Genomic DNA, 71,131 nt, shown 5'->3' on the forward strand with positions numbered 1-71,131 from the left:
CCTCGCAAAGCTGTTTTACAGCCGATCCAGCTGGCTGTAAGATGGAAGCTTCCATTTTACTTTGCCCAGGGCCTCTAGAAACCCTTGGGGCGCCACGGCCTATTTCCTCTGAGCCCCTGGGCCAAACTCAGATTAACTGGCACCATTGGGCCATTTGTTATGTTTTTCTAGTACAGAGCTGAAGTTCCAGCCAAGAACCACACCATTCCCCGCAGGTAGCTATGAATGCAGTCTTGGCTTGGAGCATTTCACTTGTAAAAGGAAATTCGGGAATATAATCCATTATTAAAATATGCCAGAGTCGGCTTTTCTTTGCCAACAGTTTCTCTCATTATGAAACCGGAGGAAGCTTGGAGGGGTGATTGACAGATAGACTGAAAAGTACATCGATGTTGTGCTGTTTTTTTGTTGTTTGTTGAAAAACAAAAGCCAGCACCGTACAGCGATTAGAGCGTTGAACTAGGATCTAGGAGACACGAGTTCAAGTCCACACTCTGGCATGGAAGCATGCAGGAAGCTTGGGCCACTCATTCTCTCTCAGCCTATCCTACCCTACAGGGTTATTGTTATGAGAATAAAATGGAAAAGAGGAGAACGGTAAGCCACTTTAGCTGTACCTCCTGAAAAATACTGGTCAATTGGTTTTAAATGGTTTGTCTGCCTCCCTGTTAGTTGTCTTTCAGCCCAAGGGCCATCAACACAGTTTGTAACAAGCCCAATGACTGAAACATTTTTCATTCTCCCTGCATTTGTTATTTAGAGGTAGATTGCTTCTGCGTATGGAGTTTCCATTAGCGCCCCACGCTAAATCTCTTTTCATGACCGATCCCCTAAGAATTTGTCTAATCATCTTTTAAAAAGACAGTTAAGATAGATGTTTATCTTGTGAATTATGTGTTGCGTGATGAGCGATCTCTTTTTCTCAGCAAAACGTAACTAGCTCATCAATTTCATTCAAGCTCTTGTGTTCCAAAAAGAGTTCGGCTTCACCCATCACAAACCCACAAAAAGGCCCTGTCATTTTTTGGGCTCCGGGACATCATCCCACCTCAGTCCTGTAATGTCGGTCCAGAATCACCGCCTCTCTTTTGAAGCAATTTCAAATTCTCCCAGCTGCCCTGGTTCCTGCTCCACTTCCAAGTTCCTGTCTGGAGATACACGGGATGTGATACAAAGCACATTGAAAACCAAATTTGTTACACAAGGAAACTTAACTTCTTCTGGGAGCAAAGCCTGCCACAGTGTTTCCTGATAGGTTTCTTTCTTCAGAGTAGTCAAGGAGTCTTTTACTTCGTCATTAAAAAAATAATGGAACAGATTTGTATTTAAGAGAAAGCTATTATAGTGGAATAGTTTTGATACAACCCCAGGGCTCATTTCGAAGGGGAACGCGCAGGAACGCAGTTCCGGCAGTTCCCCAAAGAGGTCACATGTCAGGTGGCCCCGCCCACCTGACAGCCATTTTGGACCCATTTTGGCCTGGATTGGGGCCAAAACAGCCTGGAGCCGGCCTCTGACAGGTGGTGGATCACTCTCTTGTTCAGCAGAGGCCTGATCCTGACCTTTTTGGGCCCCTTTTCGGCCATTTTCAGCCCCTTTTTATCATTTTGGGCCCAATTTTGGCCCTGAATGGCCAGGATTGGGTCCAAAGCAGCCAAGATAGGTGGTCAGGAGGTGTGTCATATGCAAATCAGTTATGCTAATGACCCATTTCTGCTGTTGGCAAGGGGCATGGCATATGCTAATGAGTTATGCTAATGAGTTCCTCCAACTCTTTTTCTACGAAATGACCCCTATACAGCCCTAACACCTTGCTTCAAGGAATAGTAATTGCCACCAGATTGCTTTAAAGAGAGAATTAGACAAATTCATGGTGGGTAAGTCCAACAATGGCTAAATAGAACCTCCATACTCAGAAGTTTACATTAAATATCAGTAGCAAAGGGGGCCAAATTTCAGGGCTGTTGTATTCCTAGCCTGTTTTTAGCTTTCGTAGAAGTATCAGGTAGGCCACTGGGGGGAAATAGGGTGCTGGACAAGAAAGCCAGCATTAGGTAATGGTTAATGTCAGACTATGGGCTGGGAGACCCAGGTTCGAATCCCCACTCGGCCATGGGAGCTTGCTGAATGATTGATTTTGGGCCAGTCACACACATTCTGCCTAATCTACCTCACAGGGTTGTTGTGAGAATGGAGGAAAAGAGAACCATGCAAGCCACTTTGGGTCCCCATTGGGGAGAATAAATGAAGTAAATAAATCAGTAAATAGGTGAACTTGCAGCTGCTGCAACACTCTTGCTGCAAAAAAGCAAAAGGCAGAGCCAGTCTAGATTCAAATGAGGGGTGCATCAGCATTTAAAAAGGGGAAAAATATCCCCATTTTGGGGGGGAAATGATACGCCTTACAGTTGCAAGAATCTTCTGGCAGGAAAAGCGGAGCCAACATGGTTTCAAGGCAACCAGGGAGGCAGCTGAACGGCACGGGGCTGCCTACTGGCAGCGTCCCAGAGGAAAATGAGAAGCCAGCCTGCTGGCCAGATCTTCCCTAACTGCTCAACAGAGGGTGCTGAAGGTGGGACAGACCCGCGGGAAGAGATTTCTAACCATGAGCGGGAGCTTGTTTATTAAACTGCAGATGGGGAATTTAATATATTCAGCATTTAAGAGCATCTCTTTGCACGCTCTGATCCAATGTCTGGCATTTTCAGTTAACAAATTACAAGTTGAAGAGGCTTCGTTATTTGATTTCATTTCATTTATACCCCTCCTTTCTCTCCAGCGGGAGACCCAAAGCAGCTTACATCTTTCTCCTCGCGTCCATTTTATCCTCACAACATCCCTGCGAGGTAGGTTAGGTTGAGAGCATGTGATTGGCCCAAGGACACCCACTGAATTTCCGTGGCAAAGTGGGGAAAGAGCTTTCTCTGCCTAAGTTTTCTAGGGAGCTGCTGCCAGTCACAGTAGCCAATACTGAGCCAGATAGGATGGATCTGGGCAGATATACAGTGGCTTCTTAAGTTACCTTTCACTTCCTACGATCTCTTTACAAGGTTACCTTACTGAAATGCTGATCAAATTCAGTTTCATTCAAATGAACTTAATGAAGCATTAAAAAGGCAAACAATTGATTAAAGCATAAATTTCAATTAATTCATACCCACAGCTCTACCATCCAATCTTCTGTTAAAGATTAAAGTTAAGTTTTTTCCCCGACTGCCGTCAGAATGTTTTACTGAGTGTAATCCGCCCTGAGCTTGCCTGTGTGGGGAGGACGGAATAAAAATCAGAAATAAAAATAAATAAAATGATCTTTTTTTTTACACCAGTGTGGAATAGTGGTTACTGTTAAAATAGGATCTGGAAGATGCAGGTTCGAATCCCCACTCTGCCATGGACACTTGCTGGGTGACCTTGGGCCAGTTGTACACTCTCAACCCAACCTACCTCACAAGGTTGTTGTGAGGGGGGGGGAAAGGGATGAGAGAACGATGTAAGCTGCTTTAGGTCTCCACTGGGGAGAAAGGCAGGGTATGAATGAAGTAAATAAATAATCAAGAAAGGTGGAAAACCAAATTTATTTTTAACATTTCAAGGCAAGCCAGCTCTGAAAAGGTACCCTTGGGCTTCAACCAACCCTTTCAAATCCATGTAGAGAGTGGAAAAAAGCACACACAATTTTTTGCACGTTTAAAGTAACAAGTCACAGTGGAAAATAAATCAAGCTGGCCAAGCAAGCACCGTCGCCTGTGTCACAATTATTTCCAGCCACCCTCCCCTTCTTTCCTGGATGACGCAGATGCCTTGCAGCTCCCCTCCAGATTTCCAGCACCCAAAGCCACTCTGCTCAGCCCTTCGCTGGGCCAGCTGTTTCAAGCTGAGCTTCATTCCTCCTTGGCAGCCACCAGGAAACACTAACCAGGCTTCTTGAGTGCTTGGAGTTTTAATTGACGGGCAGCTCTGGCCCATTTTGCCACTCTTTGGAACTCTGGACTAATGCTGCCCTCTAGAGGGCTCAGCAGACATGAAACAAAGCGCCTGGTGCACGCTGGACGGTGAATGGCACGTAGTTCTGTCTCTAGTAACATCCTAGTAACTTTACTGATATCCAGGCCACACATAGTTGGGTTTGGGGTTTTTTGTTTGCATTAAAATTGGGCACATGCTCAAAACGGATGTCTATGTATAGATGGGAGTGGACCCCTCCCATACACGTGCCACTTGGACTGTTGCTTCTCCCCTCTATCCATATGCCATGCATGAAAGTTGATTTACAACCACGTTACCACTTTTCTGTACTTTAAAACAAGAGATATGATCGCCGTCTTTTAACTGGTTCTTGTTTTCCTTTGTTCTCTCTGCACAGAAAAACAAAACACCTGCCTCTTCAATTGCTGTGCCTTCTGGTCCCCTTTTTTTATATCCGTGAAATTGAAAAGTCTGTTCCTTTTAAAATCAAAAGAAACTTTGGCAACAGGCGTGAAATGGTAGTGACTCTGAATGGAAAGGGTGGCTAATGAATTATAAGGAGATAAAAGACAGCCCTAGATATTGGCAGCTCAACTTTATCGGTCGTGTATTAAAATATAAATTAAAAAAAATTATTTGAAACATGTGAGAGCTCAGCTTCAACCGAACACAAATTTTCTGCCTGGCTTGAACAAATCTTCATACCATTTTTTCTTACTGATGATGTAGCTTTTAGATTTCTCTCTAGGGCTAGCTAAGATTTTCCATCTTCACTCCAAATGTAGCAATTTGCTTTTTCAAAGTCTGAAGAGGGCGGGGGGGGGGGGATAGCCCACCAGCTGTTCAAAATTTGGCATGTTTCACACTCCATGGAGGATTAGGGCCTCTTGCTAAATCCAGACTTTAAAAAAAAGTACAGAATGAAACTCGAAAATCAAGCTTTCTAGGCTGTTCCCCGACAGTCACGGAACGTAGCCAATTCTCATAGTTCTGAGAGTGTTTTGAGCAGCACGCAGATAAGCACAACGGGGTAGTGTGAAAATGCAGCCTAAAGCACTCAGATCTAGACTTAAGGCAACTTTTTTCTCCGGCTGGCTTTTCTCCCTCCCCAAACCCTCTCCAGAGGGTGATGGCAGAGCATGCCTTTAAGAAGAGCCTCTGGTGTGCCTCATTTCTAGTCTACCAATCATCAAGAAGCTGTGCTGTTTTTAGATTGTCCTGCAGAGGGGATGGGTTGTTCAGACTCTTCTGTGGTTTTACACTATCAAGATTTCAGGCATTTCCCTTATTTTTATATCATTACAGTTGTTTTGTAGGTACAAATGCCTCCCCAAACACTTTGGAGCCCCAGGCTGCCCTGAAGACTGCAGTCTAAACAAACTGCATTTACTAACTGAAAATATGAAGTGGCGTTACAGGAAGTCAGACTATTGGACCATCAAGCACAGTGTTGTCTACTCTGGTGAATGGTTGTTCCTCCAGGGCCTGGAGCAGAGAGAGATGCCATTCTCACTGCTGGTATCCAAGATCCTTTCAAACTGGAAATGTTAGGGATCGAACCTGGGAACTTCCGCATGCAAAACAGATGCCCTGCCACTGAGCCACAGCCCATGCCCATTCATCACACTGAGTTCCTCTGCATGTGTGTTGATTGCTATGAAGCAATCCCTAGGCCAAAACAAGAGTTTCAAGACTCTTGGGAACTCAGATGCAGCACTCCGAATGACTTAATTTTCATCCCATCTTTTCTGAAAACATCACATACCGCTAGCCCCTGATATCAACTCCTGGACCAAATACCCCCAATTGGGAGAAAGTGGTTCTCCCAGGACTGGGGTAACAAGTGGCAGGAATTCAGCTGAGAAGGATCTTTAGCTCAGTCCCCTGCAGCTCCAGTTCGAGGACTGCAGGTAGCATGGACAGAAAAAGACCTCTTACTGGAAGGTTTCGGAAGGGCAGAGCAGACCAGACAGAGCAGTGGCCTGACTGCACAGAATGTACTCTTAGTGCTAATCCTCTTACACCGAAGTTTCCAAGAATCACTCCTGAGTCACATTTTAATAGCAAAGGTGCCTTGCCGCATGCATTGCTTGAATGCTCCCATACTGGCGGTGCCCTTGTGTGCACACATAGCTAGCGTGTGAAGATGGGAGTCAACTGCACCTTTTCCTATGACATGGTATGTGCAGGGGTGCTGTTCCCTCCCCCCCCCCATTCAACCACACAAGCCCCTCAGTCCAGGAATAGCATTATCCCTTGAAGATGGTCAGAGCCAAACTCATGGCTATGTCCCACCCCACCCGGCAGCATCCAAATTGCGAGTAAGAAGTAAATGAGCCAGGTTTGGAGCTTGTTCTTTCTTCCTCGCTTCTGCCTGGTCTGCAAAACAGAAAACAAAACCCGTGGCCCAGATAGCAAACTTGGTTCTCTCTCCCAGCGGGGAGGAAAGAAGCCTTTTCTAGAGGAGAAAAGTGGGGGAAGTGCCTCTTGGTCCAATGCAGGCTTGTCTTCCAAAAACTGTGTTAGCGCAGCCAGAACGGAGAGCACCCCCTATCTGGCTCACTGCACTGCCACCATAGGGTGAATCTCTTCTGCAGAAGAAAATACCGTACGGGCATAAAGGGGAGATGCTGGTATAAATCTGGGGGGAGGAGGACGGATGTGTGCCAGGGAGCCTTGCATCGGTCGCACGTCTATCTGGCAACATGTCCACTTGAGTCTTACAAGCACACCTCTCTCCTTCTTCACCTCCTTTGGTAGTAAACAGCTGCAACCGCAGCATACCTTTGGCAAGTGACAAGTCTTGCTGCCTGGTGTTAATCAGCCACACCCTTGACAAATGCAGTCCTTTAAAAACCGATTTAAACACAAATGGAAAGATCAGACTTTGCACCTTCTCCCTTGCTGCTCCTGATGACACCGCCCTTCTGGTCTTCCTTCAAATCTCTCAAGCCCTTGGTGTTCAGTAAAGTTTTCGGCTCAGCCCTTAGATCCACCCAAATCAAGCCTTGTTTTCCTCGCCTCTCTCCTTCCCTGGGAATTTCCACCATCCTATTTTGCACCGACAAGAATTCCATTAAGGAAGGAGAGATTCTCTTGGCTTGAGTTGTTCTATCAAGCGTCACGCCAACTGATGGCACTAAACCATTCGGATACATTGAAGAATATTGGAGGAAGCCAGAGAATGTTTTCTCCAGAGTAAGCCACGCAGTAAGACTTACAGCTTGCACCAGACACATTTATCAAGCTCAAATACATATTTCTCCATAGGGAAAAAAAGCCATAGAAACATCTATACTGCAAATGTTATAGTAATTTTTTTTTAATACAAAGCAGATAAAATTTAAAAAGTGATGTGGCAAAAACCACCCTCCTCTTGCTGACTGGCTTCAGTGGTCCCCAGTGGCACGTTTGCCATTTGTAAGGACGACATCATTCTAGGCTGCTTGCTACAGGGAGTCCACGAATTCCACTCGCGCCCATTACGGCCGCACCCAAGAACCGTGCAATGTAATCTCAAAGTGCATGAGCGTATGGGCAAAGCTGTGTGCACACTTATGCTGGCGGCAACAACAGGTAGCCTTTTGAGAATTTCAGACCTTCATGGATCTGAAAATCTAGTCCTGGAAACTAGATTTAGAAGCACTCGTTTAATAAATAAGTAAAAAAAGTTTAGTTGTGGCACCAGCAAGAGAACTTTAAGGAAACAGCGTAACACCCAAAAGGCTTTGGAGTGCTTGACAAGAGGTAATGTGAGAAGCACCGTTTTATGCACATGTAAGATAACTTTCAGTGAAATCCTAAGCAGAGTTACAGAGTATCTCTGCTTAGGATTTCACTGTCAGCTTGACGCGCAGCTACAGCATTTCCCCAGAGTTCTATTATTTCCCAGCACACCAAAAGCAGCACATACTTCAGCTTTGGTATCTGAAATGCACAAAAGCAGAAGTTGGCCTGGAGAAACAAAAGGAAAAGGAAAATACCATACTTTCCCCCCTTTAACAACATGACTGGCCTCAAGCCGTTTTGGCAAGGCGATATCCTGCTGCGCAGAAGGGGAATCTGCAGGAAGGCTTAAATTGCAGAAAACAAAAAAGAAAAAAAGGCCTGCTGTCTCAACTAAAGTACCCACGCTTTGCCAACAGAAAGAAAGTGAACTGATGGTCGTCTGACATTCTTTCTGTTAACAAACATTACGTCCTTCGTGCACTTTGAGTCATGGTCAACGGCATTAAAATCTTCCGTTTTACACATATCTGAGGCCACTATGGTTCTCCATCAACCCTCCTCCCCGAGTCCCTGTGCCAAGCAACCTGCCGACAGCAAGAGTTGAAGGGCTACATAGTTAATGCCAATCAGTGTCAATGGGAAACACCAGCCAAGTTAGCGTCATCCGCCTGACGAAGGGCCTCTGCGTCCTGGTCGCCACGTACAAGACCCACCACCTTCTCCAGAGAGGGGGTTGAAACCTGGGATGAGAGAACAGCAAGATTTTGTCACATGATCTGTCCTGGGAAATAAGGAAGTAGCAGTCAAACACAGGAGTCAGAGAGAGAGGAGGAAAAACTATGAATTATTGGAACTAGAGGGAACAGTTAAAGCAAGACAATCATATTTATTATATCATCTGGCTGCCTTTCACTAACTGTACCTCCGTGTGCAGTTTTGCATGACCCTCCCACTGAGTGCACTACAACAATGCAAAACACAGCAGTATATTTTTGTACTGTGCAGGATTTAATGTATACTATAAATACTTTGGTTGCAAACTTGTGTTACTCATCGCATGTGTGGGTAGCATGCTCTTTGCCTAGGTATACATTCAGTACACTTTTGCAATTACCTGAATTCGCTGCACACGTCTACCTATTGATAGAGATTTTATTACCTGGGGAGGCTCCACGGACCAAAAACTTAATGACTTTTCATCTCACAGAAGACAGCAACATTTGCTGGATGCAGGAGCCTAATTTTCTCTATACACAGAGATTATTTAGTTTTGTTTATAAAACCGTTACAATTTCACAAAGCTTTTAAAATCAAATAATGAAAGAAGGGCAGGTGGTGGGCGAGAAAAGGATCACTAGAGAAGAAAAAAGTAAAAGAAAGGATGAGGAACAGCAATGGGGAATACAGCAGTGGCAGGTGAGAGTTTGGTGGGGGAGAAGAGGCAAAAGGTCATACTCTCTCAAGTTTTGTGTCAAGGTAGGTCTTAGAAGTGGATGATGAATTTCTTTTCTATGCTGTCCAGATAGATGAGAAGATGCCATATATCAGAGGGACCAACTAACACCCAGTCCATACATCAGAAAGGAGTTTAAACTCTCTCCCCAAAGAGACAAGACAGTGTTTTTTATCTTCCCAGTGCTGCATTATCAGTCTTTTGTTTCTCAGCTGTCCAGCTGCCTTTACTTTTAAAAACTGTTCAGACTACATGAGTGATCTCTGCCCTAGAAACTCCACAGTATATGAACCACAGTAGGAATGTGCAGAAACATTGACTGCGTGAACACATTTAATATTCCGATGCTGATACAAATACAGCCGCTTCTCTGCTTTTTCATGAAGCCCAAGGATAGGTGAACTTGACATTCTATGGCAGAAGTCCCCGACATGGTGCCCAAGGGCAAAATTGTGCCTACCAACTTTTCCTTGAGCATGTCAGGAATATTGAGAAAGTGGGTGGGGCCAGGTAGGGCTTTTGCCCAGCAGGGCTTCCGATTGACCATTGGAGATTTCGAGGCAGCTTGTCATTCCAGGGTTAGGGAATATCACACAGAAGCATGGCATAGAGGTCCAAAGTGCTGGACCAGTATCTGGGAGATGTGGGTACAATTCCCACCCTGCCATGGAAGCTCACTGGGTGACCTTGGGCCAGTCACACACCCTAACCTACCTCACAGGGCTGTTTCAGGGAAAATTGGAGAAGAGCTATGGAAGAAAGGAGGGCTATAAATGAAGTAAATAATAAAGAAGGTGCATTCCCAGTGCATCAAAATCAGAGATTTTTTTTTGTCAGAGATTTGACAACTGCTGTCAACCAGTAGCAGCCAACCCACACTTCCTGCTTACCACCACTTCGTAAAGGCTTTTTCTCAGACTTCGGTTTTGGGGCAGCAGCTGACGTTGAAGGCCCAGCGTCAGGTTCCTCCTGTCCAGAGAAGATGACAGTCAGCTCCTAAGCTGCAAGGCCTCTTCATTTGGGTATCTGACCCACCCCCACTCCCCCAACCCAAAGCCAAGACTTACCGCCGGGCTCTGTCCTAGAGGCGGCTTATAACTTTGGCCCAGTTTCATGCTTTCCCACTTGGCTATTTTCTGCTTTCTCTTCTCCTCTTCACGCTATGATACAAAGGAAGATTTAAGTTATAGAGGTTAGGCCCGGCCTGCTCAATTCCCATAACCCAGAACCGCCCCCCTCCCCACAAGTCTTCTGTCAGAAAGAGGAAACATATTGGTGGGAGGGGAAGAGAAGAAAAAACATGCTGAAAAACATTGCCAGGCTGCACTACACAGTGGATCGTGCAGCAGTTCTCATCTGGGGGAATACTTTCATGTGACATTAAGACTGAGGGGCTGAAAGATTTCCTAAACGCCCCCCGCATTTACATTCTGTTACAGTTATTATGCAGCAGGGAAAGCTCTCCACCCGGAAGGAACCTGGGAAAAGCAAGAGTTTGCTCTTTCCCTTCCATACAGGAAGGAAGTAGACAAATGAATCAATCTCTGCCCACTTGCATATCTCTCCTGTTATTTTCTTCTCCCTGATCCAGATCCTCCGTTCTTCGGGAAGACAGCGTGGTTAACTAAGATCATATCACGTTCATGGGAGAGATCGATCCATTCACAAGAACTGACTTGGTACATACAGCCTTGGTCAATCGAGGTCAGACTTGTCTTGCCTGACTCATGTTGGCTCTACAGGGTCTCAGGCAAAGGTCTTCCTCATCATCTACAACCTGATGCTTCTTAAAAAACCTGGAGATTAAACTGGGGATTTCCTGCATTCAGAGCAGGTTTCTGCCCCCTGAGCCACGGCCTTGTCCTGGTTTTACCATTTTCACCCTACACAGAGAAAACACCATATGGAAACACTGCCTTTCAGTTCCGGCTCGCCTTGAAATTTAACAAGCAACTGAGGCCCATCCCTGACATTTGTTTAAAGAGTTCAAGGCACAATATAAAACCAGCTACAAAAGACAAAACAGGTGTGAGACAAAAAAACGCAGATTACAGAATAGCGTATTAAGAACAAAGAAGAAAAAGAACTCCATTTTCACAAACGTTTGCTTGAGAAGCAGACAAACCCCCCAACTAGCTGGGACGATTACCTCTTTCTGTTTTTCCCTGAACATTTCTGCTTGGGCATTGAATTCTTCCTGCATCTTCCGGCGGGCTGCCATCATAGCTTCCTCTCGTTTAGCGACAGCATCAGGATCTAACTCAAACAAACAAAAGAGTTATCGAAAATGTCCACCTTTGAGATGAGAGAGAGATCTTTGCACTACCATAAGCAGCACAGGACATTCTAGAAGCATTGAACATTGTCTCCATTTTACTGACAATATTCCTTTCCTTGAGTTTGATTAAAGCTTTTTGACTAAAAGTCTTGAGCAGTCAAAATCTGTTAAGAATCATCATCTAGACACAACACTAAACCAGTTAAAGAATCTTGCAATAGAGATGGAGATCTGTCAGTTAAAAGGAGTAAAACTAGATCATGATGTGAGATGAATGGAAAACTATTTTAATACAGCATTAAAAACCTATTTCTAAGGTTAATAAAGAGGACACTCCAGCAAAGTATATATTAAAATACCGATTTTCCACGGATAACAACCACAAAGGCAGTCTGAATAAGAAATCTTTCTTAACCTTGCCTTCGTAACAGGAGTGGGCTGCACATTCAAACGAGTTAATAAGAAAGCTTTGAAATAATTTGGGGAAGTTCGATAAAAAACTGAAGAAGGCAATGATTTTGGTGGGGGAATACCAAAAAATAAAGACGAACAAACCCTGAAGGAAGTTGCAGTTAGTCAGTTCTGCCTTCTGCCTTTAATTAGACTGCTTAAGTGGTCTAACTTAAAGCTACAATTCTAGCATAAGAAGCAGCGATGTGCTAGTTCAAAATTCCGATGAAGACATCCGAGAACAAAGTCTTATAGTGACGGCAGAACTGAGTGCAAACAGAACTACCCAGCTGTGTAGGGAAAACACAGTGAAACTGCAGTTTCTATCTGCAATAAACACCTGAGCCAATAAGAAGCACGACCACTGAAAATATTACGTGCCCTGTTGCAGGAGGAACTGTCAAGTGTTTGCTGCATCTGGCAAAGGCAATCCAGCCCTCCCTTGGTTCCACCTGGGAGCATCTCCTGGCACAATTCAGGTTATGCTTCAGGAGGACAGCAGTGTTGGTTTGCAGTAGAAGAGCAAGATTCGGGTTCAGGAGCACCTTAAGAGACCAACTAGATTTCCAGGGTGTGAGCTTTTGAGAGTCAAAGCTCCCTTTGTTAGACAGTTTATGGACCTGAATCTTGCTCTTAGGTTATGTTTTCTATCTTCTTCCCCCCTTATAAACCAAATACAATCAGGACTGATGATGCTTTCAAACACAGGATGTCCCTGGTACCATCCTGAAGGCTGTTCTGCTCTGTACAGAAGCAGATTATTGTTCCAGGTTTCTTACCCTCCGCCTGGCTTGTTTCTCTAGAAGAAAGTGAATTGCCTGCTTTTCTACAGACATCTGTATTGTTTTCACTGAGTTTACTTGGCTGTACAGAATTGTAATATCATCAGTGTGTATTTGTGTTCCTGTATGTTGCTTAGAGGATTCTTTCACAGATACAAATACCTAGTTTGAGACATAATTGTTCTATTCATTATTCTTGATTTTAGGGCATTGTTAGTTTTGTTTCTGCCAGAAAACAAGAGTGACAGATCCCTGCCCTGAGGAGGTTACAAAACATCTCAAATCCATACAAACCGTAGGCAGGTGGAGGTGAGCGGACTTCGCGGATCTTTCTGGGGAGATTTTGTGCAAGCACGTATAAAGCAATAAGGCCGATGAGGATGAACCAGCCATAGTCTGCAAACAGTGACCACACTGGGAGGAGAAAGGAAATAATTAGGAAAAAGCTTGAGTATTATTTACTTCATTTATACCCCGCCATTCTCTTCAAAGGAGAGTCAAAGTGGCTTACATCATTCTTCTCTCCTCCATTTAATCCTCTAACTCTAACAATGGTAAAAGGTAATGGTAGTCCCCTGTGCAAGCACTGAGTCATTACTGACCCATGGGGGGATGTCACATCACGACGTTTTCTTGGCAGACTTTTTACAGGGTGGTTTGCCATTGCCTTCCCCAGTCATCTAAGCTTTACCCCCAGGAAACTGGCTACTCATTCTACTGACCTCGGAAGGATGGAAGGCTGAGTTAAACTTGAGCCGGCTACTTGAACCTGGCTTCTGCCGCGATTGAACTCAGGTCGTGAGCAGAGCTTAGACTGCAGTACTGCTGCTTACCGCTCTGCGCCACGGGGCTCTTAACAATGGTAAAAGGTAAAGGTAGACCCCTGTGCAAGCACCGAGTCATTACTGACCCATTTAATCCTTACAACTCTAACAATGAAGGGCACAGAATTAGGACAAGGGAGCATATGCACGAGGAGGGCGGATGGGTGTCAATTTCTCTACACTAGCCACAAAAGAGTAAAATGCTAGGGCAATTACAATATTCTAACAAGCCATCTTCTTACTCCGGCATTTCTAAATATCTACATTAAGTTTCTAGTCTGTAGCCAACCAGAAGTCTAAATTGTCAAGTGGCAGAATGGAACCTTCTTGCCTCCTACCATGACCCACTGATCTGTTTGTGGAGGACAGAGGATCCCGAGAAAAGAAATAAAAGGAGTCTGCAGCAGAAATTGGGAATTGATGGAAACGACCTCTCTGCTGGAAAATTGAGTTTGGATCCAATCCCATATAGCTGCAAGATAAATGTGTAGGTGTTATTGTTGAAGGGCTAAACATAAATATGAATAATTTAAGTTAAACCAAGGAACTGGCAATCCATCACACAATCTGTCCAAACTGTGCAGCTAAGTCAATATGGTGACACTGATTCTACAGATGTTTCTAGGAAACAGAGTTAATTAAATTCAGTAGGCTTACTCTATAGTAAAAGTAAATGGGACTGAAGGCTAACTCTCCTACCCTTTCTTTAAGACAGTTCATTTCCTACTCTCAGAGGAAGGCAACTGAAGCAAGGATGTATTGCGGATCCTTATAAGGCAGCTTCTGCCCTCAGGAAATGGACACTATAAACTTGTTTAAGAAGGAAGTTGATACATTCTCTTGCCCTCCCAGAAAGTAGGCCTTACACCCCTCTTTGCCCCAGAACAGCAGCCTTGCTGGATTAGGCCAGATCTGATCATCCTGTTTCAGTCTTTGGGAATACCATCCCACTTTAAACAGTATCCTATTTCAGCATTTGGGAAGCTCACAGGGAGAGTATGGAAAGAGCTGGTGCAGCATGAGAACAGAGACTGAGCTCCAATTGCGGAAAATGGCTCCCCTTTTCTATGAGGGTGCCTCATCACCTGGAAAGAGATGTAAACATTCCGGAATTTTTGCAAGCGAGTGAAAACTCTGTTTTCCTGTTTTGTTTCCCCCTCAAAAACACAAACATTGTGTAGGGAAAAAATGAAATATATGCAATACCTTTTTCCAAATCTAAAAAAATTCTTTGTTTTCCACAATCAAAGCTGCAAATATACTAGAGCGCTAACTACAAAGTACTAAATAAAAGCTACAAACTGCGGCACTCTACACGAAGGTCACCAGAAAAGAGCAAGAAGCAATCGGCGAGCAAAATATAGGCCCCATACGTTGCTCTCATTGTCAATATCCTCTAGGTATAGAAATGCATCATTCATTTGAGCACTGTATACATTTAGAGCATGCAAAGGAGTTATTCTTCTCTAATTCTGTAGACTGTTTTACATAAAAATTTTTATATCACCCACCTTGAGTAAGGCAAACTTTGTCTTTAAAAGCACTTTACTCATTTCAAAATGTCTGACTGTTTCTTTCCAGTGCTCCCCGCCCCCATCTTTTCACATCTCTGCCTGGCACCGACTTCATTTTCTTTAGAGCACCAAATGAAAGCGTTTCTTTTTCCAGAGGATTTTAGGGCACCTCCTTCATTAAACTGCTGCCCCAATGCTTTTAAATTATATCACGTACCCTTCATGCTTTTATTTTTAAATCAAGGGTTGTTGCACCTTTCAGCCATTTATATATATTATTTATTATATTATTCCTATGACATTATTACCAAAAACACTTTGTAGCAATAATAACAATGACATCCGATTTGTATACCGCCCTTCAGGACAACTTAACACCCACTCAGAGCAGTTTACAAAGTGTGTTGTTATTATCCTCATGAAAATCAATACCGTTTCCATCACGTGCCCCCCCTATTTTTGAAATAAGCTGTATTTATTTAATACATTTTTAACCCCGCCCTTCTTCCAAGCAGCTCTGGGCAGCAAACAATGGTCTGCCCTTCTGTTTTATTCAAACAACAACCCTGTGAGGTAGATGAGCCTGATAGGGAAAAGTGATTACCCTACCTCATAGAGTTGTTGTGGGGAGGATGCAATGGAGGCGGGAGAACGAGGCAAGCCGCTCTGGGTCCCCATTGGAGAGAAAGGCGGAGAATACACAAAGCAAATGAATAAATAAAACAGCGGAGTCACAGCTGTACATCCACTACCCATGAGGCAGACTGCTCCTGCACATGGAGGCTCCATTTTCGGCTCCCGCTCCACCCACAAACTTGAGGCTGCCGCTCCTCACCTGCGGCGACAGCGAAGTTCTCCACGGCGGGCTTGTGGAGCGGAGGGTCGACCATCTCACGGGCTCCGACACCGACCCGGACCGACCAAGGCGGAAGTACGCGTCAGCTGTATCCGGGTCCTCTCCCCCTCACCCTGTGACGCTAGCCAATGAGAAAGCAGCACCTCAGAGGTCTCTCTTCCCAAGCCAATAAGGGCACAGGAGGGAATCGGCCAATAGGGAGGAGGAAAAGGAAAGGGGGCGGGACTCAAGGAGCTGGAATAAAAAGGCAACCAATCAGGGCAGGGCGGGGATGACAGGGCAGAAAGTGGAAATTTGCACGTTTCGCTGGAGGGGCATTTGAAAGCGAGGGAAGTAGGGTTGCCAACCCCCAGGGGGGTAGCTGGGCATACCCCAGAATTGCAGCTTGACTCAATGGTATAGAGATCGATCCCCCAGGAGAAAATGGATGTTTTGGAAAGTGGACTCTAAGGCCCCTGCCCAAACTCTGCCCTCCCCAGGTTCCTCCTTCACATCTCCAGGAATTTCCCAACCTGGAGTTGGCAGTCCTAGCTCAGGGAAAGGAAAAACCATTTTTCTTCTTCTGCTCAGATGACAATTCAATAATGAACTAGCAGCTCCCCCCAGCTCAGGTTCTCACCCCTTAAGAATGTAATCATATACTATAAGGGTTTTACCTGGGCGATTCCAGCTAGTCCACAGTATGGAAGAGGAGACACACACCTGCAATTCGGCCTCAGCCGCTGCCTTCTCACTTGTAAGGACAACTGTGCTATTCCCACATAAGTGGGTGACAAAACAGAAACATCAGCTCCTTTGTGGGAGAGCTGTTTGGTGTATGCCACATCTTCAAGTGACAAATGTATGTCAACACACCCTGACAGGTGGGGAACAGAGATGGAAGTGAATCATATAAAAACCCCTACTAAGATTACGCTGACCCTTGGGTTTGTGTAGTAGTTAGCAGTGTGTGACTAGGATTTGGGAGATCCAGAATTTTAGCCAAATTGTAATTTTATGTAATTTTTATGGGTTTTCTGCTACCTTCTGCTGCTTCCTTTTTATCACTCTAGCTTTAAATTTTCAGCTTTATCTTGCCATATAAATACGTATTTTATGTTTTAACTCTTGTTAACATGGTGTATATGCTGGTATGTTATGGCCTATGGCTACAACAATAAACTATTACTAAGGGATGGGCACCCTTGGGCCCATCACCAACTCAGCCTAGTCTACCTCGTTGAGCTGTTGCAAGGATATAATGGAGCAGGGGAGAACAATGTTGTATTGGGTCCCCAGTGTGGGTGTGGGGAGAACGTAGACTATAATTACCAAAATAAAGTGTTAACAGGGACTCCCAAAGTTAAAACTCGGTATTATTCGCAACCTATTTGTACACGAATGTCTCCCAGGCTTAAGATGCCAATGTTGTCCTTCGTTTTCTTCTTTCTGCTGCTCATTGTTTAATAGTGCACGTTTTGAACAGAAAGGACATAATGCCTCCTTTTGTGCAGCAATCAGAATGTCTGACTAGGATCTGAGAGACCCAGACCGCAAACCTGCACCCATGGAAACTTGCTGGGTTATCTTGGGCCAGTCACACAAACTCAGCCTAATCTCACTGCACTGTTGTGAGGATAAAAGGGAGGAGGGGCCAGTGGGGTCTCCACTGATAAGCCAGTATATAAATAACGTAAGTAAATCAACAGCTGATTTCAGAGATGCCAGGTTGTTCTCTTGCACTGCAGCTCAGACTGAAAACCTGCATTGTGTGCAGAAGAGCCATTTGAAAGGCTTTCAGGCCACTGGTGTTAGGAATACATTTCCCCGCCGGGGACCCTGAAGACCTGCTGCCATTCAGAGCAGACAAAACTGAGACTGACATTAGCACTGAAGACAACGCACCTGCACAAAAAAAAAGACCTTTTATTCGTACTTCAAAATGTACAGTATAAAATTTACAAGGTACGGTTCAATTCACATAAACCAACAGAGCCTCTAAACAAAAAATAGCCTACTCTAGCATTCCGGCTGAAGCCCACTCAAATGTGTCAACCAACAACGGTACAACAGAATTCTGCACGCTCTCCAGAGGCAGAAAACGTTTCATGATCCATTGGCCATTACGTCTTCCTCCATCTCTTCTTCAGGTTCATCTGACGGACCTACACAATAGAGAGTTAATTTGATGATGCTTTATTCTGCCCACTGATTGACAACCCACCCCATTGGTTTCAGGAATAACAAGATCCTTCTCTCACACTAACAAAAACATTTCTTAAGGTTTGATTTGTGTGTGCGTGTAAAGTGCCATCAAGTCACAACTCATTTCTGGCGAACCCAGCAAGGGGCTTTCAAGGCACGTGAGAAGCAGAGGTAGTCTGCTATTGCCTTCCTCAGCAGAGTCTTTCCAGGTGGTCTCTTATCCAAGTACAGACCCTGCTTAGCTTCCGAAATCTGATGAGATCGGGCTATACCATGCTGCCTTCTCTAAGGTTTGATTTACTTGTCAAAATCAGCTTATTTGACTCTCTGCACTAGGTGCATTTCCAAATCCTTAAAGCTGTGAATTATAAAAAAAAATTCAAGTGCAAAAAGCTCAGAACAAAAGTAATGGAAGTATGCATGCTTAACAACAAATCTTAAAATCGAGACGGTAGGCCTGTCATACGAGAAAGATGCAAGACCGGAGCCGGCCCGAGTGTGATCCTGAGGAGCAGCAGCAGGAAAAATAGATGGAGTGGTGTCAAATAAGAGGACTCCTGAACATGTTCAAGGAACCTCAAAGGTCACACTAAGCAGGAGAAACAGTCATCAGGTAAGCAAGAATAACCAGAGTGTAGAAGATAGGGTAGCAAGCTTTGGAGCACAGACTGAAGACAAAAATGGTGAGACCGATTCTTCTGAAGAATATAGGAGTGGTCTCTTGGTTGTTACAACAATATGGGATGAAGGAGGCCATGAAAAAATTGTAAAGCCGCAGAGGTGAGAATGTGTCTGATGCCCAGACTTAAGTAACTGTTTGCTACTGCCAAGTGGTGCTCAGCCAACTTGAAGAGCAGGATGCTACTGCTCACCTGCTTTGCGGTCTCGGCCGGGTATCTGTCCTGCCTGCAGCAAGCCTTTGAGCCGCTCTACTTCAGCCAGAGTTGTGGCATTAGCAATGGCATTCTTGCAGAAAAGGAAAAAAAAATCATTTTTAGTCAGGCAATCTTCACCGTAGTCTAATTAATGCACGAGAACATTAAGCGTATTTCACACAAAAGTACACACTATACACTAGCCACAGCAGCCAGATAAAATTTGCAACAAGGCTCTCCTGTACTCTAAACAGAACGCTCAAGGTTGTTAACGAGAGTAATGTAATTTGGTGCCAGAAGTAGGGTATGGTTTTAGCACCTGTAACCTTTAATGTTTGTATTTAAATTTGTATCATATTCAATTCCCATGCCCCCCACCACCACCTCTTTTAGGAACAGAGTTACAATATTCTAAAGCATCTCAAGTTAGCTTTTTGCTAAGGAGAAGGTACACAATCACCAGATGAGATGCACAACCCCTTGTCAATGTGCTGGCACACACAAAAATGTTTTAACGATGGCAGTTATACGGCAACAGTTGTCATGTCTAACCCGGTGGGCAAATAATAACATGCGATTTATATACCGCCCTTCAGGACAACTTAATGCCCACTCAGAGTGGTTAATAAAGTATGTCATTATTATCCCCACAACAAAACACCCTGTGAGGTGGGTGGGGCTGAGAGAGCTCCAGAGAACTGTGACTAGCCCAAGGTCACCCAGCTGGCTTCAAGCGGAGGAGTGGGGAATCAAACCTGGCTGTCCAGATTAGAGTCCTGCCGCTCTTAACCACTACACCAAACTGGGTCTCACCCATGCCTCACCCATTTCACATCTTTTTGTCTGAAAAGCTGTTTTCCCTGGTAAATTTCTTAATGGCATTACCTTGATGGCTTCAACATCTCCTGGGGAGGGCCCTGCTTTCTTTTTGTCTGTTGGCAAACCAGCACCTGGGTTGAAACTTCAGAGGGAAAAGAGCATCATTAGAACACAAAGGGAATTTCATTTGCTCCTCCGAGCTTCCAAAGAGAAGTTCTCTGGAAGCCCTGATTTCAATCAAGTGTAGTATCTTATCTTTGTTAACAAACTGATACAGTGAAGGAAGTCTCCTTCAGAAACACCAGCAATATGGGGCCTTCCCACTGCCCAGCTTTGTACATTTTCTCAAGCCAAAGGCAAATTGTGGGGGTAATTTAAGCTGCTCCTTTTGATGTACAGGCGAACAAGAAACTTCTTTTGGAAAATGGTTACTTGTCTGCCGTTCAAATCTTGGCACATTAGGGATGGCATGGGGCAGCTGCTGGTTTTCTGACTGCCCACGAGCCTTTCAGTTCATTTTGTCACCCATGCGCAACTGCAGGAGGTGGTGGTGGTGTTTCTGAAGGCGGCTGCCAGTTTTCAAAGTGGATTATCTGTGTCTTACGTTTTGGTTCTCCTGGCAATATCCTTTGCAAGCTGTGCACCCCTCTTGCCCTTGAACATTTTCTCTGCCTCCTGACGCTCCTACAGCGATACCACACACACACACACAAAGTTAATGCAACATCAACACAATTGAGGACTCTGTGCAGAGCCCCCCACAACCAAGGAAACAGTGTAACAACATAGCAGTGATGGACAGAACGTTAAAAGGGATGCCAGCTTCAAGATTAGGCCTTTAAGGTCAGGTGAACCGAATCGGGAAACCTCCTCAACAGACTTGTTTTCTGCTTCCCTCAGGTGGAGAGGGAGGCCGTGGAGTTCTCTCAAGCACCGAGTAGTATTGCTTGTCTGATCAAATATTTGTCTTCAAACTGCAGGTATCTCCCTCTAGGATACCAGAGGGACCAAGTACAGCCAGCCAGATTTGGAAATATGGTATGAGAAACTGAATCGAGCTTTCCGTGCCAAGATCAGCTTGCCCTGCTACAGCCCTACAGATATAAGGGCTGGCTCCAAAGGTCATTTTCTGCTGGAATAAAGCACTTCTACCAGTGGACAAAACTTCTTCCCACCATGAGCTTCCTGGAATGCTGCTCCTGGGGAACAGAAGATGCTTCGGAATAGTGGGATGAGTGGGAATGCTACTCTGCAGTTGAAAGATTCAGCTTGAGAATTGCCCAACCACACTGTCCATTGGCAGAAAATGACTGATGGGCCCAAGCCACAAGGATTTAAACATCTCCATAGCTGTTGGCTCAGCAAACACATGGTGAAATACAAGAAGGTGACAGAATGCTACAAGGGGCTTAACAGTTTCATTTGGACTGACCTATGCCGGCTGGGGATGGCAGACACTCTTCCTCTGCTCATACTTTTATGCTCCACAATACAAATGAACTTCCAAACCTTCACACCCACAATGATACAACACACCATGTCCAAACCAGCCCTTATGTAACACTGCAGTTAGGAACTGACTTAAAGGTCCCAATTAGATAAAACCAACATTCTCGGACAAATATTGTGTAAGTGCCAACAAACTTACTTTTAATTTCACTTTCTGGAAGTCCAGCACTCTGACTTGTGGAGCCTTGTAGATGATGTACAGCCTATAATGCTTCTTATTTGTTACAGGGTTTCTCAAAAGACTAAGGGAGGGGGGGAAAGGCGAGAAAGGTATTTATGCAATTTAGGTCCATGCACAGTTGAAGAGAAGCCTTTCCAGTGAAGGATTCGTCATACAACTATTCTCAGATGTAGCTTTTGTTTATAGTATGACAGTATTCACAATTACATTAAAGTTAATCAAGGGCTTTGATGATTTAGAAATTCATCGGTTATCCAAAGCTTATATTTATTTATTACACAAAAAGTATACTTCACCTTTCTGCCTTTATAAAGGTTACCAAAATAACATACGTAAAACTGCGTCTTAAAACCGATAAAAATCAACAAATAGACATCATTGCAACAATTAAAACCAGAGCTAAAATACATACAAAACCAAAACCTACAATGAAAACAATGAGCAGGAACAAAGGCTCACTAACAGAATACCAAAAATTAGACTCAACAGGAACAGAATGGTGAAAAGGGGCTTATTTCGAACACAAATTAGAAGTCCTATTTGGCATTATCCACAAAGATGCCAAAGAGATAATAAACACAACGTAAGAGTTCAATATTTGTAATTACTTATCAAAATGTTCAAGTTGAGGTGCTCATGTTACACCTCATACAAGTGTCAATGAAATACAGCCATCGGTGCTGCAGCCAACATAAAAGACCCCAGAAAAAAAAAAGTTGGGAATAAATTATTGCTCCCTGCCTTCCACTTCCTAAGTGGCCTGCTCTTTGTCCCAAAAATCTTCTCTGAAAATCTGCAGGGCCATGCAAACAATAACACACCTGGAAATGAAACAGTGAGGGAGGATCAGGTAAAGTTGCCTTCTCTCTCCTGCACAAACTCAAGCCATGAATGGAAAGGAGAGAAGGAAGTTCTGCCCAAAGCAACTTGCAAACCACGACAACAAGCCCGGGGACCTCACCCAGTGGTACGTTTGGTTTGGCCCTAACCCTCAGAAAGGATTTTCAGGATAAACCACTTCAGGGTAAATTAGAATATGACAGCAGTAAAAAAGGGAAAGCACAAATTGTTTGATTCAAAAGTTTTGCATTGACATTGATATCCGTTAGAAAGCAACAGAAAGTGAAATTTTCACTCCATGGTGGAATGCTTGTAAGGATGAGGCTAATGACGTGTGCTGCAAAACTCCAGGGCAGCTACAGAAGAAGCCCTGCTACGCATGAAGGTCACTTTTGTCTCTCTGCAGAGAGATTCTTCCAGTAGGGCATTGTCCAGTGGACCTCTGCCTGTGTGTCTCTGCCTGTGTGTCTCACTGGCAAAGCCTGGACCAGTTGTTTTCGCTCAAACTAACCTTCTTTGAAGGGGGAGTGGAAGGGGAGAACAACATATTATCTATTCTATACGTATATTTTTAAAAGTGATGTGTTTATGGCATGAAGACTAGAAACTTTTAGGAAAATAAAGCAGATGCTCTCAGAAGGCGGCTGAATATTGACAAGTTTTAGTTACAAGGCAGAAAGACTAAATTTGTGCACAGAAATGAAGGTGTGTCATACCTCAGGTAAGTCAGAGATTTAATAGTTGCCAAGGGATCTAGGTCGCCCTGAAAAAGAGGAAAAGAAAATTGGTAGGTTTCAAGCCATGTATAATTCACGAGCAAGCCAGAAAACTGCCATAATCCTGTCTTCAAGGCCAGTTGATTATGCTTCAGAATAAGAATGATCAAGTTCATTTCAGACTCCTTCATTTAAGAATGTCTATGCTTAACACACATGATGTGAAACAAGTGTCTCAACTATTCTGCTTCACGTTGTAAAAGCAAGACAACTGATCCAAAATTCATCCAAGCAGGGCTTTTTTTCTGGGAAAAGAGGTGGTGGAACTCAAGACCACACAATGACATCACTTTGGGTCAGCTGGAACAAGGGGGGGGGAGAGTTTTTTAAAGTTTAAATGGCCCTCGGCAAAAATGGTGGCGCAGAGGGCAATCTAAACTCCCCTTTGTCTGGAGATCAGGGGGCGGGGCCACCGGCCATGTGACCATTTTTAAGAGGTGCCGGGACTCCGTTCCACTGCGTTCCTGCTGAAAAAAAGACCTTCATCCAAGTCCACTTAATAAGAATGCTTCTTATTTGAGGTCTCAGGGCTTCTACTTTACAGTTTGTCTTCCCTTGGATAGGGACATCTTCCACAGGGAAGCCAACTCTAGCCAATTTCAGCACGAGCAGTCTTGCTTTCCTACTGAGATTAAGAAACTGGCCTGAAATACCAGGAAAATCTTTGTTTTGTTGTGCATACACAGAAGTTATTAACATCAAGCTTAGACTACTGGAATCTTAGCAGTGTAAACAAACGCAAGGTTTCCCAGCTGCCACTGAAGGCATACGGCCAGTTGCTCTCTATAAACATAACACGCAAACGCAAACTGAGTGGCAAAGGGGAAAAAAGCTACCACCCATAGTTTTGTTTCTTTTTGTAAAAAAGTATAAACAGAATCCCAGGGACTGCTAAACTGTGACTCACTATGACCCTCTTCTGTGTAAACAAAATTACAATTAAAAGCCACAAATGTGCCAGTAATGATGCAAGAAGAGGAACACCACCAGTCAAAACGACTAGCGGTTTGGGAAAAGACTCTAGCCCCCCCAATACCCAAATAGTGTTTCTCATGGCAGAATGTGGCCATAAGCATCAAAAGCTATTAGACTTGTAACAAATCAAAACGGGGCTTTGTCAAGAATATTTTTCCTTCAGAAACTATTCAGATTTACGATCTTTTACATTCCAGGAATTTCTCAGACCGCACACACCATTTTATTATATGACAACTTTGCCGTGCTCTTGGGTGATCCTCGTTACCGAAAGTGGCAGAGAGGAGAGCTTTATATTAATTGAGATTTAATAATATTTATGCAAGTTTTGATGCTTGTAATATTACATAATTACTTTGGGGCAGTTGAGACTGATGTACTTAAAATAAGCACGCTACTGTTGTCCTCTTTGGCAAACCCATTTCCTTGCTCAGACACAAAGGAACCAGCAGTGGCTGCAGATACGCAATCTGTAAGGCTCCAAGTGTGGTGCTCCCAGGGACCTTAGACTGAGGGAAGAAGCAGCTGCGTGGCCAAATGTTAATGGGGGAAGACGACTGTTTACTCAAGAGGGAGAAGAGTTGATAGCAGAGGCCATGAAACTGCAAACAATGATCTCGGCCACATGGTTATTTTGGCGCTCTGTGCTTAGCAAAATCTGCCCCCCCCCAAGACAATTTCCTTTATTGTTTATATCTGCACATATGCAAATCTTAGTGAGCAGAGAAAAGGATGCTGGCAACCAACAGAGAGCTTTTTCCTCCTCCATAATACTACAAAGTGGGGGGCACCAACTGAAGCTGATGAGCAACAGGTTCAGGATAGACAAAAGGAAATACTGCTTTTCTCAACGGGTAAAGGAACTATGGAATCCACTGTCAGAGGAAATAGCAGTTGCCATGAGCGTTGAAGGCTTTAAAAAGGGATTAGGCAAATTCATGGAAGAGAGGTCCATCAACAGCTACCACCTATGGTGAGTAAAGTGAACCTCCATGTCCAGAGACAGTTCAAAATACCAGTAGTAGGAAGCAGCATTAGGCAAAAGCTTTTGTCTCTGTGTTGTTATTTTTGACCCTCCAGGGCAACTGATTCATTGCTGCACGAAAAGGATGCTGGACAGATTCAGCAGGGCTCTCTTCTTATGCTCTTTGTTGAAAGGTCTACTTTCTCTTTAAGGTTACCAAAAAGGAGAAGCCACACGCCCCTGACCTCAGAGAATCAACTGAAAGAGGTCGGGAAAAGGGTTTTCCTCTGAGGGCCACTGTAATCGCAGTAGACAATGCTGAGCTTGATAAGCCAATGGGCCAGCTTGGCATAAGACAGTTAACTTAGTAAAATGCAAATTTGCTAACAAACTGTTCGAGATAACAAGACAGGGATGCCCAGCTGCAGGCACTATCGAGTCTGTGGCACGGTGGAAGCTGACAAAAGCCACTGCTAGTTCAGAGATGTGACCCTAAGAAGAGCAAGCAACATGCTCAGGTTCGTATGCCTCATTTGCAGACCCTATCTGCATCAAAGAGCAGCCAAGAATTAATTTCCACTTTCAGTTTCTTTCCAGGGGTCAGACCCTGCTTCACCACCCTTTCACTTGAACTTGGCAGCAATGGAAGTTATATGCCACCCAGAGAAGCCGCTGAAGCTTTGAAGGTTGCTTGTCCTTCAGACATCAGCATTGTTTTAAAATTGTGTGACAGCTGCCCATCAGAAGTGGGCCACTGTACAGGCGCATGTGTGTGTGTACACACACACACACATGCAACCACCACCTCATCACTGCACTGTCAAAGAGTGTTTTCCTTGTCCTCCCGTGTCTCCTTTTCAAAGATTTACAATTCAGGCACCCGCTTTCACTGCCAGCATATAAAGGGAAACACCAAGTGAGAGAAGCCAGATGGGCAGTACTGATGGTACACATATTTCCAATTCCCCCAAACTATTATACAAGCACCAACACTTCCATGCATGCCCATAACCAACAGAAGATAGTTCTTATTTTTTTTTATCTATCACCTCTCTCAATCACGTTCCATTTACAGAAAGCAGCTACATGAAGCTTGGAGGGGGAAAAGGACTGTTTAGCTTTTCTATTAACAAAGCTCTATAAAAGAAAGTCATATTCACGTACGCTGTGCCCCATCTTATGCACCAAGAATGAATCAACTGCACAGGCAACTGCTCTCTAATACGGGGGATATTTTTAACACGTCAAAAAATCAATTATATTAAGGAACAGCAGAAAACAGGGCAGAACTAAGCTCAGGGAATTCTGGTTCAAACCCTGAACTAACATCTTAAGGGTTAAGTCAACCGGCTTAGCATTATTTCAACTTGCTCTGTCGTCTCCTCAACTTACCAGCTCCATGATGTTGTTGTTGGTAAGAATGAGCTCCTTCAGATTGGGCAAAGACTGTTCAAGGCCTTCCCCTATTCGGCTAGAATAACAGAGAGGGAAGGAAAAGAGAATCATAGGATTAATTGAAGATGAGGCACATTATTTTGCTCCAAACTCAGCAGTCACTTTTCTTTAGCTCTATGTGGCAAATCATGTAAGTGGTTTGATCAGCAGCCAATAGGATAACAAGCACCCAAAAAAGGGCTGTTGAAATAATCACCTTAACCTGTTGTTGTTCATCAGCAATGTTTTCAGCCTTCTCAACAGGGGAAACCCATCCAACTTCCGAATCTCGTTGTCAGAAAAGTCAATGGTATCAAATTGATCCAGGGTGGCACCCAAGTTCTCAATTACTGGAATTTTATACCCTGGGAGCATCATGTGGGAAAAAGTGAGAGGAAAGTTAGCTGCAGCCAACAAAAGACTCCCCTGTTCCTGCCAATTTTTCCACGGGAGAGCATTGAAAAAATCCTATGAAATATTTTTTCGTTTGGAAAGAATAAAACACTTCTTAAGACAAGGTATTTTATGAACAATGTACAGCTTGAAAGAGTTTGACCTTTTCCAATGGAAAAATTAGTAGATACAAGGGAACACTGGAAAAAAACCACAAAAATATTCACTCTTTTTAAGTGAGAAAAAACCTTGTCTTATAAAGCATTTCATTCATTCCAAAAGTACAGTATGAAAAACTCTAAGGACCTCCTCAATGTTTTACAATAGAAAAACGGGGAAATCTTGGTAAGTGCTAAACAAAAAACACTCATACTGCAGCTCTAACATTGTCAAGATTTTTTAAAAATATGTAAATAATTTTGGCAACAATTAATATATTATAAATGTTGAATGATAATGACATTCTTAAGCAATTCAGTGTTAAAGTGTAGCTTACTATTTAAACATGCTGGCAATATTACCTATTATACCTCTATGGGGGACTTTCTGTCCAAATAATGCAGTTTTGTTTACTCCAGAATTTGTTTCCCACCTTTTACATTTTCCATACCTCAGATGGCAAAAATTAAAGATACATGTGCTGTGGTATCGTAGAGTGCAAAAATATGCAACTCTCTCCAGAGCACTATAATAATAACAGTGTGCTTATATATACACCACTCTTCTAGACAGATTAGGGCTCACTCAAAGCGGAGAACAAGGTCAGCATTATTACTGACCCCACTATACAGTTACAGAGCTGGGGCTGAGAGAAGTGGTTTACCCAAGGCCACCTACTGAGCTCATAGCAACAGAGCAATTCAAACCAGAAAAGCGCAGTTTTGCCACCCAACCACTATGTTATAGCAGCTTTACAGACAATTATTGGTTACGTTTGCAATGTTCCTTTTTAAAAAATTAAAATATTTATACTTTTAAATTCCATTAAACATGCCAAACAGTGCAATATTATATGTTAATTAAGTTCTAAATTACATCTTTTATGCTGCTCAACCAGTAAGACATTTAGGTTTCATAGGAAAATACGGTTGCCAACACCAGCTTGGGAAATTCCTGGAGATTTTGGCAGCGGATGGGGTTTGGAGAGGAAAGGGGCCTCAGTGGGGTATAATGCCATAGAGCCCAGCCTCCAAATTTTTTTTATGTCATTTCTAGCCAGCCTTTCTCACTGAGATTCAAGGCGGATTACAGTGTGAGATTAGTACAGTCAATAGCAGGAACATTTCCATAAACAAGCAGCTATTTTCTCCAGGGAAACGGATCTCTGTAGTAAAGAGTAGTTGTAAACTGATCTCTGTGGTCTGGAGCAGTTGTAATTCCGGCTCTCCAAGTCCCACCTGGAGGTTGGCAACACTAGAGAAAGTGTTGTAGATTTCCCCCCCCCCCTCCCCCGCCTTTCCCACTTTTTTAAAATGTTGGTGCTTTCAGCGGCTTCAAAATTTCTAAAATTTGTACACCTGCTCTCACCCCATGACTTAAGGACGAAAAATATCCCCCTTCCCAACTGCCCACTATCAGGCTAGTCAACCCTGGCCCACAAAAGCCAGATATGACCCTCGCGGGCCACCGTCACCACGTAACTACGAACTTCGCATGCCGCCTCAGGCCTACTACGGCCATGCCCAAATGCCCCCTCGCTTTCTCCTCACCGCGTAGGTCCAGCTCGCGGTCCCGGACGGCGTTGGTGTACTGCGCCGCCTGCTCGATGAGTTCCGCCGTCAGCTTCACCATCTTGCCAAACGGGACACGGCCGTCCACCCCGCCAGGAACGCCGTGAATAAATACGCACGCGCACCTCCGTCTCGCCGCCGGCACGCAGCCTGAAGAATTGAGCACCGAGATACGGATCAAGGCATGAGCAGTCGGGCGCCGATCTTCATTCTGGGGATGCTGCCCTGTCGCCATGGCAACGATAAAAGGCTTGGGATTTGGAACGAAGAAGGAGCGGGATGTACTAAAACGAATGACAGGACTGCCCATTGGAAATAATGGGAGAGGCTCGAATGCCCATAGGAAATAATGGGAAACTGGAATCCCCATTGACTTGCATGGGCTCCATTGAAACACATTAGAGCAAAAAAAGAGGTGCAAAGAAAACGTGGAATGGATTTTGAAGGAAAGTGTCTGGGCTCAGATAACCTGTTCTGGGACTGGATTGACAGGTCCCATGCTGGAATGGCGGCCCCTGGATGTGCCAGAAGGGCTCTGGGACTGGAATGACAGGCCCCTGACTAGAATGACGGGCCCTGGGTGTGACAGAAGGGCTCAGGGACTGGAATGACAGGCCCCTGACTGGAATAACGGCTCCTGGATGTGCCAGAAGGGCTCGGGGACTGGAATGATAGGCCCCAGACTGGAATAACGGCCCCTGGGTGTGCCAGAAGGGCTCTGGGACTGGAATGACAGGCCCCAGACTGGAATGATGGCCCCTGGGTGTGCCAGAAGGGCTCGGGGACTGGAATGACAGGCCCCTGACTGGAATGACGGGCCCTGGGTGTGCCAGAAGGGCTCTGGGACTGGAATGACAGGCCCCATGCTGGAATGACGACCCCTGGGTGTGCCAGAAGGGCTCTGGGACTGGAACGACAGGCTCTGTGCTGGAATGACGGCCCCTAGGTGTGACAGAAGGGCTCAGGGACTGGAATGACAGGCCCCTGACTGGAATGACGGGCCCTGGGTGTGCCAGAAGGGCTCTGGGGCTGGAATGACAGGCCCCATGCTGGAATGACGACCCCTGGGTGTGCCAGAAGGGCTCTGGGACTGGAACGACAGGCTCTGTGCTGGAATGACGGCCCCTAGGTGTGACAGAAGGGCTCAGGGACTGGAATGACAGGCCCCTGACTGGAATGACGGGCCCTGGGTGTGCCAGAAGGGCTCTGGGGCTGGAATGACAGGCCCCATGCTGGAATGACGACCCCTGGGTGTGCCAGAAGGGCTCTGGGACTGGAACGACAGGCTCTGTGCTGGAATGACGGCCCCTAGGTGTGACAGAAGGGCTCAGGGACTGGAATGACAGGCCCCTGACAGGAATGACGGGCCCTGGGTGTGCCAGAAGGGCTCGGGGACTGGAATGACAGGCCCGTGACTGGAATGACGGCCCCTGGGTGGGCCAGAAGGGCTCTGGGACTGGAATGACAGGCCCCTGACTGGAATGACGACCCCTGGGTGTGACAGATGGGCTCTGGGACTGGAATGACAGGCCCCATGCTGGAATGACGGGCCCTGGGTGTGACAGAAGGGCTCAGGGACTGGAATGACAGGCTCCTGACAGGAATGACGGGCCCTGGGTGTGCCAGAAGGGCTCTGGGACTGGAATGACAGGCCCCATGCTGGAATGACGGCCCCTAGGTGTGACAGAAGGGCTCAGGGACTGGAATGACAGGCCCCTGACAGGAATGACGGGCCCTGGGTGTGCCAGAAGGGCTCGGGGACTGGAATGACAGGCCCGTGACTGGAATGACGGCCCCTGGGTGGGCCAGAAGGGCTCTGGGACTGGAATGACAGGCCCCTGACTGGAATGACGACCCCTGGGTGTGACAGATGAGCTCTGGGACTGGAATGACAGGCCCCATGCTGGAATGACGGGCCCTGGGTGTGACAGAAGGGCTCAGGGACTGGAATGACAGGCCCCTGACAGGAATGACGGCCCCTGGGTGTGACAGATGGGCTCTGGGACTGGAATGACAGGCCCCATGCTGGAATGACGGCCCCTAGGTGTGACAGAAGGGCTCAGGTACTGGAATGACAGGCCCCTGACAGGAATGACGGCCCCTGGGTGGGCCAGAAGGGCTCTGGGACTGGAATGACAGGCCCCTGACTGGAATGACGACCCCTGGGTGTGACAGATGGGCTCTGGGACTGGAATGACAGGCCCCTGACTGGAAAGACGAGCCCTGGGTGTGACAGAAGGGTTCGGGGACTGGAATGACAGGCCCCATGCTGGAATGATGGCCTCTGGGGTGCCCGAAGGGCTCTGGGACTGGAATGACAGGCCCCTGGCTGGAATGACGGCCCCTGGGTGTGACAGAAGGGCTCGGGGACTGGAATGACAGGCCCCAGACTGGAATGACGGCCCCTGGGTGTGCCAGAAGAGCTTGGGGACTGGATTGACAGGCCCCATGCTGGAATGACGGCCCCTGTGTGTGCCAGAAGGGCTCTTGGACTGGAATGACAGGCCCCAGACTGGAATGATGGGCCCTGGGTGTGCCAGAAGGGCTCTGGGACTGGAATGACAGGCCCCTGACTGGAATGACGGGCCCTCGGTGTGCCAGAAGGGCTCGGGGACTGGAATGATAGGCCCCTGACTGTAATGACAGCGCCTGGGTGTGCCAGAAGGGCTCGTGGACTGGATTGACAGGCCCCATGCTGGAATGACGGCCCCTGGGTGTGCCAGAAGGGCTCTGGGACTGGAATGACAGGCCCGTGACTGGAATGAAGGCCCCTGGGTGTGCCAGAAGGGCTCTGGGACTGGAATGACAGGCCCCTGACTGGAATAAAGGCCCCTGGGTGTGTGAGAAGGGTGCTGAGACTGGAATGAAAGGCCCCTGACTGGAATGACGGGCCCTGGGTGTGACAGAAGGGCGCTGAGACTGGAATGACAGGCCCATGACTGGAATGACGGCCCCTGGGTGTGACAGAAGGGCTCGGGGACTGGAATGACAGGCCCTGACTGGAATGATGCCCCCTGGGTGTGCCAGAAGGGCTTGGCGACTGGATTGATAGGCCCCATGCTGGAATGACGGTCCCTGGGTGTGCCAGAAGGGCTCTGGGACTGGAATGACAGGCCCCTGACTGGAATGAAGGGCCCTGGGTGTGCCAGAAGGGCTCTGGGACTGGAATGACAGGCCCCTGACTGGAATGAAGGGCCCTGGGTGTGAGAGAACGGCTTGGGGACTGGAATGACAGGCCCATGACTAGGGGTGTGCAAGCCAAAAATTTTCGGCTATAGCCGAAAGTAGAAAGCCGAAAGAAGATTCTCTATCGTTAAAGCCGAAAGCCGAAACAAGAATCTCTTTCGGCTTTCGGCTTTCGGGATTCTTTCGGCATTATTTCGGCATTCTTTCGGCTTTTTTCTATGGGAAAATGCCTCCGTCTTCCAGGACGCCTGGAGGAGGCATTTTCCCACCGAATAAGCCCAAAATTGGTGGGAACCTTCCTCTAACCCTTCTCTAACAACCACCCAAGTTTCAGACAGATTGGACTTTGGGGGGCCATGTTATGGCCCCCCAAAGCAGGTCCCCCCATCCTCCCATAAGAAAGCGAAGGAGCAGCATATTGTTAGCATGCTGCTGCTCATCTTTCTTCATTATTTCCTATGGGGAAAAAATGAAGAGGCAGGCTTCCTTTGCCAGGGGTGGCATTTTGCATGCAAAATGCCCCCTTACCCTCAGGGGCCCTTCTCCCACCCCTCCTCCCACCCCCCACCAAGGCTCAGCCTGCTCCCACTTGGGGGGGGCCATTTCATGGCCTCCCCAAGTAGGTGCTCTAATCTCTACCACTGACAGCTGGGGGAGGCTTGTGTTGCCAGGGGTGGCATTTTGCATGCAAAATGCCCCCCAACCCTCTGGGGCCCTTCTCCCACCCCTCCTCCCACCCCCCACCAAGGCTCAGCCTGCTCCCACTTGGGGGGGGCATTTCATGGCCTCCCCAAGTAGGTGCTCTGCTCTCATCTCTACCACTGACAGCTGGGGGAGGCTTGTCTTGCCAGGGGTGGCATTTTGCATGCAAAATGCCCCCCAGCCCTCTGGGGCCCTTCTCCCACCCTTCCTTCCACCCTCCACCAAGGCTCAGACTGCTCCCACTTGGGGGGGGCCATTTCATGGCCTCCCCAAGTAGGTCCTCTCAGCCCCTAAAGCCCACCCCTTACAGCCCCACACAAACCCAATTCCCCCCCAGCTGCCACACACAGACCCAAATCCCCACATTAGCCCCTCACAGACCCAAATCCACCCCCACCTGCCCCACACCCATAACCCCAGGAACAGGCTGGCAAAGGCCAGCCCTCTCCCTTTGTTCCCTATGCTGGGAACTTCTAAACTCTCTTTCCCTGGGCAATTCTGCACAGCCCAGGGGTGCCACAATGGTGGGCACACTTCTGAGTGCCAGCTGGTCCCTGTGAAAGAGCACCTGAACCACAGACACCCTCCCTCAAATTCCCCCACCACCTACAGAGATGGCTGGCCAGCCAGCCCCATTGTTCCCTATGATGGGAACCAACTGCACAACAAAGAATAAAACAAGAACAACACAAAATAAAGTTTTAAAAAAATTATTTTCTCCCTTCCAAAGTACAAGTAGGCAAAGCATTATGACACATTACACCAGCAGTCCCCCCACACAGAAAAATTAAAACAAAACTCACTTAACATCAGAGAATCACAAAACAACGATTCCTGTCAAAAACACTTTATTTCTTGAATAGCTTTAGGTTACACAGCAGGGGGGAACACCAAAGGGCATGGCAGCACTATCTTACACAAAAATAACACAACTCACTTAACATCAGAGAATCACAAAAGCACAATTCCTGTCAAAAACACTTTATTTCTTGAACAGCTTTAGGCTACACAACAGGGGGGGAACACCAAAGGGCATGGAAGCAGTATCTTACACAAAAATAACACAACTCACTTCACATTAAAGAATCACCCCAAAAATTGCTGTCAAAAGCACTTTATTTCTGTAACTGCTTTAGGTTACACAGTAGGAAGGCACCACAGAGCAGGAAAGCAGTGTACTACACAAAAATAACACAACTCACTTCACATCAGAGAATCACACAAACACAATTGCTGTCAAAAACGGTGAAGTGGGTTGTATTATTTTTTGTAGTACATTGCTATCATGCCCTGTTCTGCCCTCCTACTGTGTAACCTAAAGCTGTTCAAGAAATAAAGTGTTTTTGCCAGGAATTGTGTTTTTGTGATTCTCTGATGTTAAGTGAGTTGTGTTATTTTTGTGTAAGATAGTGCTGCCATGCCCTTTGGTGTTCCCCCCTGCTGTGTAACCTAAAGCTGTTCAAGAAATAAAGTGTTTTTGACAGGAATCATGCTTTGTGATTCTCTGATGTTAAGTGAGTTGTGTTATTTTTCTGTGTGGGGGACTGCTGGTGTAATGTGTCATAATGCTTTGCCTACTTGTACTTTGGAAGGGAGAAAAAAAATTTAAAACTTTTGTGTTGTTCTTGTTTTATTCTTTGTTGTGCAGTTGGTTCCCATCATAGGGAACAATGGGGCTGGCTGGCCAGCCATCTCTGTAGGTGGTGGGGGAATTTGAGGGAGGGTGTCTGTGGTTCAGGTGCTCTTTCACAGGGACCAGCTGGCACTCAGAAGTGTGCCCACCATTGTGGCACCCCTGGGCTGTGCAGAATTGCCCAGGGAAAGAGAGTTTAGAAGTTCCCAGCATAGGGAACAAAGGGAGAGGGCTGGCCTTTGCCAGCCTGTTCCAGGGGTTATGGGTGTGGGGCAGGTGGGGGTGGATTTGGGTCTGTGAGGGGCTAATGTGGGGATTTGGGTCTGTGTGTGGCAGCTGGGGGAGAATTGGGTTTGTGTGGGGCTGTAAGGGGTGGACTTTAGGGGCTGAGAGGACCTACTTGGGGAGGCCATGAAATGCCCCCCCAAGTGGGAGCAGTCTGAGCCTTGGTGGGGGGTGGAAGGAAGGGTGGGAGAAGGGCCCCTGAGGGTGAGGGGGCATTTTGCATGCAAAATGCCACCCCCTGGCAAAGGAAGCCTGCTTCTTCATTTTTCCCCATAGGAAATAATGAAGAAGATGAGTAGCAGCATGCTAACAATATGCTGCTCCTTCCCTTTCTTATGGGAGGATGGGGGGACCTGCTTTGGGGGGCCATAACATGGCCCCCCAAAGTCCAATCTGTCTGAAACTTGGGTGGTTGTTAGAGAAGGGTTAGAAGAAGGTCCCCACCAATTTTGGGCTTATTCGGTGGGAAAATGCCCTCCCCCCAGGCGTCCGGGAAGACGGAGGCATTTTCCCATTGAAAAGCCGAAAGAAAGCCGAAAGAATCCCGAAACATTTCGGCTTTTTTCTTTCGGCTACCCGAAACGTTTCGGCATTCCCCGAAACGTTTCGGCATTCCCCGAAAGAAGCCGAAACACTTTTGTTTCGGCATTCTGAATGCCGAAACGCACATCCCTACCCATGACTGGAATGATGGCCCCTGGGTGTGCCAGAAGGGCTCTGAGACTGGAATGACAGGCCCCTGACTGGAATGACGGGCCCTCGGTGTGCCAGAAGGGCTCTGGGACTGGAATGACAGGCCCCTGACTGTAATGACGGCGCCTGGGTGTGCCAGAAGGGCTCGTGGACTGGATTGACAGGCCCCATGCTGGAATGACGGCCCCTGGGTGTGCCAGAAGGGCTCTGGGACTGGAATGACAGGCCCCTGCCTGGAATGACGGCCCCTGGGTGTGCCAGAAGGGCGCGGGGACTGAAATTACAGGCCCCTGACTGGAATGAAGGGCCTTGGGTGTGCCAGAAGGGCTCGGGGACTGGAATGACTGGCCCCTGCCTGGAATGACGGGCCCTGGGTGTGCCAGAAGGGCTCGGGGACTGGAATGACAGGCCCCTGACTGGAGTGACGGCCCCTGGGTGGGCCAGAAGGGCTCTGGGACTGGAATGACAGGCCCCTGACTGGAATGAAGGGCCCTGGGTGTGACAGAAGGGCTCTGGGACTGGAGTAACAGGCCCCTGACTGGAATGACGGCCCATGGGTGCGATAAATTATGTCTTGGCTCCTTGCTAATGCTATTTCTTTAAACTTGAAAATATTTGCCGTATGGTACTCGTATCACGACAAGCTTTACTGTATAAACTCAACATTACCTCCACTGACTTATCAAAATCTGCACAAAAAAGTTAACTCATTCAGCCCCTACTCCTCATAAAGGAACTAATTCCAGTAGGAAACAACTGAGCAACAAAATGGAAAGCATTCCAGAGTCAAGAAATTGTTTTTTTCCCCATTTCCTTGCAAGCCGTATAAAAAAAAACCAATTTAATATGTCACTAGCAGTTTGTGCTACCCAGCAGTATTGAGGTTCGGGGGGGGGATTTTCTCTTGCTCCCAATAAAGACAGTCCCTTGATTTTGCACTTTTGTTCAACAGGCCCAAATGAGTTCACTTTCCACAGGGTCTCTCAGAGGCTGTACATATATCATGTTTTTTGATTTAGCATTTGGTATGAAAATTGCTTTCTTATTAATTTGAGTTCAATAGTTTTTGTTATCAACATTATATTGCCTTTTCAATGGGTGGTGGGTAGGGGGTGAAGTTTTGTTATTTTATACTAGAAACAGAGCCCGTTGTGCAAATAAATACAATGGGCTCTAGAAAGCTGGGGCTGCGGAGGGCTGGTGGGAAGTTGTGGTTAGAAAGGGCTGGCAGGTGGGGGGCATGGTGGGTCTGGGGAGAGGTGAGAAGCAGGAGGGGTCTGGGGAGGGATGGCAGGTACGGAGGCAATGGAGGTTTGGGGAGGGCTGAGAGGCAGGAGGGGTGTGGAGAGGAATGACAGGTAGGGAGGCAACGAGGTTTTGGGGAGGTCTGAGAGTCAGTTGGGGTGTGGAGAGGAAAGGCAGGTAGGGAGGCAATGGGTGTTTGGGAAGGGGTCAGAGGCAGGTGGGGTGTGGAAAGGAAATGCATGGAGGGAGGCAATGGGTGTTTGGGAAGGGGTCAGAGGCAGGTGGGGGTGGGGAGAGTAATGGCAGTTAGGGAGGCAATGGGGTTTTGGGGAGGGCTGAGAGCCAGGTGGGGTGTGGAGGGGAAAGGCAGGTAGGTAGGCAATGGGGTTTTGGGGAGGGCTGAGAGCCAGGTGAGGTGTGGAGGGGAAAGGCAGGTAGGGAGGCAATGGGGTTTTCGGGAGGGGTCAGAGGCAGGTGGGGTGTGGAAAGGAAAGGCAGGGAGGGAGGCAATGGGGGTTTGGATCGGAGAGCGGAGTGCCGTGGCTCCAGAGGCTTTGCAGGGCGGTGGCACTCCACTCACGCCGCCTTTCCCCGGGCCCAAGGAGAGTGGAAAACTGCTGCCCTGCGAGGCCCCAGGAACCGTGTGTACTGCTCTCCTCGAACCCGGGTTGAGACACCACAAGAGGAGCACCGCAGCCATGCAAGGCCCCGGGTCTTTGCAGAGTGGCGTGTCCGGCTCCGGCAGGGCTGACATGGCAGCGGGTGCTTTGCCCTCGTCCTGTCCCTGCCGAAAGCAGCGCGGCGCGGTTCTGGCAGGGGTCAGAGGGCAGCAGGCTTCTCTCCTGCCACGGCTCCCCTGAGGCTTTCTGACACGCCGCTCTTGCTGCCCTTCCTGCGCCACCGCGGGAAGGGCTGAGAGGGGCACCGCTGTGGTGCAAGGGCTGAGCAGAGTGCTGCTGCCGTGCAAAGCCCCGGATCTTTGCAGAGTGGCACACCTGGCTCCGGCAGGGCTGACGTGGCAGCGAGCACTTCGCCCTCGCCCTGTCACCCCATCCCTTCCAAAAGCGGTGCGGCTTGGCTCCAGCATGGATCAGAGGGTGGCGGGCTTCTCTCCCACCGTTGCTCCCCCAGGGCTTGCCGACGCGCCGCCCTTCCCGTGCCGCTGCCACCGCCCTCCGAACGGGCTGCGAAACCTGCGGCATCGAGCGGCACCCTCCAGAAGCAGCCTGCCTGGTGCACTTACTGGTGCATCGGAAACCTGCTAAGGGAATTATAAAGTAGGACTAGCAACAAAGCCCGTTGTGGGGGGAAAAAACCAACAGGCTCTAGAAAGGGCAGGGCAGGCGGGGCAGGCATTTCCTCTTCCGCCCTGTGCTGCGCCCCCTTCGCAGTCGCGCGGTGCCCGCTCGGAGTTCAACAAGGGGAGAATCTGCGCATGGATTTGGAGCGACGCGCGTTCTCGGCCTGGGGCAGCGCAGGCAGCAAGAGCTTCGAAGTGGGCGGGACAGGGTAACAGCCGGAACGAGACGGAACAGGCCGGAACGGGCACAAAAGAAATGCCAGTGCCACAAAAAAGAGGGGGATGTGTTAGAGTCACTCCAGAGCAATATTTTAGAAATGAAAACTCTGGACTGGCACCCTTTAATTAACCCATTCCATGCCAAAAAGCTCCCGGAACAGCACAAAACAGCCCAGAACGGGCACTAAAGAAATGCCAGTGCCACAAAAAACAGTGGGATGTGTTAGAGACACTCCAGAACAATATTTTAGAAATGAAAACTCCGGACTGTCCCGCTTTTATTAACCCGTTCCATGCCAAAAAGCTCCCGGAACAGCACAAAACAGCCCGGAACGGGCACTAACGAAATGCCAGTGCCTCAAAAAAACAGTGGGATGTGTTAGAGACACTCCAGAACAATATTTTAGAAATGAAAACTCTGGACTGCCCCGCTTTTATTAACCCTTTCCATGCCAAAAAACTCCCGGAACAGCACAAGACAGCCCGGAACGGGCACTAAAGAAAGGCCAGTGCCACAAAAAAGAGGGGGATGTGTTAGAGACACTCCAGAGCAATATTTTAGAAATGAAAACTCTGGACTGGCACCCTTTAATTAACCCATTCCATGCCAAAAAGCTCCCAGAACAGCACAAAACAGCCCGGAATGGGCACTAAAGAAATGCCAGTGCCACAAAAAACAGTGGGATGTGTTAGAGACACTCCAGAGCAATATTTTAGAAATGAAAACTTTGGACTGGCACCCTTCAATTAACCCTTTCCATGACAAAAAGCTCCCGGAACAGCACAAAACAGCCCGGAACGGGCACTAAAGAAATGCCAGTGCCACAAAAAACAGTGGGATGTGTTAGAGACACTCCAGAACAATATTTTAGAAATGAAAACTCTGGACTGCCCCGCTTTTATTAACCCGTTCCATGCCAAAAAGCTCCCGGAACAGCACAAAACAGCCCGGAACGGGCAGTAAAGAAATGCCAGTGCCACAAAAAACAGTGGGATGTGTTAGAGCCATTCCAGAACAATATTTTAGAAATGAAAACTCTGGACTGGCACCCTTCAATTAACCCGTTCCATGCTAAAAAGCCCGGAACGGCACTAAACAGCCTGGAACGGGCACTAAAGATAGGCCAGTGCCACAAAAAAGAGGGGGATGTGTTAGAGACACTCCAGAACAATATTTTAGAAATGAAAACTCTGGACTGGCACCCTTTAATTAACCCATTCCATGCCAAAAAGCTCCCGGAACAGCACAAAACAGCCCGGAACGGGCACTAAAGAAACGCCAGTGCCACAAAAAACAGTGGCATGTGTTAGAGACACTCCAGAACATCATCTTCAAGGCCTGTCCATTATCTTCAAGGCCTCCTGGAGGACTGGGGATGTGCCACAAGATTGGAGAAGAGCGAATGTTATCCCAATCTTTAAGAAAGGGAGGAAGGATGACCCGGGAAACTACAGGCCAGTCAGTCTGACTTCTGTTGCTGGGAAGATATTAGAACAGATTTTAAAGGGATCAATCTGTAAGCATCTGAAGGACCGCTCAGTGATCCGGGGAAGTCAGCATGGTTTTGTTCCTAACAGATCCTGCCAGACCAACCTGGTTTCCTTCTTTGATCGAGTGACCAGCTTGCTGGATCGGGGGAACTCTGTTGATGTGATTTATCTGGATTTCAGTAAAGCTTTTGATAAGGTCCCCCATGACATTCTGATGGGCAAACTGGAAGACTGTGGAGTAGACTATAGGACAGTTCGGTGGATAGGGAACTGGTTGGAGGACCGCACTCAAAGAGTGGTGGTCAATGGCGTTTCATCAGATTGGAGGGAGGTGTCGAGTGGGGTGCCGCAGGGCTCGGTTTTGGGCCCGGTACTTTTCAATATTTTTTTCAATGATCTGGATGAAGGAGTGGAAGGGCTGCTCATTAAATTTGCTGATGACACCAAAGTGGGAGGGGTAGCAAACACCCAAGAAGATAGAATTAAAATTCAACAAGACCTGAATACTCTGGAGAAGTGGGCAGCTGTGAATAGGATGCAATTCAACAAAGACAAGTGCACAGTATTACATCTGGGCCACAAAAATGAGAAGCACAAATACTGGATGGGGGATACACTTCTGGGCAGTAGTATATGTGAAAGGGATCTTGGGGTAAGAGTGGACTGTAAACTGAATATGAGCAGTCAGTGTGATGCGGTGGCAAAAAAGGCTAATTCAATCCTGGGTTGTATCAAAGGGGCCATAGCATCGAAATCGCAGGAGGTCATAGCCCCTCTCTATACTGCCTTGGTCAGGCCGCACCTGGAGTACTGTGTGCAGTTCTGGAGGCCTCACTTCAAAAAGGATGTGGACAAAATCGAGGGGGTGCAGAGGAGAGCGATGAGGATGATCAGGGGTCCGGAGACTGAGCCCTAAGAGGAAAGGCTGAGGGCCTTGGGAATGTTTAGTTTGGAGAAAAGGAGGTTGAGGGGGGACATGACTGCTCTCTTTAAATATTTGAAAGGCTGTCATTTGGAGGAGGGCAGGGAGCTGTTCCAGTTGGCAGCAGAGGGTAGGACGCGAAGCAATGGGCTAAAACTACAAAGGTACCGACTGGATATTAGGAAAAACTTTTTCACCGTCAGAGTAGTTCAAAAGTGGAATCAGCTGCCTAGGGAGGTGGTGAGCTCCCCCTCACTGGCAGTTTTCAAGAAGAGGCTGGATGAATACTTGTCAGAGATGCTTTAGGCTGATCCTGCACTGGGCAGGGGGTTGGACTAGATGGTCTGTATGGCCCCTTCCAACTTTATGATTCTATGATTCTATGAGAAATGAAAACTCTGGACTGCCCCGCTTTTATTAACCCGTTCCATGCCAAAAAGCTCCCGGAACAGCACAAAACAGCCCGGAACGGGCACTAAAGAAACGCCAGTGCCTCAAAAAAACAGTGGGATGTGTTAGAGACACTCCAGAACAATATTTTAGAAATGAAAACTCTGGACTGCCCCGCTTTTATTAACCCGTTACATGCCAAAAAGCTCCCAGAACAGCACAAAACAGCCCGGAACAGGCACTAAAGAAACACCAGTGCCACAAAAAACAGTGGGATGTGTTAGAGACACTCCAGAACAATATTTTAGAAATGAAAACTCTGGACTGGCACCCTTCAATTAACCCTTTTTATGCCAATATGCTCATGGAACAACACAAAACAGACTGCAGTTTTCTGCAGACTCGGGACTGAAAGCACACCCAGACCATGTTTTTCGCTTCCCTCCACCCCAACAATTATCTGTTGGTAGCCTGGGACTTAGCCTCAGGTGAAGAGGAGTTACCTGGCTGGATGCTCCAAGTAACAATAAAAAAAATATGTTTAGAAGTTCCCAGCATAGGGAACAAAGGGAGAGGGCTGGCCTTTGCCAGCCTGTTCCTGGGGTTATGGGTGTGGGGCAGGTGGGGGTGGATTTGGGTCTGTGAGGGGCTAATGTGGGGATTTGGGTCTGTGTGTGGCAGCTGGGGGAGAATTGGGTTTGTGTGGGGCTGTAAGGGGTGGACTTTAGGGGCTGAGAGGACCTACTTGGGGAGGCCATGAAATGGCCCCCCCAAGTGGGAGCAGTCTGAGCCTTGGTGGGGGGTGGAAGGAAGGGTGGGAGAAGGGCCCCTGAGGGTGAGGGGGCATTTTGCATGCAAAATGCCACCCCTGGCAAAGGAAGCCTGCTTCTTCATTTTTCCCCATAGGAAATAATGAAGAAGATGAGTAGCAGCATGCTAACAATATGCTGCTCCTTCCCTTTCTTATGGGAGGATGGGGGGACCTGCTTTGGGGGGCCATAACATGGCCCCCCAAAGTCCAATCTGTCTGAAACTTGGGTGGTTGTTAGAGAAGGGTTAGAGGAAGGTCCCCACCAATTTTGGGCTTATTCGGTGGGAAAATGCCTCCCCCAGGCGTCCGGGAAGACGGAGGCATTTTCCCATTGAAAAGCCGAAAGAAAGCCGAAAGAATCCCGAAACGTTTCGGCTTTTTTCTTTCGGCTACCCGAAACGTTTCGGCATTCCCCGAAACGTTTCGGCATTCCCCGAAAGAAGCCGAAACACTTTTGTTTCGGCATTCTGAATGCCGAAACGCACATCCCTACCCATGACTGGAATGATGGCCCCTGGGTGTGCCAGAAGGGCTCTGAGACTGGAATGACAGGCCCCTGACTGGAATGACGGGCCCTCGGTGTGCCAGAAGGGCTCTGGGACTGGAATGACAGGCCCCTGACTGTAATGACGGCGCCTGGGTGTGCCAGAAGGGCTCGTGGACTGGATTGACAGGCCCCATGCTGGAATGACGGCCCCTGGGTGTGCCAGAAGGGCTCTGGGACTGGAATGACAGGCCCCTGCCTGGAATGACGGCCCCTGGGTGTGCCAGAAGGGCGCGGGGACTGAAATTACAGGCCCCTGACTGGAATGAAGGGCCTTGGGTGTGCCAGAAGGGCTCGGGGACTGGAATGACTGGCCCCTGCCTGGAATGACGGGCCCTGGGTGTGCCAGAAGGGCTCGGGGACTGGAATGACAGGCCCCTGACTGGAGTGACGGCCCCTGGGTGGGCCAGAAGGGCTCTGGGACTGGAATGACAGGCCCCTGACTGTAATGACGGCGCCTGGGTGTGCCAGAAGGGCTCGTGGACTGGATTGACAGGCCCCATGCTGGAATGACGGCCCCTGGGTGTGCCAGAAGGGCTCGGGGACTGGAATGACAGGCCCCTGCCTGGAATGACGGCCACTGGGTGTGCCAGAAGGGCGCGGGGACTGAAATTACAGGCCCCTGACTGGAATGAAGGGCCTTGGGTGTGCCAGAAGGGCTCGGGGACTGGAATGACAGGCCCCTGCCTGGAATGACGGGCCCTGGGTGTGCCAGAAGGGCTCGGGGACTGGAATGACAGGCCCCTGACTGGAGTGACGGCCCCTGGGTGGGCCAGAAGGGCTCTGGGACTGGAATGACAGGCCCCTGACTGGAATGAAGGGCCCTGGGTGTGACAGAAGGGCTCTGGGACTGGAATGACAGGCTCTATGCTGGAATGACAGACCCTGGGTGTGCCAGAAGGGCTCTGGGACTGGAGTAACAGGCCCCTGACTGGAATGACGGCCCATGGGTGCGATAAATTATGTCTTGGCTCGTTGCTAATGCTATTTCTTTAAACTTGAAAATATTTGCCGTATGGTACTCGTATCAGGACAAGCTTTACTGTATAAACTCAACATTACCTCCACTGACCTATCAAAATCTGCACAAAAAAGTTAACTCATTCAGCCCCTACTCCTCATAAAGGAACTAATTCCAGTAATAAACAACTGAGCAACAAAATGGAAAGCATTCCAGAGTCAAGAAATTGTTTTTTTCCCCATTTCCTTGCAAGCCGTATAAAAAAAAAACCAATTTAATATGTCACTAGCAGTTTGTGCTACCCAGCAGTATTGAGGTTCGGGGGGGGGGGATTTTCTCTTGCTCCCAATAAAGACAGTCCCTTGATTTTGCACTTTTGTTCAACAGGCCCAAATGAGTTCACTTTCCACAGGGTCTCTCAGAGGCTGTACATATATCATGTTTTTTGATTTAGCATTTGGTATGAAAATTGCTTTCTTATTAATTTGAGTTCAATAGTTTTTGTTATCAACATTATATTGCCTTTTCAATGGGTGGTGGGTAGGGGGTGAAGTTTTGTTATTTTATACTAGAAACAGAGCCCGTTGTGCAAATAAATACAATGGGCTCTAGAAAGCTGGGGCTGCGGAGGGCTGGTGGGAAGTTGTGGTTAGAAAGGGCTGGCAGGTGGGGGGCATGGTGGGTCTGGGGAGAGGTGAGAAGCAGGAGGGGTCTGGGGAGGGATGGCAGGTACGGAGGCAATGGAGGTTTGGGGAGGGCTGAGAGGCAGGAGGGGTATGGAGAGGAATGACAGGTAGGGAGGCAACGAGGTTTTGGGGAGGTCTGAGAGTCAGTTGGGGTGTGGAGAGGAAAGGCAGGTAGGGAGGCAATGGGTGTTTGGGAAGGGGTCAGAGGCAGGTGGGGTGTGGAAAGGAAATGCATGGAGGGAGGCAATGGGTGTTTGGGAAGGGGTCAGAGGCAGGTGGGGGTGGGGAGAGTAATGGCAGTTAGGGAGGCAATGGGGTTTTGGGGAGGGCTGAGAGCCAGGTGGGGTGTGGAGGGGAAAGGCAGGTAGGTAGGCAATGGGGTTTTGGGGAGGGCTGAGAGCCAGGTGAGGTGTGGAGGGGAAAGGCAGGTAGGGAGGCAATGGGGTTTTCGGGAGGGGTCAGAGGCAGGTGGGGTGTGGAAAGGAAAGGCAGGGAGGGAGGCAATGGGGGTTTGGATCGGAGAGCGGAGTGCCGTGGCTCCAGAGGCTTTGCAGGGCGGTGGCACTCCACTCACGCCGCCTTTCCCCGGGCCCAAGGAGAGTGGAAAACTGCTGCCCTGCGAGGCCCCAGGAACCGTGTGTACTGCTCTCCTCGAACCCGGGTCGAGACACCACAAGAGGAGCACCGCAGCCATGCAAGGCCCCGGGTCTTTGCAGAGTGGCGTGTCCGGCTCCGGCAGGGCTGACATGGCAGCGGGTGCTTTGCCCTCGTCCTGTCCCTGCCGAAAGCAGCGCGGCGCGGTTCTGGCAGGGGTCAGAGGGCAGCAGGCTTCTCTCCTGCCACGGCTCCCCTGAGGCTTTCTGACACGCCGCCCTTGCTGCCCTTCCTGCGCCACTGCGGGAAGGGCTGAGAGGGGCACCGCTGTGGTGCAAGGGCTGAGCAGAGTGCTGCTGCCGTGCAAAGCCCCGGATCTTTGCAGAGTGGCACACCTGGCTCCGGCAGGGCTGACGTGGCAGCGAGCACTTCGCCCTCGCCCTGTCACCCCATCCCTTCCAAAAGCGGTGCGGCTTGGCTCCAGCATGGATCAGAGGGTGGCGGGCTTCTCTCCCACCGTTGCTCCCCCAGGGCTTGCCGACGCGCCGCCCTTCCTGTGCCGCTGCCACCGCCCTCCGAACGGGCTGCGAAACCTGCGGCATCGAGCGGCACCCTCCAGAAGCAGCCTGCCTGGTGCACTTACTGGTGCATCGGAAACCTGCTAAGGGAATTATAAAGTAGGACTAGCAACAAAGCCCGTTGTGGGGGGAAAAAACCAACAGGCTCTAGAAAGGGCAGGGCAGGCGGGGCAGGCATTTCCTCTTCCGCCCTGTGCTGCGCCCCCTTCGCAGTCGCGCGGTGCCCGCTCGGAGTTCAACAAGGGGAGAATCTGCGCATGGATTTGGAGCGACGCGCGTTCTCGGCCTGGGGCAGCGCAGGCAGCAAGAGCTTCGAAGTGGGTGGGACAGGGTAACAGCCGGAACGAGACGGAACAGGCCGGAACGGGCACAAAAGAAATGCCAGTGCCACAAAAAAGAGGGGGATGTGTTAGAGTCACTCCAGAGCAATATTTTAGAAATGAAAACTCTGGACTGGCACCCTTTAATTAACCCATTCCATGCCAAAAAGCTCCCGGAACAGCACAAAACAGCCCAGAACGGGCACTAAAGAAATGCCAGTGCCACAAAAAACAGTGGGATGTGTTAGAGACACTCCAGAACAATATTTTAGAAATGAAAACTCTGGACTGTCCCGCTTTTATTAACCCGTTCCATGCCAAAAAGCTCCCGGAACAGCACAAAACAGCCCGGAACGGGCACTAACGAAATGCCAGTGCCTCAAAAAAACAGTGGGATGTGTTAGAGACACTCCAGAACAATATTTTAGAAATGAAAACTCTGGACTGCCCCGCTTTTATTAACCCGTTCCATGCCAAAAAACTCCCGGAACAGCACAAGACAGCCCGGAACGGGCACTAAAGAAAGGCCAGTGCCACAAAAAAGAGGGGGATGTGTTAGAGACACTCCAGAGCAATATTTTAGAAATGAAAACTCTGGACTGGCACCCTTTAATTAACCCATTCCATGCCAAAAAGCTCCCAGAACAGCACAAAACAGCCCGGAATGGGCACTAAAGAAATGCCAGTGCCACAAAAAACAGTGGGATGTGTTAGAGACACTCCAGAGCAATATTTTAGAAATGAAAACTTTGGACTGGCACCCTTCAATTAACCCTTTCCATGACAAAAAGCTCCCGGAACAGCACAAAACAGCCCGGAACGGGCACTAAAGAAATGCCAGTGCCACAAAAAACAGTGGGATGTGTTAGAGACACTCCAGAACAATATTTTAGAAATGAAAACTCTGGACTGCCCCGCTTTTATTAACCCGTTCCATGCCAAAAAGCTCCCGGAACAGCACAAAACAGCCCGGAACGGGCACTAAAGAAATGCCAGTGCCGCAAAAAACAGTGGGATGTGTTAGAGACACTCCAGAGCAATATTTTAGAAATGAAAACTCTGGACTGACACCCTTCAATTAACCCTTTCCATGCCAAAAAGCTCCCGGAACAGCACAAAACAGCCCGGAACGGGCACTAAAGAAATGCCAGTGCCACAAAAAACAGTGGGATGTGTTAGAGCCATTCCAGAACAATATTTTAGAAATGAAAACTCTGGACTGGCACCCTTCAATTAACCCGTTCCATGCTAAAAAGCCCGGAACGGCACTAAACAGCCTGGAACGGGCACTAAAGATAGGCCAGTGCCACAAAAAAGAGGGGGATGTGTTAGAGACACTCCAGAACAATATTTTAGAAATGAAAACTCTGGACTGGCACCCTTTAATTAACCCATTCCATGCCAAAAAGCTCCCGGAACAGCACAAAACAGCCCGGAACGGGCACTAAAGAAACGCCAGTGCCACAAAAAACAGTGGCATGTGTTAGAGACACTCCAGAACATCATCTTCAAGGCCTGTCCATTATCTTCAAGGCCTCCTGGAGGACTGGGGATGTGCCACAAGATTGGAGAAGAGCGAATGTTATCCCAATCTTTAAGAAAGGGAGGAAGGATGACCCGGGAAACTACAGGCCAGTCAGTCTGACTTCTGTTGCTGGGAAGATATTAGAACAGATTTTAAAGGGATCAATCTGTAAGCATCTGAAGGACCGCTCAGTGATCCGGGGAAGTCAGCATGGTTTTGTTCCTAACAGATCCTGCCAGACCAACCTGGTTTCCTTCTTTGATCGAGTGACCAGCTTGCTGGATCGGGGGAACTCTGTTGATGTGATTTATCTGGATTTCAGTATAGCTTTTGATAAGGTCCCCCATGACATTCTGATGGGCAAACTGGAAGACTGTGGAGTAGACTATAGGACAGTTCGGTGGATAGGGAACTGGTTGGAGGACCGCACTCAAAGAGTGGTGGTCAATGGCGTTTCATCAGATTGGAGGGAGGTGTCGAGTGGGGTGCCGCAGGGCTCGGTTTTGGGCCCGGTACTTTTCAATATTTTTATCAATGATCTGGATGAAGGAGTGGAAGGGCTGCTCATTAAATTTGCTGATGACACCAAAGTGGGAGGGGTAGCAAACACCCAAGAAGATAGAATTAAAATTCAACAAGACCTGAATACTCTGGAGAAGTGGGCAGCTGTGAATAGCATGCAATTCAACAAAGACAAGTGCACAGTATTACATCTGGGCCACAAAAATGAGAAGCACAAATACTGGATGGGGGATACACTTCTGGGCAGTAGTATATGTGAAAGGGATCTTGGGGTAAGAGTGGACTGTAAACTGAATATGAGCAGTCAGTGTGATGCGGTGGCAAAAAAGGCTAATTCAATCCTGGGTTGTATCAAAGGGGCCATAGCATCGAAATCGCAGGAGGTCATAGCCCCTCTCTATACTGCCTTGGTCAGGCCGCACCTGGAGTACTGTGTGCAGTTCTGGAGGCCTCACTTCAAAAAGGATGTGGACAAAATCGAGGGGGTGCAGAGGAGAGCGATGAGGATGATCAGGGGTCCGGAGACTGAGCCCTAAGAGGAAAGGCTGAGGGCCTTGGGAATGTTTAGTTTGGAGAAAAGGAGGTTGAGGGGGGACATGACTGCTCTCTTTAAATATTTGAAAGGCTGTCATTTGGAGGAGGGCAGGGAGCTGTTCCAGTTGGCAGCAGAGGGTAGGACGCGAAGCAATGGGCTAAAACTACAAAGGTACCGACTGGATATTAGGAAAAACTTTTTCACCGTCAGAGTAGTTCAAAAGTGGAATCAGCTGCCTAGGGAGGTGGTGAGCTCCCCCTCACTGGCAGTTTTCAAGAAGAGGCTGGATGAATACTTGTCAGAGATGCTTTAGGCTGATCCTGCACTGGGCAGGGGGTTGGACTAGATGGTCTGTATGGCCCCTTCCAACTTTATGATTCTATGATTCTATGAGAAATGAAAACTCTGGACTGCCCCGCTTTTATTAACCCGTTCCATGCCAAAAAGCTCCCGGAACAGCACAAAACAGCCCGGAACGGGCACTAAAGAAACGCCAGTGCCTCAAAAAAACAGTGGGATGTGTTAGAGACACTCCAGAACAATATTTTAGAAATGAAAACTCTGGACTGCCCCGCTTTTATTAACCCGTTACATGCCAAAAAGCTCCCAGAACAGCACAAAACAGCCCGGAACAGGCACTAAAGAAACACCAGTGCCACAAAAAACAGTGGGATGTGTTAGAGACACTCCAGAACAATATTTTAGAAATGAAAACTCTGGACTGGCACCCTTCAATTAACCCTTTTTATGCCAATATGCTCATGGAACAACACAAAACAGACTGCAGTTTTCTGCAGACTCGGGACTGAAAGCACACCCAGACCATGTTTTTCGCTTCCCTCCACCCCAACAATTATCTGTTGGTAGCCTGGGACTTAGCCTCAGGTGAAGAGGAGTTACCTGGCTGGATGCTCCAAGTAACAATAAAAAAAATATGTCCTATTTTTTCAGTTATTTATTTGTTTATTTATTTGAAAAAAAAATTAAGAGATGTCCGATTAATATATATAATAAACCAAAAAAAGGAATCCACTTTAAGGATTGCTTCCCATAGACCAATTCAGTTAGAGGGTCAAAATGAAGGTGAGTGCAAAAATGATGCGAAGGGTGTGTGTGTTTGTACAGTGAACAGTGGATTAATGTGAACAAAATCAGTGATGCAAAAATTCGTGACAGCTTGGTTGGAAAGCTGCATGAAGTATTGGTATCTGAAGAGGGTTTTGACTAAAGCGTCAGCAGGTGCTTGGAGAGACGGTTCAAGCATACAGGAGGGAACAGCAGAGCTGATTTGAAGAGAAGGAGGCCGAATCCACACTACCGTTGTTCTTGCGGCAGTTTTTCACTTCTGCAGCGCCATTCCTTCATCTGTTCACATGCATCGTCTCCAAAGCCGTCATTAATTCGCCATGGCGTCGCCACAGCCCATTGCACTTTCGCCGCGGGTTATCTTTTGATGAATAACTGCCCTCCGTTGAATTCCGAGCCTCTCTTGACCCGCCTCCCAATTAAGGAGTAATTCTCCGCCTTTGTCCCCACCCCTTTTTTTAAAAAATAAGAGTACCGTGTCGATATGGCGACATCTCATCATATTAATCTCATTTTAAAAAAACGGGCAGACCTCAAATATCAGAGGAACAATTTCATATGTTAATTCAATTTATATATTGGGGGGGGGGCATCCACATGATACTGAAATCATGGCTCATGTTACGCCCCGACACGGACTGTGCCGACAAGTTAGGCACAGATTTCAATTTTCCAAAGACAAAATGAAGCTCTGCTGTGGGATGCTGCTGTAGGTGATCGTGACTGCTCACCCATTCCCGGATGATTTCAACCAGCATGCAGGCTGTGATGTTCCAAGCGCTCATCGTAAGTGTCTCGGGTGATTTTTTAAAATATATTATCTTAATGGTGTCGTTGTACCATTGAACCAGGATGCTTACTTGTTGATATAGCGTCAATTTGTCCTTTTTTTAAAAAAAAAAAAACCGCGGAGCCGTTCGGGTTTTTCCCGCCCCTTTACCCGTCTTTTTGAAAGGGGATGTGATCAACGGATTGCGCAGGAGAAGCGCTATTCAAAGGGTGATGTGGACAAACAAGCGAAGAATGCGCAATAACAGATGGAGCAATCATTGCACAAGAAAAGCGGGAGCTAAGGTAGTGTGGAATCGGCCGGAGACTGGGTAAGGTTGCAACCTCCAGATAGAGCCTGGAGTTCTCCTGGAATTACAGCTGATCTCCAGATAAGAGAGATCAACTCCCCTGGAATAGCTGCTTTGGAGGGAGGACTCTATGACATTATATGCCACCGAGGTTCCTTTCCTTCCTAAACCACACCATCCTCTGATACTACCCCTAAATCTGCTGGCACAAGCAGGAGTCAGCAACTGTAAGACTGGGGAGGCTGAGGATGGTGAAGCAGCAAATATCATACTCTAGAATGTAACAGATAAAGGGCTTCTAAGCAAGATCAGGTTTGCCATTATGGCCTCTAGGAGAAAATTTCCTATAGGATGGTGGTCTGGGGTACCACTTGTCTGCACACAACACACACACACGTCAGTGCCCAGGCAGCCAGGAGGGCCAATAAGGCTGGCTAGGCAAGAATCAGCCAGTGATCTAGTGGTGGAGAAAAGCCTGGTGCTGCAGATGCTGCCTATCCTCCTCACTTGGCTTGCCTTTGCCTCAGTTGCCCCATCAGTGATCCCTCTTGATCAGAGACACCAGCCACAGATGACCAATGATGAGGCAAGTGAGGCAAAGACGAGCCGAGGGAGACAGGCAGCAATAGTCCTTGGCTTCACTGTGGTGCTGCCTCCTGCTTGTACTTGCATATTAGCCCATTATCTGTTGGATCTCCTCCAGATGAGGCAGTGTTGATGGAAGAGGGATGGGACCAATGGTGAAGAACCATTTTCCATGGCTTCTTTGGCAACCCTGTCCACCCCCGTTGCCACGTGATAAAGATGATCCATTTCAGTCTGATTGTTGCCCTCATCATGGCAAACTAAGATCATTTGTTGCCCTGATGAATGCCCTACACTGATCCTCTTATTTGGAAACTGCATCCTTGTTTGTTTTCCTGTACTTCTTAGTGCCTTTTGATATTGTTGACAATGCCATCCTGTGACAGCACAGCATTCATATTTGCTAACGCTGTGACCTGGAACCAGGTATTTGGGACACAGGGAAGTTTATATCCCAAACATCTGTCTGCCATGCAGCCACAAAGAGGTAGGTAGATAACATGCACAAATGATGTCTTCTTCACCCACTGGTTTGTAAAGTGTGGGTTGGTGAACCCCAAAAAATGGAGCCAGGGCATCCATTGTAGATGTCAGCACTCAAAAGGCAAGGATTGGGGGGGGTTACCTCCCCCTGTCACATATGTGGAAGAGAACAGCTTCTCACATATGTGAAGGACAAAGGCTTTACATTCAGTAGACAAATGGCAGCTTTCTCCCTCCCTCCTCGACGGTATCTGAAGACAGCCCTGATCAGGTGAGCAAAGCTGCTGTGGTGGAACATAGAGGAAGAGGTTGTCCTACCAATATGCCAGGCCAAGGCCATCTCACAGTCAAGACTTTGAACTGAGTTTGATAACTGATGGCGGAGGCGGGGGGCGTCGGGGGGAGCGGCGCAGCTGCGACCCCCGGGGGCCCGGCTGTCCTCGTCCTGGGCATGGGCATGGGCATGGGCATGGGCATGGGCAATTTTATTTTTGGCAACCTCTTCTACATGCAAAACTTTTTTGGTACAAAGTTGTAATGTTATAAAATGGTAAAAATTTCATAAAATTGTAATTTTACTAACAATCCAACTCAAATAAGTTTATAGACAATTCAAACAGTATTGCTTTTATAATCATATTAGGCATAAATATTAAACATAACTTTTAAACATTAAGTAAAAAGTATTAAACACTCGGTAGAGATGGGTTGAAGGTTTTATCTTAAATCCAGAGCAGCTTGAAACCTTCAAGTGAGAACTGAAAACATGTTTCTCTGTTTTAGAGAAACTGCTTTTCAGTACAAAATAAACGGGATGTATGTTTTTGTTGCACTCTCCCAACCAGGAGACAGACTCCTCCTAAGAGTTTAATGGCTTCTTTCATTAACAAACGCTAGTCGTTTTCATTACGTGAGGTATCAAAATATAAATGTTTATTTAAATAAAACATAGAAAAATAGAACAGATGAACGCAACAAGAATTAAGTTTCCTAACATTTCTTAATGAAATCTAACTCAGTCAGATTAACAATGAAATGCATTCAAGTTACCGTAGCACATATTACAAGGGTAAGTTTCCTGCCTAGATCTTCATGAGATTTCTTTTGGCCAAAACCCTGATCTCCTATTTGGATTACCATTTTTATATATTATCTTATGCAGAAATCTAAGATCTTTTCATATGATAACAAAGATAAATATCAAACCAATCATAATTTAATTCTTTTTTACTATTTCCAATCATGTGACATTTTACCTAGCCAAAAGTACCACTATGCCCAGCTGTAAGATAAGAGATATGGATAGTAAAAGTGACAAGAAAAGTTACATGACCACATCATCCTTGGTCTCTGCTAACAATTACAGAACACGTATCTGATACTGTTCACTATTTTTAATTGGCTGTCAAAGATAAAGAAGCACCAGTTATACACCATACTAGAAAAAGAACTACAGTGATGTTCATACAGTGTTATTTAGAATGCATATGTTTCACTAAGTATGTGTTCTAAACCATAATCAGCAGTCTACTGGTTTGAATCCCACTACTGACATGAGTTCAGTAGGCGGCCTTGGGACAGCCACTCCTCTCAGCCCCAGCTCCATTGTGGGGATAAGAATAACACTAACTTGTTCACTGCTCTGGGTGAGGCACTAATATGTGTAGAAGAGCGGTATATAAGCACGGTAATTATTATTATTTATATTTCCATGACCCCATCCCTTGACATGTGAAATTAAGTATTTTGATAAATATGAAAGTGATACCAAATATAAATGCATTGCATAATGTGTGAGTGTACATATACAAACTTTAAAAATTGTATTGGATAATACCGCAAAGCATGATTACTGAGAAAGCTGCTTTCACTGCTTTCAGTGTGGAGAGCTGCTTGTAGATCAAAACAACCTGACGAGCTGTCTTCATGCAGAGTGTGCTTGATTCTCTTGGCTTTCAATTCTGCTTTCGTTCAACATGGGTAAATCGATGTGTCAGCAGTAAACATTTGTATCACTCCTCTCTGAATGACCTTTTAAATTTTACTGCCTATCGTGTCAAAGCAATTAAAATTAACAATACAGTTACTAAGCTGCTAAGATCAATTAATGGCTCTTAGGTTTTATCTATTGATCTAGTGACATCTTCAAAACCCACTGGTAACAGACTATACATACTTCTCTTCTATCCACAATATATACACAAGGATTGATTACATATTCTTATCTTCTAAATTACATATTTAAATGACATATTCTTATCTCCTAAATTAATTAGTCAAACTCTTACATCAAGAATGGGTGACAAGTTGTGGACAGGCTACGCTTGGACAGAATGTACACTGAGAATAAATGACATCAAACAAATTGGAAACTAAATAAATCACTTTTATTTAACAAATAAATTTCTTCTGAAGTCTCTTTAGAAATTAAACAATAGAAACAAACTATGTGGCATTCCTCAAATCCACGTGTAGGATGCTATGGAAGTGGTACTTAGAGGGAAATTAATCTCCGTTGCCTCCTGTCATGAAGAGCAAAAAGAAAACATTAGAAATGAAATGATATCTAGAATAAGAAAACTAGAAGATGAACACAAAAAAGGCCACCCAATCTATAAACTTGCTTGCATGAAAATTAGAGGAAAAAACCTCCTCACATTCTATACAAGCTATTAAAGGCACCCAGGAAAAACTCAAACTAATTCTGTAAAATTAGCCGATGTATTTGCTGAATACTACCAAACCATTTGTACATCACACAATCCTGACACTAATCATATTTTAAATTATTTATCATCACAGGAAATTTGGAAAAAAACCTCACAAGAACATAAACAATATCTGGACCAACCAGTCACAACAGAAGATGTTACAGTCACTATCAAATCCTTGAAAAAAATAACAAAGCTTCAGACAGGGATGGATTCCCTGCCAATTTTTTTACAAAAAAATACATTCACCTACTTTCAACTCCACTAACTGCCACATGCAACTCTGTTATGTTAGGAGGTAGCATCCCTCTATCTTGGTCAGAGGCTGAAATAGTAGTTACTCCAAAAAAGGACAACCATATTACAAATACTAAATCTTCTCAACCAATACCCTTCCGGAATCAAGACCAAAAGATCTTTACAAGCATATTTGCCAAAACATTGTCTAAATTTAAATAACCAACTACATTCACCTTGACCAGACAATACACGTAACACTTTAACTATAATTAATTTCTGTGAAGCATACAAAGCCCCTGCATTACTTCTGGCCTTTGATATAGAGAAGGCGTTTGATTAAGTGGAAATACCATATCTAAAACTTTTACTTCAAAAAATGGGTTTTGGTGACCAATTCTAAAATGCCATTAATGCTCTTTATCTTTCTCCAAAAGCTACAGTTAGGACTAACAATGTACATTCAATAGATATACATATATCAAGGGGAACTAGACAAGGCTGTCCCCTTTCCCCATTTCTGTTTGCCATAACTATAGACAGGGCCAATGCTACCATTAGACCAACTAGGCAGCCGCCTTGGGCACAGACCTCGAGGGGCATAGTTTTAAACAGATTACTTTCTTGAAAAAAATGCAACTGAGAAAACCTATTGAGCACCCCCTAAATGGTCCTGTCCACAGACATCAAGCAGCTCAAAAGCTCACCGTAACTTTTTTATTTATTTATTTATTTGATGTATACCATGCCCTCCCCACAGATGGGCTAAGGGTGGCTAACAACATTAAAAAATACATTAAAATCACAGAAACATAAAATCAATATATTGTTGAAGGCTTTCACGGCCGGAGAACGATGGTTGTTGTGGGTTTTCTGGGCTGTATTGCCGTGGTCTTGGTATTGTAGTTCCTGACGTTTCGCCAGCAGCTGTGGCTGGCATCTTCAGAGGTGTAGCACCAAAAGACAGAGATCTCTCAGTGAGACGTCAGGAACTACAATACCAAGACCACAGCAATACAGCCCGGAAAACTCACAACAACCATAAAATCAATAATTTTTTATAAAAAATAATTAAAATGGTCCAGGAGCAGGCTATTTAAACAAATATTGGGAGTCCGTATACAGGCATGGCAGATGGCTGAGGGCAGCTCCGGAAGAAATGGTGGTCTTAGATGGAAGAAGAAGGACACTCGCTGGCACTCAGCCAAAGGCCCAGCAGAACATCTCCGTTTTACAAGCCCTGCAAAACTGTAACAGGTCCCACAGGGCCCAGATCTCCAGCGGGAAAGCATTCCACCAGGCCAGGGCCAGGGCAGAAAAAGCCCTCGCCCTGGTTGAGGCCAGATGGATGTCCTTTCGGCCAGGGACCACCAGGAGTTGCTTGTCTGCAGAGCGCAACACCCTGCAGGGGACGTAATGGAAGAGGCGGTTCGGCAGGTATGAAGGTCCCAGTCCATGAAGGGCTTTAAATACCAAGGTTAACACCTTGAACCAGATCTGGAACTCCACTGGAAGCCAGTGCAGCTGGCACAGCACATGATGAATGTGTGCTTGGATGGGCGTTCCGGTAAGTATGCATGCCGCTGCATTCTGGATCAGCTGTAACTTCTGGGTCAGACCCAAGGGCAGTCCAGGATAGAGTGAGTTGCAGTAGTCTAGCCGGGAGGTGACCGTTGCATGGATTACTGTGGCCAGGTCCTGTGGTGAAAGATAGGGCGCCAGTTGCCTGCCCTGTCGAAGATGAAAAAAGGCAGACCTGGCAACAGTCATGACCTGGACCTCCATTGAAAGTGTAGCATCCAAGGTCACACCCAGACTCCTCACCAACAGGGAAGGTTTCAATTGTACCCGATCAACAGCTGGGAGCCGGTTCCCAGCTCGATTGCCCTATGATCCAGACACAGAACCTCTGTCTTCAGGGGATTCAATTTCAGGCGACTCTGATGTAACCATACCGTCACAGCCTTAAGACCCTTGACCAAGGAATCCAAAGCAAGATCGGACTGGCCATCTGTAATGATTCCAAGTAAATGTGTGCACGTATCTTTAAATGCTTGGTGAGATAGGTGAAGAGTGGGGGGTGAAGGAGATGGATGAGTGAGTGATATGAGTCAGGCTATGGCATTCCATACTTGATAGTCTGTTTCACTCCCTTCTGCAAGAAGACGAGGTCTTTTGATTTCAAAAGGTTTATTGTGAAAGACAGCATTCAAGCCCAGATGTGCATATTCCAGGATTAGAGATCCTGGCCGAGCAAAGCATTGCTAGGAATGATTCATAGAGCAAAGGTTGTTACATTTCTCACTCCTGGAGCCCAGCCTCCCCCCCCCCCCCAAGTTCATACAGCAAAACTTCTCAGTGGTGCGCTGAGCTGGCCAAGGTCGAAACAGCAGATAAGACAGGATCCTTTCCCATGGAATCGGCTCCTTGCTGTTGTTGCCTGGAGGGAAAGAAGTCTAAACACTACACAATTAAATATGGCATTACTTAGGTTAAAACAGTTTCTGACAATATGATTGGTTGAGGACTGAGAGGGTGGGTGGAGTGAATGCAGTTTGAGACTGCGAGTAGAGAGAAAATTTTTAGTCAGAAGAAAGCAGGCTAGCTGTGTGCTGCCTGAATATGTTGAAGTGTTTATGAGAGAAATATAACCTGTGTGGAACCTGAACTGAGCATGTTTGTGAAAGGACACTCAGTCAGGGAAAGAGAGGAGAAAAAAGAGGGGAATGGTCCAAAACAGCAAAAAAAAGAGACTTCGAAAAACGAGTCAACAGACCGTATAGAACAGCTTCAATTGTATTTGTGATAGAGGCACAAACAGCCTTGGGCAAAGAAAACAAAGGGAGAGCGCCCGGATGTTCACGGCTGCTCTCAACAGCAATTAAGCGAGGACAAAACAACAAAGGGAGAGTACTCAAATTTCTCAGCTACTCCCAAATAAAGCGCCCCGACTTGGTGGCTGCTTTCAACAGGAATTAGGTAAGGAGAACAGCAACAAAGGGAGAGCACTGGGGTTTCTCGGCTACTCCCGACGGGAAAATGGCAACGGGCTTGCCAGGCTATACTTTATCCCGTTTCGCACAAAATTAAGCTTCTTCAGCAGCCAAAATCATAAATTCCTGAAAACACACAAAAAACACAATGCTTTACATAGTGAGCCTCAATTAAACAGTAAGAATATAACAACATCTTGAAATTATTTTGTGTACATATTTACCATTACAGCATGTGATTCTACATAACAAATAAAAGTTGCTGGCCGGCAGACAGGAAATAAACGTTTCTTCTCAGTTTCAAAACAGCTGTAGTTTCTCCCATCCATCTGCAAGCCCTAGTACGTGGGTGTAACCTAAATAGAACGCCCAGCATACCTAATAGAGACAGCCCCAACAAATTAAAGGGCACATAGCACCAATGCACAAAACTTAATGAAGAAGTTGGACAGGAACCAAAAATCAACAAAGCCAGTGAAAGGTCCCATCATGCCAAAAATGGAGAAAAATCTATCTCCTGATTGAGACCACTGGGTGCCACAGTCCTGAGATTAAAAATCCATTTGGCTTCCAAACGAAGGAGAGTTTTACGATCTACATTGCTCCTGGGGTTCTTTGGGAGATAGTGGCATTTGGAGATCAGTTGTAATTTGTGGGGATCTCCAGGAGGGTTGACAACCACAGAGTCATCAAGCCAGGCAGCCTTAGCATGGACCTGCCTGCTGCCAGAACTGCCACTGTCTCCCAAAGAACCCCAGGAGCAGCGAAGGCTGAGGGTAAGGGCAGAGTCATGGGCCAAGCACAGGAGCGCATGCCTGGCAGCCCACAGCCTTCCCCCTGCTGAGGAAATGTCAGGAGAGCCAGTACAGGATCTGATCTACTCCTCCTGAGTAGCAGAGATGAGCCAGCTTGGAGAAAGAAGCTTAATGAACCCAGCCTCACCTGTAGGAGAAACTCCCTTTATAAGGCTGCAGCTAGCATGGGATTAGCTAGTCAGAATTGTGGCATTCTTGACTTGGCTGTTGGTGAGCTCTTAGGCTCTGGCTGCCTGAGCCTTGGTGGGTCACAGTCTTTGATTTTGGAATCTGTTACTTGACCATGGAGTTTGACCTGAGAATCTTTGTTGTTGGCCCTGTTGTCATCAGAACTTGCCTCCAACCTAGTGAGCATCATATTTTTAATCCTTCTGTTTCTATTTGTTGGTCTTCATTATACTCTTAGATTATGTTGCTGCTGTTTCTGTGGGTTTGTCATGAAAATATGGTTTAGAGCAAATTATACTAAGTGATACATGTGTATTCTAATGAACTTTGTTTTAGAATTTCATTAGGCTGTCTTGTTTTTGGGCATAAATTGAGCCAAATGTGTAAGTTTGGTTTTCTATAGTGCCTTTAATAAATATGAATCTGCCTTTCGGATCTCTTAGTGTATTTTTACATTGGAAGGGTAAATACTTTTACTTTACCCTTTCAACATAAATTTTAAATTTCCGGCATGGGAGAGATGGAGCTCTTTCAATGTGTTATCATTCTCTTCAACACTGACACCACACCCTCTGCTTTTCTCCATTTCTCAGCTTCTTCTGGTGGTAGCTAGGATATTTCACCCCATGAAGTAGGCTCAGGTATTTCTGCTGTTCTTAGTGCAGAGGTAGTCAAGTCAAGTTTATTATTACAGTCTGCGACCAGTACATATAAAACCATTTGCAAATCAGTTTAAAAGCCGTTGAGACTGGAAACCGGGGAAGAACGATGAATAAATATAAGAGTAAAAAAATAAGATCATCATAAATTAGTTGTTTAAGCTGCCTTATGTGATTTACGTTGCTTGTAGACCTGGGCACAGAATCTTGCTACTTGACATGGTGTCTGGTGATTCTGATCAGACAAAAGATAATCAAGTTTGATTTTATTTGAACTTCCAGGGAATCTTTCTACTAATAGACTAATGGTTTCTGCTCTAATTTTACTATGACTTGGGCAGTTGAAGAAGATGTGCTTCATTGAGTCAGTTTCTCTTAGGGGATAGGAGCAAAGCCTAAGAGAGTAATGGACAGCTTTAAACTTTCCTTCCAGAATGGCAGAGGGTAGAGTTGAACTTCTAGCTAAAGCAAATGCCCTTCTGGAGTTACTGGATTCAAGAAAGTAAAAATAGGCTGCAGGAGCGGCAATATATTTAGTAGTATCTGAAGAAATAAAACCTGGTGCTCTAAGAAAATGTTTGTCTTTCAATGTCTGTCACTCTCTGCTTAATGAGTGATTTTTCTCGGTCTAACCCCATGACTAGCAAACTTTGAGGGGAAAGACCCAATTTTCCCAGGGATTTCAGAGTCGTCTTTTGCCAATTAGATTGAAATTTGTCTTGGAATAACAGAGGGAGCAGACGTTGCGGGTTTAGACACCCTGACAGCCATTTGAAAATTGAAAGGATGGTGATTCTGGCCTCTACCCTTAACATTCCTGTTTCCAGTCTAACCCATGAGTTAGGCATGCATTTGGGCACTTGTAATAGAGCTCTAAGGAATTTGGAGTGCACTCTCTCAAGTTGAGAGAAAGAGGAGGATGGCAGCCCCAAGAATGATCCATATACTAATTGGGCCAATGGTTTGGCTTTAAACAATCTGAGCGCAGCCGGTACATACTGCCCCCCTTGTGATCGATAGAATTTCAGTATACCGTGTGCTGTTTTTTCTCCCACATCAGCAATGAAGCTGCTATGTGTTGTTTTGGTACCTGAGGCTTGCAAAACTACACCCAAATATTTGAAGCTGGTAAGTTGTTCTAACTGATGCCCCTGAAGCTCCCATCGTCTGGTCTTTGGATTTTTACCGAAAGCCAGGATCTTAGTTTTTTGGTAATTAGTTAGAAGGTGTTCAGTATCACAGAATTGGGAGAATTTTTTTAGGGCTCGTTTCAGCACTATGGGGGTCCTAGAAAGTAATACAGCATCATCTGCATAGAGCAGTACGTGAATGTGCCTATTTGCTAATTTGGGAGGATGCTATCCAGGGGCATTCAAAAGGTTTACCAAATTGTTGATGTAGAAGATAAACAGAAAGGGGGCTAGAAGGCACACCTGCCTGTAAGTTTGAATGGGGTCAGTCAAATGCCCAATTTGGCTGCACCTTACTCAAGGCAGTTTGCTTGTGCATAGCCCCCAAAAGGGACATCAGTTGCCTATCAATAGAGGAGGCCTGCAGTTTCCTCCAAAGTCTATTTCTAGAGACTGTGTCAAAAGCTGCTTTTAAATCAACAAATGCTTGGTTACAAATGCTTGTAAAGTGATGCTTGGTTTTCTGTAGCGTATTTCTCTACAAGGTGTTGCATTACTAGGCAGTGATCTATTGTTGACCTGCCAACTCTAAACCCAGCTTGCTCATCAGCAATTATTGCCTCCTGTTCTAGCCAGTCTAAAGATTTCTTCAGCAGATGTTTTGTAGACAACTTGCTTACAATGCTTAGTAAGCTGATTGGTCTATAATTGGATGGATCCTCCTTCTTTCCCTTCTTATGGAAGGGGACTACTATAGCCATTCCCCAATCATTGGGGATGTAGCCGGTTTCATCAATATAAGTAAATGGGGAGGCTAGGAAAGTTTCCTACCAGACCTTATTTGTTTTTAGTAATTCTGGAGATATTCCATCAAGCCCAGGGGCTTTTGCATTCTTTAACTGGCTAATATAAGCTTTTACCTCTTCGGCATGAACTGGGGGGCATTTGGCCAGATTTTCTATTGTTAGGGCAGGAGGGGGTTGAATAGGATCATCATACATTTTTTGGAAAAAAGAAGTCCATTTATCTGGGGGGGATAGAGGAAGCCAAGGGGGAGGCGGCTGTGGAGGCGCGGTTTGACACTAGTTTCCAGAACACCACTGAGTTTTTGCTCGTAGCTGCTTCAATTATATTGGCCCACAGTTTTCTGGTATGTTCTTTCTTACAGCGGGCAACCAGTGATTTATATTTCTTTTTAAAAAATGAAAGAGAACGATATGCATCTTGTCTGGTCTTTTCATCAGCTCTCAGTGCTAACTTATAGGCATAGATTAAAGCATTTTTAGCACAAATACAGCTCTGATCAAACCCAGGTTTAGATGACAAATTGGTCTTGACCAGTTTTCCCTCTCGAGCACCTACCAAAAGTGGCCTTAAGGATTGGATGAGGTCATCATAACTCTTTAAAGGATTTTCAGATTTTGAGGAAACCTTAAAAGCTTGGCTATATAGTTGTAGGTTCTAGTGCAGAGGTATTTTTCCCTGCACTTGTTCCTCTGCAGCAAGTATGCTCTGCGCGTTGCTACAGCAGAATTTCCCTACTTTCCTCCCTTTTATTGCAGCCATGAAGCTGACTTTCTGCCCATTTCTTTCCAGACACAGCAGAATAGTTGTGAAGATTTTAGTGTTTTCCACTCTGCCTCTTCTCTTGGTGTTGCTGGGATACAGTTTGCTCTATGAAGTGGGTTTTTTCTTAGCTCTGGAGGCAGTTTCCCACCTTTTCCCTTTTGTTTTCCTTCTCACTTCTTGCTTGGCTTCCTCAAGTTGCTGAAAAGTTTCTTTTTGTAGCATTGGTGTAGCAGGGTTCAGTGTTCCCAAGAATTGAGACTAGACAGAATCTTCAGGAAGGAATGACGTTTATTGCCGGCAGAGCTCAGCATGACTAGTGCCACAAAGAACTGAGAGCCAAAACACACGTTAAGAAAAACCTAGGTTCAGCACGTGTTCTCTTACCTCAAGGTTTGCTGGGATCTGTAGGGGTCCTGGAAGCTTAAAGTTTAGCATTTACAGAGCAGCAAAAAGGGAAAGGGAAATACAGGCGCCTGTATTTTAAGCTTTAAGCTTCCAGGACGCCTTTAAGCTTCCAGGACGCTTACAGATCCTTTAAGCTTCCAGGACTTTAAGCTTCCAGGACCCCTACAGATCTTTAAGCTTCCAGGACGCCTACTTTAAGCTTCCAGGACTCCTACAGATCCCGGCAAACCTTGAGGTAAGAGAACACGTGCTGAACCTAGGTTTTTCTTAACGTGTGTTTTGGCTCTGAGCTCCCGATTCATTCACAGTTCCTCATTTTATACATACAGCATATAGACACATCACATGGTGTTGGTGTCAGGTAAGCTAAGCTCATTTTAGCTAGAATGTATCTGTTTTCCCATCTAATTGCGAGGCACTTCAACTGACATTTTAGATGAACATGTCTACATTGCTTCCGCCTTTACTTTGAATGCAGGCTATTTTAGATAAGCATGTCTACATAGCTTCCCCTTTCACTTTGAATGCAGGCTACTGTAAAATGTGAGAACAAAGTTTATTTTTCATTATAATCATTCAGTATTAATGGCACTCAGCATTTGCAATCTATTAGTAATTAAACAATTGTTATTTCCTTCAGCTACATTTCCCCCCTTTCAGCCTCTGATTAGCGCAGCAAAGAGGCTGGCCCAAAACTTTGTCTGTACAATTTATGCCTTTAGCCCTACTTCTTTTCCCCCTCCTTCTTTTCATCCTCTGATGGGAACCTCAGAGCCCGCATCTTAATTGAATTGAATCTTAATTGAATAATCCCGTTCAGGAGATACAGAGGTAACAGTATATAGCTGAGTCAGGGGTGGGGCTCCCCTGGGTGGAGGCGCCACTGGTGTGGCCATCATTGTCATGCCTGAAACTGTAGATTGTATGAGGCGAATAACACAGGGAATACAACAAGGGAGGAATATAATGCCGGCTAGAGCACACCCTATCAGAAACAAAGCTTTCTTCCACCAACCTCCTCCTAAGAAGGAGTCCCACCAGGTAGTGTCCCAAGCAGATTTCTACGTCTGCACAGGGACATGGGCTAGCTTGCGTATATTGGAAGCTATGTTTGTAACTGCTTGCCCACTGTCATCAATTGATAAACAACAATCCGAGAGATTAAACTTTCTACATACTCCTCCTTCCTCGGCTAGCAGGTAGTCTAGAGCCAATCTATTTTGGTAGATAGGTGCTCTCATTTGGGTCTGCTGCCGGGCCAAGAGTTCAAGAGCCGCAGCTGTTTGATTAGTAATAATCTCAAGGACAGCCTGAAGACGGATTAGGCGGTTCAGTATGTAAATAGGGTGTGGCAGCCCCAAGACCCATCCTGTGCCCAGGTGGCTGGGCCATAATACTCTATTATACGCTGGGGGGCCTGAACTGTATGGTTTCACTGGGTTAATATTTCAGGGGTCACTTCCATTGCCACCCAGGGCCATTGCTCACTCATAAGGGGTCCCCCACACACCCAACAATCTGAGACATTTAAAGAGGCGGCTATTTGTTCAGCAAGAGTCAAAAAGAGATTTCTACCAGGGGTGGGGATTGGAACATCTGAGGCAACCTCCTGATACAAGGAGGAGTATACCACAATCGGGGCCTTAGTTGTGGCCTCAGTTTCTGGTGGCTGAGTTGCTCTGGGGGCGTAGGCCACACGATCCTTCCCCCACGCAGCTGGGATGCATAGCCATGGTATGGTTGGGCAACCTTGCACCGTACCAGACCAGGACCACCCTATATTTTGGACCATTGCATACATTTTCCCTTCATGATAACAAACTTTTGCAAGATGTCTGTGATAACACTTTGTACTAACAGGGGTGGTTACGGCATGAAAAGTTCGGATATACCGTTTCAAGCCAAAACAATGGTTACACCTCCATCCTCTCTGTGGGAGCGTCATCTGTGTTGGAAGGAGTATAAGGAGGAGGAGAAGACAGCCTACAATTGGGGCACGTCGTAATAGCATAGTGTTGGCACTTACAGACTGGACAAGTCTCTATTTATGGTCGTCTGCCCAAAATACACCTGAGTAGGCAGCTGAAAAGAAGGGTTAGCCAGACCCCAAACACACACCCCGATATAATAATGAAGGCAGAGTATGACATGAAGCTCTTCTTAAAACTTAACTTTAAATTGCAGCCTGAGTCTAGCACATTTTCCCTGGACCAGGCTTTTTAGCAAAGCACTTATAATATAGTCAAGCAAAGCTTAATCTAGATATAATATCAGAGCGGTGGGTGAGTAGCACCACTCCCTGGAGTGGGAGAGTAGGAGGAGTATATAAGAAACACTGGGGGCAGGGTACGTTACTACAATGTTGTTGACCACAGTCAGGACAAACTACCTCTTGGATGCCTGTCCCGATCTTATAAAAACAACAGATAAGGAGAACAAAACACAGGAAAAATGCACAGCCAGTAAAGGTATAGGAGAAAACGCGAAAAAACATCAACTGTTACTGTAGTCCACCGATGATTGAAGCTTCAGCTGTGGGTAGACTAGCCAGCCCAGGAGTGGCTAGACCAGAGCGTCTTCAGCCTTGAACCTGAACTGCCTCCTGGAGTGCTTAGGTACCAGGCCCTGGAACTGTTGCCTGTGAATCTTAGCCTTTTCCGGTAGGCTGAGATCCAGAGGGTAGCTTCTTCAGTCAGAAACGGAGGGGATCGTCTGGACAGATCTCTGAAACTCAAGGCGTGGCAGCAGGTTTAATATTAGTCCAATGAACCCAAACTGCAATGCCTTTTACCTTCACAGCAGTAGGAGTTGCTAACAGGACAGTGTATGGGCCCTTCTATTTAGGTCCTAGCAGAATTACTTGCCAGTCCTTTACCCAAATCTCAGCTCCTGGCTGAAACTTATGGACTAGATTAAACACTGGCAAAAGCTATTGTTCTCCTACATACTTTTGAATTTTCTGCAAAGTCTTGCCCAGGCCCACAACTTGTTCCCTGAGTCTCAGATCTCCCAACTGACAAGGGTTTCCTGTAACACCTTGTAAAATAGGAGGTGGCCTACCAAACATTAACTCAAATGGGGACATTTTCACTTAAAATAACTGCTGGCAGACCCCACCGTCCTACAATTTCCTTTAAGAGACACCAAACTACCTCTCTGGCCTTTTCAGTTTTACAAGGAAACGGTTCTACTCACCCAGAATATGAGTTAACAAACACTAACAAGTATTGGAATACTTGGTACCGTGGCAATTCAGTAAAATCTACAACTAGTGACTGAAATGGCAGAGACCCCGGGGGTTGGAACCCAGGAGGTGGACCTGGTCCTTGTCGGGGGTTGTTTCTGGCACACACAACACAGCTTCTGGAAACAGCTGCACACAGTCCATGTAGTTTAGCAATGTACAAGTCCTTGTTTAGTAACTCTGCTAGTGCTGACTTTCCATAATGAGTGGCTTCATGGGCAGCTTTTACTACTGCATGAGCAATTGATTCTGGCCCAAAGAGTCTTCTATCTGGAAACTGAAGCCAGCCATCACGTCTCTGGGTATTCTGAGGACTAGCCTAGTCCTCCTCCTCATGGGAATACTTTGGAGTCCAATCAGACATCTGGACTTGGAAAAGGACATTGAAAATGGGATGGCTGCAAAAATTCTTCTCTGGCCACTGCAATGCATGACAGTTACTTTTTAAAGCCTTGGAGCAATTGCAAAATCTCAGGTCCATTTTTAATTCGTTTTCATGAAGCAGTGATGAGAACTTTTTGTATAAAACTCCATGAGCATGCAGAGTAAGAAATGCATATTTAGAATCTGTCCAAATGTTAACCTTTTAATCCTTCTGCTAATTGAAGAGCTCTGGTTAAAGCAGTAAGTTCAGCTTTCTGAGCAGAGGTATTGGGTGGCAAGGGTTTAGCTTCTATATTCTTTGTCCAAGTTACTACTGCATACCTTGCGTTTCTAACCCCATTTTCGACAAAGCTGCTGCCGTCAGTAAAATAATGTCTGGGTTTGGCATGGGGACATCAGTCAGGTCCTTTCGGCTAGAGTAAACTTCATCGATGGTTCGGAGACAATCAAGGGTTGGGCTCTCCTCATCTACTGGCAGTAAGGATGCTGAGTTGAGAGCACTAATTACAGTTAGCTTCACTTGTGGGTTTTCAGCAATCCCTGATACGTGGTCATGCATACATTTGTGAACGAATCTCTTCCCTGTAGTCCATCAGGGCGAGCACAGAATGTGGGACTTTAACACAGACCTTCTGTCCCAAAGTCAGCTTCTGCGAATCTTTGACTAGCTCTGCTGTGGCTGCTACAGCACGGAGACAGGCTGGCCAGCCTTTTGCTACAGCATCCAACTGCTTAGACAGGTATGCTACTGGCCTTTCCTAATTTCCCAGATGCTGGGTTAATACTCCAGCTGCTGTGCCATTCCTCTTATGCACAGACGAGCAAAAAGGCTTCATAAGGTCTGGCAGACGCAGGGCAGGGGCTTCCAGCAACTGTCCTTTAAGAGTCTGGAATGCTTGCTTCTTGCTCTTTTCCCCACAGAAAAAGGATCCCGTTCTCCCCCCTTTGTAACTTCATAAAGGGGCTTTGCTGTTTTTGCAAAGTTGGGAATCCAAATTTGGCAATACCCTGCAGACCCCAGAAATTCTCACACTCGCCAAGATTGAAGGTGCTCAGTCTGGCTTATGCCTCCCATTCTTCGTCCCATTCAGAGTTTATTTGCCACCCATATTTGTTCTCTCTTAATGCTGCTTCCATGGCTGGTCCTCATCTTTTATACATTCCATCTCGGACTTCCCCTCGGCTCTGGGGGTCCCATCTTTTCCTTCTTCTATCATCTCGTCCTCTTCCACATCCCCTGATACTCTGTAGCCTCTCTTTGCACTCATCTTTCTAATGCCCTCTTTTAAAACACCACGCACATGTTTCAAAATCTAGGGGCTGCCTGCCTCCTCTCTCTCAGGGTGCCCCCCATACGTCCCCTTCCAGGAGGGTACTGTCCCTGTTGGGGCTGCTGGGCCAGTGCTACAGCCAGCAATTCTGCCTTCTTTTTCATTTTTCTATCGGTCTCTCTTTGTGCTTCCTGTTCACGATTAGAAAAAACTTTATGGGCAATTTCAAGCAGCTGCTCTGTATTCATTCCCAGGAACCCTTCTTGCTTCTGTATTTTCCTTCTAATGTCCCCTGCTGCTTGAGTGACAAAAGTGTTCAAAACCATTCTCCTATTTTCTTCTGCTTCTGGGTCATAGGGAGTGTATTGACGGTAGGTCTGGTAGACCCTTTCTAGGAAAGCACCAGGAGGCTCATTTGGTCCTTGTTGACACTCTTGTATTTTTCTCATATCGGTTGCCCTTTTTCCTGCAGCCTTTATCCCTTGCATCAGGGCCTGCTGGTACCCGGTTAGTTTAGCCATGCCTCCCTCTTCCTCCAGTTCAGATCTGCCATAGGAAATGCCTCTTTCACCTTTTGTTTCTGCATCCTCCCCTTCTTTCACTAGCTTTGCTAGGTATTTCCTAGCTCCTTGTATAATACGTTTGCATTCCTCTGTATTGAAGAACGTGATTAGGAGCTGGTTACAGTCCTGCCAAGTTGGTTTATGGCTATTAATTATGGACTGAAACAAAGTAGTCACCGGTTCTGGCTGATCTGAGAATGGAGGTGTGTGAGTCTTCCAATTGTACAGATCAGTAGTTGGAAAGGGTATATATATTAAATGCGAGGTCCCTGAGCGAGGGTCCACTGTCTCTCTTAAGGGACAGGCTTTAGTTTTCTTCAAGGGATAGACATTGCTCTCTTCCCCTTCTTTTTCTAGCTCTGGGATATCTTTATACTCATCTTCTGCCTCTACATTTTCTTTCCGTGTCTAAGATCTGGTTTTGGCAGGGGTAGCATTGGAGGAGTTTCTTGGTCCACCCCCAGCTCCCCTTACTTGTTCTTCTACAGGCCCTTCCACTCTCTCTCCTCCTCTAGGCAGTGAGGGAGCATATGGTGGTGCGGGCACCTCTTCTTCTTGGGTTTGTTGAACAGGCTTAGACTTCGGCTGGAGCCTAGCTTCTAGAGGGGCAGTGGGGCAGGCAGTATCTCGCTTTACTGGCACCACCGGGTAGATGCCTCCCTTTGGTGGTCGCCTTCTTGACTATGGATTCATCCTCCTTCCTTTCTCTAGGGCCATAAGCTGCACCTCCTTCTTCCTAGCCCGGTACCCCGGCCAGTTCTTAACCCAGGGAGGGGGATTCAAACAAGTATCAAACCATGACTGTGCATATATAATCTGATCATCATGTTACTTAAGAGTAAAGTGATAAACATTTAGGGCAGTTGTTTCGTCAAAAGTCCCTTCCTTTGGCCAGCCTAAATCAAATGTAGGCCAGAAAATTTCCAACAGCTCAGGGGCTGGATTCTCCCCTGACTGGACCCATCCTCCATACACCTCCTGGAAATGTTTCAACATCAATTTCAAGGGGGTTGTTTCTGGGGATGAGCATGAACCACCCATTATCAACACAGAGCCCAGACAAGACAAGACAGTCTAGGGATTAATAACAGTGAGAAAGCAGTAAGGGGTCTGCTTCTCACGAGGCCCTACGCACTCGCTTCTCGTCTTTGACGACATGACGAAGTCGCCCAGCCAGGAAATGCGTCTCGGAGATTCACACACCAATCGCCCTAGGCGTTCCATTCATGTCATTCACATGACAAGTTTCCATCCCAGTTCCTACAAGCACTAGCGGGTTCAGTTGAGTCCCTCTGACTCACTTACTTGGGCTGTGCTAGGGGGTGATCAAGCCCCTCTTCGCTCCAAAGTGGAACGGTAACCCCAATTACTCCATACTCACATGTCCCGGGACTTTCCTGGATCACTCGTTCCTGATTCCGTCACCGGGTCGTTGACGCCCCAGTGGCGCACTGCTGACACCCGAGGAAGGCAGGGCCTGCTCCTGAAAAACTCAGGGGGCGCCCACAGGTCCACTACCAGTCTAGAACCAGCAGCCACGGACTGGGGGTCAAGGGGGTACCCCAAGGGTCCCCTCAATCATGGAAGAACGAGCCCCCCAAAATGTAGCAGGGTTCAGTGTTCCCAAGAATTGAGACTAGACAGAATCTTCAGGAAGGAATGATGTTTATTGCCGGCAGAGCTCAGCATGACTAGTGCCACAAAGAACTGAGCTCCCGATTCATTCACAGTTCCTCATTTTATACATACAGCATATAGACACATCACATGGTGTTGGTGTCAGGTAAGCTAAGCTCATTTTAGCTAGAATGTATCTGTTTTCCCATCTAACAGCGAGGCACTTCAACTGACATTTTAGATGAACATGTCTACATTGCTTCCGCTTTTACTTTGAATGCAGGCTATTTTAGATAAGCATGTCAACATAGCTTCCTCTTTCACTTTGAATGCAGGCTACTGTAAAATGTGAGAACAAAGTTTATTTTTCATTATAATCATTCAGTATTAATGGCACTCAGCATTTGCAATCTATTAGTAATTAAACAATTGGTATTTCCTTCAGCTACATTGGAAGCTATTTCCCCACCTTTTTCTTGGCTGGCACAACAGACTGTCTTCCACTCCCACCCCCTTCTCATGTTTGCTGTGAGACAATGAGAGAGAGAATTACGTTGTACTTGAAAAGGAGATACTTTTGTCTGCAGTTACTTAGTTTGTTTGCTTTCTTCTTTTTAGCTGGCTCTCTGGAGAGCTAAAAAGGAGTAGTTTCAGTAAGGATTGTTCCTCTCAAGTTGACTGAGACTTCTGAGATAATTTTGAGTCTCCTAGACTATTTTGAGATGCAGCAATGACTGGCAGTGTTATCTGAAAGCAGGATGATATAACTCATAAGGTTTGCCTTTTTTGAGAGTTAATGATCTCATATTGCCTATCCAAAGCCATACCATACTGCTGTTATTCAAAGAACAATATACATGAATCGCTAGCATCTTTTTCACCTTAATAATTACTTCAACTGGTCCACTTTGTTGGGGGAAAAGGTTAAAAAATAGCTTTTCTTCAGAGGTGCAATGGATCTTGAATCAATAGAGAGTCAGCACACGAGTTTAGCTTTTAAAATCATTTACTTCTAAAGGAAAAAAGGTTAACAGGATTGCCTACAAAATAACAAATGCCTGGAGCTACATTCTCACTACTGGTTACAAACAAAGAGCTGGGATAACTGAATGGAGAATCTTCTTCTCCCTCTGTCTTCTTGACCCTGAAAGAAAATCACCTGACCTGTTGACCAATAACAGTTTACAAACACTCAAGTTTTCTGGGCTTGCAGATTATTGGCTTTGAGCCAGGTTCCCCTTCCAGGTCAATCTAAACAATAGCATGGTAGGTAAACACATTAACCCCATAATGAGTGAATCTCAGACCTTGCAACACACATATATTCCAACACATTTATGGTACAGGTTTCTCATATTTGTTTTACATATTGGGAAATGTCTTGTTGAGGTAGTGGTGCTCATTCGAGTCTTTCTCCATCAGGCTGCTCCCTTTGCCAAAGATTGCTGGCATTGATTGTGTGGGCCTGGTGTGGGATGCCGAGGAGAGTATAGCCATCTGTCTGGTGTACCGATTGCCCAGCGCACCAGCAGATGCTGTGCCTGGCCTGTTAGAGGCGGTGGCTGGCTGGGCCTTGGAGTACCCCAGGCTTCTGGTCTTAGGGGACATCAGTGTCCATGCTGATGATGCTACCTTCTCACAGGCCATGGACATGATAGCCTCCATGGCAGCATTAGGACTCTCCCAGTTTGTATCAATGCCCACACATCAAGCAAGACACACACAGGATTTGATCTTTGGGTTCGGGATACAGGTGCATCTGGATGAAGCTATAGCAGTGCCATGGTCAGACCACCTCATCCTGAGGGCTTGTCTGGGCACCATGACCCCCTCCTGCTTGGGCGATGAGCTGATTTATGCTCACCCATGGAGTCAAAGGGATCCAATTGAATTGCAGAACGCTCTGCAGGATCCGATGCCCCCTGGTGGCTCATTGGATGAGCTGATAGAGGACTGGAATGTCCGTTTCTCTGAAGCTATTGATGAGATCGCTCCCCATTGCTCTCTCCGCCCCCGAACTAGAGTAGCTCCTTGGTATACTGATGAGCTACGACAAATCAAATGGGAGCTGAGATGGCTAGAGCGAGTGTGGCGGCGACTCCATGATGAAATGACAAGAACATCTTATAGGACGTTTATGAAGGCCTATGAGATGGCACTGAAAGCTGCAAAGAGAGACTACTATGCAGCTTCCACTGCGTCCACTAGTTCTTGCCCAGCACAACTTTCCAGAGTGATTTGGTCTTTAACGTCCCTCACATATGGGACAAATAAAAATGTAAATTCGGTAATAAGCTGTGAGGCTTTTGGAGACTATTTTGCGAATAATATCTTGTCACTCCGCTGGGATCTGTCCACCACAGTTGATGCAGTATGTGTACTGGAGGCCCCTTGGTCGTCCTCAGGGTTGATATTAGATCAGTTCAGGCCACTCTCCCAGGAGGAGGTGGGCAGGGTC

General features: G+C 46.6%; 2 protein-coding genes across 3 annotated transcripts; both read right to left on the bottom strand.

Moving 5' to 3' along the window:
• Positions 1-7,261: 7,261 nt before the first annotated feature.
• SELENOS (selenoprotein S) lies at positions 7,262-15,940 on the bottom strand. 2 transcript variants are annotated; one of them, XM_055002756.1, is made up of 6 exons: positions 15,832-15,940; positions 12,953-13,072; positions 11,298-11,404; positions 10,216-10,308; positions 10,039-10,117; positions 7,262-8,435 (listed from the first exon to the last, which is right to left on the bottom strand). In XM_055002756.1, the coding sequence occupies exons 1-6, from the start codon at positions 15,884-15,886 to the stop codon at positions 8,356-8,358; spliced, it is 534 nt and encodes a 177-aa protein (XP_054858731.1). In that variant the 5' UTR covers positions 15,887-15,940; the 3' UTR covers positions 7,262-8,355. The 2 variants fall into 2 exon arrangements, with proteins under 2 accessions (XP_054858731.1, XP_054858732.1); XM_055002757.1 differs by lacking the exon at positions 15,832-15,940 and adding an exon at positions 15,749-15,824.
• Positions 15,941-17,743: 1,803 nt separating this feature from the next.
• SNRPA1 (small nuclear ribonucleoprotein polypeptide A') lies at positions 17,744-28,668 on the bottom strand. The gene is made up of 9 exons (XM_055003014.1): positions 28,512-28,668; positions 26,627-26,774; positions 26,368-26,446; positions 22,977-23,023; positions 21,379-21,481; positions 20,335-20,414; positions 19,797-19,872; positions 18,909-19,002; positions 17,744-17,996 (listed from the first exon to the last, which is right to left on the bottom strand). The coding sequence occupies exons 1-9, from the start codon at positions 28,591-28,593 to the stop codon at positions 17,938-17,940; spliced, it is 768 nt and encodes a 255-aa protein (XP_054858989.1). The 5' UTR covers positions 28,594-28,668; the 3' UTR covers positions 17,744-17,937.
• Positions 28,669-71,131: the final 42,463 nt, after the last annotated feature.

The sequence above is a fragment of the Eublepharis macularius genome, chromosome 18 (assembly GCF_028583425.1).
Source record: "Eublepharis macularius isolate TG4126 chromosome 18, MPM_Emac_v1.0, whole genome shotgun sequence".
NCBI classification, from domain to species: domain Eukaryota; kingdom Metazoa; phylum Chordata; class Lepidosauria; order Squamata; family Eublepharidae; genus Eublepharis; species Eublepharis macularius.

What these genes read in the sequence shown, in the direction of transcription:
- SELENOS (XM_055002756.1), bottom strand. Translation starts at nt 15,886, where the DNA reads ATGGTCGACCCTCCGCTCCACAAGCCCGCCGTGGAGAACTTCGCTGTC. An exon ending in CTCACCTCCACCTGCCTACG is followed by an intron (nt 11,405 to 12,952) that starts GTTTGTATGGAT and finishes TGTTTGAGTTAG; the next exon opens with ATCCTGATGCTGTCGCTAAA. An exon ending in CTCTAGGACAGAGCCCGGCG is followed by an intron (nt 10,118 to 10,215) that starts GTAAGTCTTGGC and finishes TTCTCTGGACAG; the next exon opens with GAGGAACCTGACGCTGGGCC.
- SNRPA1 (XM_055003014.1), bottom strand. Translation starts at nt 28,593, where the DNA reads ATGGTGAAGCTGACGGCGGAACTCATCGAGCAGGCGGCGCAGTACACC. An exon ending in AAATCTCTGACTTACCTGAG is followed by an intron (nt 21,482 to 22,976) that starts GTATGACACACC and finishes CCCCTCCCTTAG; the next exon opens with TCTTTTGAGAAACCCTGTAA. An exon ending in GAGATGTTGAAGCCATCAAG is followed by an intron (nt 19,003 to 19,796) that starts GTAATGCCATTA and finishes CTTTTCTGCAAG; the next exon opens with AATGCCATTGCTAATGCCAC.